This window comes from Peromyscus leucopus, chromosome X, assembly GCF_004664715.2.
Source record: "Peromyscus leucopus breed LL Stock chromosome X, UCI_PerLeu_2.1, whole genome shotgun sequence".
Classification (NCBI taxonomy): Eukaryota; Metazoa; Chordata; class Mammalia; order Rodentia; family Cricetidae; genus Peromyscus; species Peromyscus leucopus.
In genome coordinates this window covers 84,220,228-84,292,316 of record NC_051083.1, presented here as the reverse complement: position 1 = coordinate 84,292,316, position 72,089 = coordinate 84,220,228, and the positions used below count along the sequence as shown (strand labels likewise).

At 38.8% G+C, this 72,089-nt stretch overlaps 1 pseudogene; it reads right to left on the bottom strand.

Moving 5' to 3' along the window:
* Positions 1 to 31,995: 31,995 nt before the first annotated feature.
* LOC114696977 lies at positions 31,996 to 70,460 on the bottom strand (annotated as a pseudogene).
* Between the last annotated feature and the right edge of the window lie 1,629 nt (positions 70,461 to 72,089).

Below are 72,089 nucleotides of genomic sequence, written 5' to 3'. Positions count from 1 at the left end.
CAGGAAGTGCACTATGAGTTCTTGGTGCTGAGTCATCTACCAGCCCCTTGTGTATCTTTTTATTGAAAACATTTTATACAATATTCTATGACATGACAGCATAGTCTGCTCATTTCTCCCAGTCAGCTATTCTCCTCTTAGCATTTTCTCTCTCTTGCTGTCTCTCTCCCTATCGTGTGTGTGTGTGTGTGTGTGTGTGTGTGTGTGTGTGTGTGTGTGTGTGTGCTGCATTGTGAATGTGAATGGAGGTGTTATTCCCCTGGAACAGTCCACTGAGTGTTTTGGAGTAGCTCACCAGCCTGGAGCTCACTGATTAGGCTAGGCTGGCCAGCGAGTAAGCTTTGGATCTGTTCCTTCCTCCCTTGCACTGAGATTATAAGCAAGTGTCACTTTTGGGGGAAGTGTGTCTGTTTTTCCGTGGGTTCTGAGGATTGAGCACTTGTCCTTTCAAGATGAACCTTTACCAGTTGAGCTATCTTAGCTCCCCACCCATCTCACAACATTTCTACATATCTTTCTTTTGTCTCTTTGAAGTTTATTTCCGAAACCAAGTCTGGTAACATGCACCTGTAATCCCAACACTCAAGTTGTGGAAGCAGGAAAAATCAAGAGTTCAGTCAGCTCTAGACACTGATCATGGCTCTCCTGGGCTCAAGACTCAAGAAAGAAAAAGTGTGCATCCTTACCAATAGTAAGATTAGTTATAATAATTTCTCCATTGTTCCTTTGCACATATACTTTGCCTTACAAGCTTCCCCAATTAAGCAATTCTATCATGATGTGGTATGTGATAACTTTTTTCATTTTTTGTTTTTCAATATATCTTGCTTCATTTTCTGAAAGTCTGGACCCCTGGTTTTCTCCCATTCACAAGATAATCTCAATGAAATCTTGATTTTCAAGTGTTTCCAGTTTACTGCCTACAACTTTATTTTCTTTTTTAGTGGGTGTTAATGCTTTGGATTCAATCTGCTTGCCCTGAACTTTTATGGAGGTTTCAGCACTTTAAAGCTGTTTTTCAACTCCCACATATCTAGCTATTCTTGGCCCCAAATCGTTCCACTTAAGGTCTGGCTCTCTTAACTTTTAGTTAACCTTTAAGTAGCACTACAAACATCTTTCCTCATTCTTCCTACTCAATTGCTTTTGTTCTATGCACTTTGTGTGTGTGTGTGTGTGTGTGTGTGTGTGTGTGTGTGTGTGTGTGTGTGTTGAAAGGCTCTTGTTTATTTTAAATGATTTTTATTTTATTTCTTTATTCTACACACAGAACAGGGACCACAACACTCTGCATTTCTTCCTCTATACATTAAATGTAATTTAAAATATTAGTTGATTTTGAAGTGACTTAGAAACTGGAGAGTGTTTCAGTGATTGAAGCATTCCCATTCTTTGATAATATGGTTGACAAGTACTTCACAAATACAAGCCCTGATGCCGGCCTCCAACAAAAGCCCACCTCCCAAACCAGTAAATTACATTCAGAGAAAATAATATAATCTTTTTTTATTTTATTGAAATTCCTGTCACAATGCCATTAGCAAGTTTGTATTCAGTTCAACAACTCCAAATCAAAAATCCCAACAGATATTACTGAGTGCCTATTGTTTACTTTTAACTTGGTGCATAGGCTCCATCTAATTTCTACAGTATATTTTAATATTAATGAAGAAGATAGAGAGAAATCTGTGCTTTTCTTTTCTCATTGAGAAAAAAACAAAGACTGTTAGAAGTTTGCAAATCTTCAAACAACTCTGGGGGGGGGGAAATTGATGTTAATCTCGCATATATCTTCCTACTCCAAAGAAATATTTTTAATATCTGGAGCAGGAGGCAGAGAAAAACAGAAAAGACCTATGAGCTACTTAGGTAATAACCAAAGGCTGTTAAATGCACTCGTGCTTCCTGACCAACCTTCCTGGCTTACGTGTGTCATCAAAATATGTGCAGATATGTGGATTCTGTTTCCTGCATCACTGGATGATCCATGAATTTTCCATTCCAGGCTGGTCACAGGGAATAACTCAGGCATTCAAAGAAATGTGTAGTTTCTACTCATAGACTGCTATGGTTTAATATGATTTGTCTCCAATAAAATTCAATTTAAGGCTTCAACCTTGATTTAACAGTGTCAAGTCATAATAAGACCTTTATGAGATATTTAGGCAATTCAAGTTCGATCCCTATGAAGGGATTAATGTAGTTCTTGCAAGACTGGGTTAGTTACCAGAAGAGTTGACTATTATAAAACAAATCTGGCTCCTTGGCTCTCTCATGCTTCTCTTCCTCAAGAACTTTCTTACCCTTTCACCTTAAGGTCCTCTGGTGATAGAAGCTAAGAAAATGTTGGTACCATGCCATTTAACCTCAAAAATCACAAGACAAAATAAATCTCTTTTCTTTTTTTAAAAATGTTTTCAATTTAAATAGAATTACATCACTTTCTTCTCCTTCTAGCTCCCTCTCAAATACTCTTCCTTCAATCTCTCCCATTCCTTCTCACTCTCAAATTGATAGCCTCTTTATCTTTGATTATTATTGTTACATACATATATATGTACATGTATACATACAGACATATGTTCTGAGTCCATATTTGCTTTGTACATATTGTTTCAAAGCTGGTCCCTTTACATTGGACAACCAAAATGGGGGCTCACTGTCGAGAGAGATTAATTCAATTCTCCTCCCAGCAGTCATTAGCTTCCTGTAGTTCTTTTTCTAGGAGTGGGACCCCATGAAATTTTACCCCTCCCACTTTGCATATTCATTGATATTGACATTGTTCTGGTTTTATTTGTGCAGTCATTTCTAACATAGACTGTTTCACTTCCTGCTCTTCTATTGCTGTAACAAAACACTATGACCAAGACCATTTATAGAAGGAAGGGTTTATTTGGGTATTACAGTTCCAGAGAGATAGGAGTCCATTGCCATTATGGAGGGGAGTATAGTAGCAGGCAGGCAGATATGGTGCTGAAGTGAAGTAGCAGATGAGAGCTCATATATTGATCTGCAAGCAGGAGGAAGAGAAAATACTGGGGACAATAGGGAGGCATACCTTTTCCATCAAGGTCATACCTCCTAATATTTCTTGAACAGTTCTATCAGTGGGACCAAGAATTTAAACATGTGAGACTATGGGAGGCATTCACATTAAAACCACCACACTGTCATTGTACTGTCCCTGAGCTATGGGTGCAGGAGCTGTGTGATACACAGCAGGGCTGAGCTTTCCAAAATCCATTGATCTCTGCCTTGTGTCCAGGTTGTGGTTTTCTGTGTTGATCTCCATTCGTTGTTTTGCTGTAAAGAGGGGCTTCTTTGACAAGGGACAGTAGCTACACTTAATCTGGCTTATGTGATTACTATGTGTTATATACTCACATCTGAGGATTTGGACTTAGGAACCACAGATGAGAAAGAACATGTGCCATTTATCTTTTTGGTTCTGGGTTACCTCATTCAATATCATCTTTTTTAGTTCTACCAATTTACCTGCAAGTGTCATCACTTCATTTTTTCTTTATAGCTTGATAGTATTCCATTCTGCATATGTACCACATTTTCATTATCTGCTTGTCAGTTGAAGGATATTTAGGTTGTTTCCATTTCCTGGCTATTGTGAATAAGGCAGCAATAAACATTGGTAAACAAATGTCTATGGAGTGAAACCTCTTTTCTTTGTAAGTTGTTCAGCCTCCAATGTTCTGTTATAGAAAAAAGAGAATCAACAATAACACTGTCATTTTCACTTCTACATAATCTATCAACCTTTATCACACAGATTGACTTACTGGAGTTTCCTTTCTTTATTGCAAAAGTTAGCCATTTGGGCAAGAAACTGTTCTTGCCTGGACTGCTTGACAAAATGTTGTATCGACTGGACATGCAGGACCCATGGGAAAATGACCTCTAAATTTTGCTAAAATAAGGTGAGATGGTCCTTCAGGTTCCTGCTTCCCAGAAGAGACTACCAGACATTCTGCAGGACACAGGGAGAAACAACTGAGAAACGCTAGGCCTATAGACTGAAGATGGATGCCCCAATGTTGCAGAGGAACTTTGGTTGACTATCCAGGCATTTCTGTCATTCTAGATTTTTGGAAGTTGTTTACAATGTACTTCCTGTTTACTTAGGTAATACTATGTCCTTCTGGGGTCTTTGATGTAGTTGAAGACTACATAGTTATAATTATAGTTTTCCTTGATTATGATAAAAGATTAATTAGATATGAAACTTTAGACTCACAAATATGGGATAGATGATAGAATTTTGACAAATACAAATAGACTAGCTAATGTAATTATAATTCTTGCTTGATAACTGTTCTATTATATGTAATTTTCTTATGTTAAAGTTGAAAACTTCTTTTTTGATTAGACAGAAAAGGGGAAGTGTTGTGGGATCCTTCTGTATGCTGTATAGAAGTAACTAACCGTCTTATTAAATAAGAAACACAGAAACAATGTAAAGGAGAAAGCCGAGAGGTCAGAGCTCAGAGCTAAAGTCTCACCCTTCCGCCTGCGGTGTCCCAGCTTCCCGAAAGAGAGCTACTTCCTGTCTGTAAATCGATTTTCCAGTCATTCTGCCTTCTCATTGGTTGTATACCCAAACACGTGACTGCCTCGTCACTGTCTGAATGTACAGCCCCCTAGGTCTTAAAGGCATATGTCTCCAATGCTGGCTGTATCCCTGAACACATAGAGATCTATGGGATTAAAGGCGTGTGCCACCACCGCCACACTCTGTCTATGGCTCTAATAGCTCTGACCCCCGGACAACTTTATTTATTAACATACAATCAAAATCACATTTCAGTACAATTAGATTACCACCACAATGCTGTGAATATTTGTTGCTATGATTGGTTAATAATGAAGCTGCTCTGGCCTATGGAAAGACAAGTTATAGCCAGACAGGAAATCAAAGAATGAAACAGGAAGAAGAAAGGCAGAGGCAGGAGAGACGCCATCTTGCCATCTAGGGAGCAGCATGTAATGGCACACAGTAAAGCCATGGAATATGTGGAAACATACAGATTAGTAGAAATGGACTGAGTTTAGTTTTAAGAGCTAGCTAGCAAGAGGCCTGCCATAGACCATACAATTTGTAAAAAAATATTAAGCCTCTGAGTGAGTATTTTGTAAGTGGCTGTGGGACAGCAAGGCCTGGCAGGACCAGAGAAAACTTACAGCTACAACTTATTTTTTTAAAATTATACTTACTTGCTTGTATTTTATGTGTATAGGCGCTCGCCTGCATGCAAGTCTGTATACCATGTACATTTAGTGTCTGCAGAGGTGAGAAGAGGGGGCAGGATCCCCTGAAACTGGAGGTATGGATAAATGTCATAACTGTTGAGCCATCTCTCCAGCCCCTACATAGGCTCATTAAATTTATTTTATTTTTAATTACATATGTATTATGGGTGCAAGTGCCCACAAAGTTCAGAAGAGTGTATTAGATCTCCTGGAGCTAGAGTTACAACTGGTTATGAACTGCCCAATGTGGTACTGGGAACTGAATTCAAACCTGAGTCCTTTGTAAGAGCATAACATACTTTTAACCACTGAGTCATCTCTCCAGTCTACATTGGCTAACTTAAGACCAAAGTTCAGGGATGGTTTTCAGTCACATTTGAAGGAGCTTTTGTTTTTCAATTGGGCAAGGAAGAAAAAGTTCCCTTTGTGAAAGGCAGCTTGAGGAGAACACTACAATGGAAGACCCAAAGGGATAGAATAAGAAACACTTACAATAGGTTCTTTGGTCTGGGTTTGATGTTCTCAAAGAGAGAAAAGCTTAAGGCAGAAGCTGAAGATAAACAGTAAGAGTATGTAGCTAGATATATTGTTCTGGACACAGACAATCATCATTATGGTCCATAAAAACAATGGAATGCCTCACAGAAATATTTTTAAACTTTTTTGCATGTAAAGGTGTTTTGACTTCATGCATGTCAGTATACCATGTGCATGCCTTTACCCACAGAAGCCAGAAGAAAGTTTCAGATCCCCTTGGAATGAAGTTACAAATGGTTGTTAACTGTCATGTGGGTGCTTGGAATCGAAGCTGAGTCCTCTGAAGAACAGTCAGTGTTCTTCATCCCTGGGCTATCTCTCCAGTCCACCTCAAGGATATTTTAAAGACAGCAGTACAAACTAATGAGAGTATAAAGGGAAGAATATAGCAAGCAACACTCATAGAAGTAACTGAGAAGTTTATTTGTGGACACCTGTGAAGTATTAGTTGAGGACTCTCAAAATAACTGGATAATATTTTAAGGTTGTGAGGTGGAGACTCTTCTACACAGTTGGAAGTTAGCAAGTTAATAGGCATCGGATTACTCCTGATAACACTTTCTCCCATACTACAATACAAAGCCTTAGATGCAATAGAGATCCACAACTCAACATTGAGACACTCCATCCTCAGAAAGAATTCCGGCTCCAGGAGTGGGAAAAGAAAGTTAACGCTCTAGCCATTCCTTAGAGAACCTAGAGCACACTCTCCTCACCCTACACGTATGCACACTTCCCCATTCTTGTTTACTTTAAAAACAGCTCCAAATGGCTACATTGTCACAAACCCCATCCTCCTCTTAACTTTCCCTGTACTCCTATCCGCCTCCATTCTGCACAAAGTGCACTAACTCAGATTAAATGTTTGGTTTCTGCTGAAAAAGTTAGACTTTTTCTTGTGGTCTCTTGTTACCTGGAGGAAAAAGGAATCTTTCATCATCCAACTTCTCTGTTTGTTTTCAGAGCCCTCCAAAGTATCTTTTTATCCCTCACAATTACTGATCTCCTTTGCTTTTTGTGTGTGCCTCCATCTTTTTACACTTCACCAGCTTGCCCAGTAGCCAGCAAGCTAACTCCAATAAGAGCAAAAACCACAAGTTTAAACACCCCAGGGAACTTATCACTGACTAAAGAACAATCACTCAACCAAAAAGTTGACCTTGAGACTTCAGCAAAAGTTCTAAAAAGTTGGGACAGTGGTACCACTTTATCTGCAGTCTTGTTTTCTGCAGCTTCCCTCGAATGCACTGGGATCTGAAAATATTAGATGAATAATTTTACCAACTATAAACTTATAATTTAACCTGCAAGGCATTCCAAGTAGTATGAAATCTCATGCCATCTCTGTCAGAGCAGGCATCACCCCATTATCTGTTGTGTTTTACCCTGCCCATTAGTAACTTAGTATCTTTGTTGTCAGGTATCAGATATCTCACAGTATCAGGGTTTGTGCTCATGCAACCATTACATAGTAGCCTGATACTCCCACAGTGCCTGGTTATAAAATAATAATAATAATAATAATAATAATAATAATAATAATAATATAAAAGAAGGATGTGACTGCTGCTAGGTATGGTGGAGAAGGTATATTGTAGATAAAAGGGAGAGCATAGCCATAGGCAGGGACATTTGGGAGAGTCCAGAGTGAACATAACCCTGAGCCAGGCCGTGTGAGGAGATGGGGGAGGAGAGAAGGGAGAGGAGCTGCCAACCAAGAGGGAGCACCTGGGTCAAGAGACTGAGTTCTGTGGGGGCCAGAGGAACTGGGGTCAGGGAAGCCCTGGGGCTGGAGAGTTCAGGGTAGGGGACTGGGTAGGCCAACCAGGAGGGCCCTGTAATAGGTGGAGACTGAAGGATGCTGGGAGAACGTTGTATCCAGCATTGGCTTTGATAGGTTAATGGGCATCTCAGTCAGCCATTTGTCCTGGGTTTGAGACTTCAGTGCCTATGTCATTCAATTCACTGAAGCTCAGTGCATTGTATTATCTCATATCATCACAAGAAGGATGAATGGAGTAGAACTGGGAGAAGTGTTTTTATCCTAGCAAAGACCATTGGCTAGCCCAACAAAGACTCATATTTCCTGAACCCTTTCCCTTCCTCAAAGTGCCAATTTGCAAATCACATTAGATTGTCATGTTCAGCTCTCACCAACCACAGGAGGCACAGTCACCACTTACAGCAGAGACAAAAGATGGATGCCATCTTGGCCAGGTGTGTTTGTTACTCTGGTTTGGGTCTTAAAGTACCTTTTTAACAAAAAGAATTGCCTTGTTGAGCTATTTCCCTTTCTGTGTTTCTTTGTGATACACTGAGATTATTCTTTTTTCTAACACTATAAGATATGAGAAACAGATTACACCAATACAACATTTGTTGTAGTACATTGTAATAGTTGTTCTAACTTACTGTTGATTATTGTTGTTAACAGCTTCCTGTGCCTGATCAATAAATTAAATGTTAACATAGGTAGATATTGTTAGAAATTATAAAGAAAAATAAAGTCATGGGAAAGGGGCTGACACAGAAGGACTTTGTTAGGAGATGGGGTCCTGAAGAGGGATAGCATCTTTCCTGTTCAGAAACAAGATGTACTATGAGAGATGGCTTATATAGCATGAGAGTGGGTTTAAAAGAAAGAACTTGGGGTTGGGGTTTTAGCTCAGTGGTAGAGTGCTTGCCTAGCAAGTGCAAGGCCCTGGGTTCAGTCCTCACCTCCAGCAAAAAAAAAAGTCAAAGAAAAGAAAAATAGAAAGAAAGAACTTGCCAATCTGTCAAATAAAAGCTTAAGGTATTTTGTCCTTGAAGGGAGGTTATTTGTTGTTTGGTTTTTTGTTTTGTTTTGTTTTGTTTTGTTTTTTATTCTTAGAGGTTTTCAAGAGGGTGGCAAGAAGTTCCAAAACATGAGATTTAGTCTGGCCTAGCTATCAAGGGACAAAAGGCAGGAGGGATCTCACAGTTACAAGAGGGAGGTCTTGGACTTGCTTTTCCTGCTGAGACTAGAGGGCTGATTATTCTCAGCAGGTGCTGGTCAGTTCTTTGTTCTAAGGATGAGCTTCAAAAGGTGGGAAACATGACCTGATTTCTGGGAGGGTCAGAAAGGCAGCAAGAGGGTCTGTGAAAATAGAGAATACATAAGGTTCAATACTATTCAATTTTATGCATCCAATTGAGACCTTGGAATGTATCCTGAGGATAAAAGAGGACTAATATCAAGAAACCAGTGACTTGCTGTAAATCCTACAACTTAGAAATTGTATTCTTTAGGGTTCAATAGGCTCCTTCATAGTGTAAAGGCAGAGAACTTCAAATCCACACACCCCACAGTTCTCTGCTTTTTATTCTATTATTTTATTCATGTGTGTTTGGAGATAGTCTTGTGTCTTAGCCTAGAGTCTCCTCAAACTCAGAATCCTCCTGCCTCAGCCTCCTGAGTGCAAAGTGCTGGATTATAGGAATGCACCACCCATGCCCAGCTGTTACATTTTCCTTGAATTCCTTTTTCTTCTAGGTATTTCCTAGAAAATTATTTTCCAATGGTCACAATAAAATCTAGATTCCACCTGTTTTATATAAAGTCTAAAGATAAATAAAAATATATTTAATGTGTTAGATTTCTATAACTATAAAAAATGTCTGAGAGCATCAATTCATAAAATGGAAAAGTTTATTCTAGCTCATGATTTTGGAGGGCCCAGTTCATGGCTGGCTGGCCTCATTACTTGGAGCCTGTGGTTAGACAGCACAACATTGCAGGAGTTCCAGTTTATTAATTAGGGTTCTCTAGAGTAACAGAACTTATAGAATGAATACATGCGCGCGCGCGCGCGCGCACACACACACACACACACACAATATAAAAGGGATTTATTAGAATGATTTACAGGCTGTGGTCCAGCTAGTCCAACAATAGCTGTCTACCAACAGAAAGTCCAAGAATCCAGTAGTTGCTTAGTCCACAAGTCAGATGTCCCAGTTGGTCTTCTCTATGCTGAATCCTGAAGATGGAGGCTCTAATCCCAGTGATGGGATGGACTTGCTAGGGAGAGTAAGAGCAAGCAGGCAAAGAGAGAGCAAGCTTCCTTCCTCCATGTCCTTTATATAGGCTGCCAGCAGAAGGTGTGGCCCGATTAAAAGTGGATCTTCCCATTTCAATAGATCTGGATTAAAAGTGTGTCTTCCCACCACAAAGATCCATATTAGAAGCGACTCTTCCCACTTTCAATGATTTAATTAAGAAAAAAAATCCCTCATAGGTGGTATGCCCAACCATTTGGGCTTTGGTTAATTCCAGATGTCCAACCATTTGGATTTTAGTTAGTTCCAGATATAGTCAAGTTGACAACCAAAAAGAGGAAGCCATCACATCCAGGAAGCAATGGAAAGCAAGCAAAGGAGCTGAGGAGCCCTTAGGGTGAGCCAGGGCATGCTCTCAGTGATCTTAAGACCTCCTACTAGGCCCTACCTCTTAAAGCTTCTACTACAGCCAAATAGTACATGTCTGCAGGCTAAAACTTTAACATACGGGCCTTTGGAGGTCATTTAAGAGCAACCTAATTTTCTTTCTGGCTAGAGAATGATGTTTTTGGGTCACGTTCACATAATTACTAATTTATAACTTCAGTAGCTATATATTCTGCTGGATTTTGATATATGCTTATTGATCTAAATTTTGAACTAATAAAGACTCTTGTGGTAATAGGTGAGAAACTGTCAAAATGTGGTTTTAAAAACCATATCAAAATGGCTAGAAAAGGACCATCATGAGGAAAGGTCTACTTTGCAGTAATGAGGACAGGACCTTGGTGGGTGAGTCAAAATTATGCTGTTTTGTTATTCAGAAGCAGTAGGGTTGGGACCGATCTGCAGGAATTGTACATTTGTAAATAGAAGTAGGTTAAAGTAATTAATCCTATGTCTTGCAGCTCCAACATTTTCTCCCTTAAGAGAAATTACCTAGGGTCCAAAGTAACTAACAACAAGGTGTAATGACAAAGTGGTTGCATTTCTCTGATCTTGGAACTGTTTCTGTGTTTCGATGTGTGTTAGTCTTTTATGACAGAGTGCACTTTGTACCAAAGAGCAAGCCTGAATTTGGTGAAACCTCATAGCTTTACTGAACAGAGATACATTAATGCTTTTAGAAACATAAAGTCACGTTTTTAAAAGCAGTTCACTTGATGGAGCCTAAAAGCCATTAGATACCATCCTGAGGGTGTGAGTAGGGGTAAGGTCCTGGTTAATATTTGTCAACCTGGCAGAAGATAGACTTACCTAGGAAGAGGAACCACAATTGAGAAAAATGCCTCTGTAGGGTTGACTTATAAGCAAGCCTGCAAGGCATTTTCTTGATTTATCATAGATATGGGAGGGCCCAACACTGTAGGGGTGGGGCCACCCCTGGACAGTCAGGCAGTCCTGGGTGCTATAAGAAAGTGGGCTGAGTTAAGCAAGGCTTGGAAACAAGTCAGTAAACAGCACTCCTCCATGACCTTGGCTTTACTTCCAGTCTCCAGGTTCCTTCCTCGAGTTCCTGCCTTGGTTTCCCCAGATGATGGATTGTGACTTGTAAGCCAAATAAACCCTTTCCTCCCCAAGCTGCTTTTGCTCATGGTGTCTATCACATCAATAGAAGGTGGGGGAGGAGGAGCTTCAATAACGTGTGTGGGTAATTTCTGTTTCTAGTTTCGTGTATAATGAAATGAAAGCATGAGGGAAAAGTCCTGCCCATTACTTTTTGGGGTATAACTTTGAAGTCATTTTTTTAAATTACCATGGTATTTTAGCCCCTGGATAAAATCACTCCATTTAGGAGTCTTACTCTGACCATCTCATTGTGGAAATGTGTCCTTCATCTGTTCGTATGAGAGAAAACATTAAAGCAACCTTCATAAAGTCATTCACAGAACAGCAAAAAGATGGTCCTTCAATCTAATGCCTTGCACAGTAGAATTCATATTACTTTAGACCAAAGCTAAAGCACTTATTTTTGTGCCAAGCATGGTAGTAAGACAGAAGAACTAAGATATTTTTGTTTTCAATATGAAACTAAAGCACAAAGCATATGAGTGGTAGAGTTACCATAGAGTGGTGCCCAAACTCATGGAACTCCACATGGCAACCAACTCCAGTATACAGGTTCTTTTGCGTGTGCCATCCTTTTAAATTACATACGGAAAGGCATGTTGCCAGTCTGAGGACATTGTAATGAAAAGTCCTGGTCTGATACACATAAAGAAAAGCTCAGGGGCAGATGTTGATCAGTTGAGCTAAAAGGTACTATGTTCGCTAGTACAGCCATTAATTCAGCAACAGTTTGGAATCTCCAGGGCCCTCAGTTCTCCTCTAAGCTGTCTTTGAGCACAGTGACCTTCATCTACTCATAAGCCACATTAGCCTTAGTTTGCTCATTGATTTTAGACATGGAGACTTACAATGTTTAGAAACATACTCAGGTGACAAAAACTTTCAACAACCTAGACCCATGCACTTAATATACAAGACATCACTCATTGAGGATTTATGTATATACCTATAAAATAATATGCTGGTCTCTACTCGGGGGATGGCTTCATCCCAACTCTATAAAATCAGAAGTGCCTGCACTGAGGACCTTTCCAAACCTCACTCTGAGTATTTCTTCATCTGTCTGTTCATTGCATTATTTCAAATATTCACTGTAACAGATTAGTAATACTAACTAATCTGTTTGCCTGGACTCTGTGAACTACTCCTGAAAATTAAAGCCGAAATAGAGATGAGGGTGTTGACTTTTGTTGACCTGTGCAGATCTTGTCTGTTGGACCTGTGATCTGAGGACCTGAAAGAACAGGGTAGACTACAGTCTAATGCTTCAGACAACCTTACTTCAGTTTCAGTGTATTTATACACAAATATAACAAAAAAAAATGATCCAAGGAAGGTTGTTTGAGTTCAGAAAAACAGGATCAGAAAAACATGTAAATAAATGTCTGTAAGCACATACTAAATATTAACCGAGCAGCCCTTTCTCAGACCTATCTCAAGACAAACCAACTTACATACAATTGACTCACACATACAATAGATTATATCTGGGAAAATATGAAAGCAAGGCAAAAGGCCATATCCAGATAAAGGATACTGACCAACTTGGGTTTTATAGCTATGTTCTGCTATCCAACAAGAATAAACATGTCTTATAAATTGAATGTAAATGTTTGTCACAGAAATCACGACCAAGAACAATCCAGGATACAAAATGCACCTAAGGTCAAAGGCCCTCTGCCTTTTCTCCTGGAGCCTCTATCATGGCTCCCTAAGGCATTGTTCACCATGAGTCATTCTTTTGATTGTGTTCCCACAGGGGAGAATCTCCAATATTTGTCAGGTCATACTAAACTTACAGGTAACCTGAGAACCTAGTTGAATTGGCTTCTGCAGCATGTGGAGGAGCACCTGATGGGAGTGAACACCTAACCTGTGTGGTCTGCAGTAATTCTGTTAATGTCAGAATTGAATTGAGCTGTAGGGCAAGTAACTAGTGTCATAGAATTATTTGGTGTAAAAAGAACAAAACATCAACAAAGTAAACAACAACAACAAAATTAAGAATACCTATTTGGTCTCCAAAATGTTTTATGTTGTGTGTTAAGCATATAGCATCAACAACAACAAAAATCCATTTTTCTCTATATAATGCTCTGTGTAGAAACACAGACCAAAGACTTAGAAACACTATACCCCTTTAGGAAGAAAAAGTCATTTATCAAGCTTTTCTTCTGCTAAAAAAATGTCGCCTTGATGGATATGGCTAAACAGAGCATTGAAGGAATGGAAAGGTCTGTCGTTTCTAGAAATAAACTTGTTGACTTTCCCCATTTCTAAACTTAGTCAAAGTAATATAGTTTTAATAAATACAGACCTAATGGAATAGCATTATTTGAGCTTATGAATTGTTAAGCCTATTTTTTGTAATGATTAATGATGAATCATTTCATAAAGCTGAGGCGATTCATCATCAGAGCAGCATGCCTTTACAAAACAGGTGTACTGGGAGTCTACAAACTCCATAATCCCAAGTTTTCCTCTCTGTAATTTGGGGGTTTCCAAGCCACCTGAAAATAGGAGGAGCAGAGCAAGGAAAGTAGGCGGTAGCTGTGCTCAGCTCCCTGCCTTCTCATAGCCTCACGGGCTCTAATACATTTATCTCTAACAAACTGCAAATGACAGGTAGAGTCCAATTTCAAAAGAGGTCTAGCAGTGTTATCTGAGAAGATTGTGTAGCTTTTATAGCAGTGCTTCTCTTTCAAATATTTTGTCCCTGCTGTGTTATCTTAAAGGATTAAAAAGAAGGAGAAGAAGAAGGGAGACAAAAGGAGAAGAGCACAAATGCATCTGCTCCAGAGCTCAGATGTTTTAAAACATGGGGACTGTTTCCCAGAATTATGCTTCTGACAGACAGGTATAAAGTTGATTTTAGATAGAAAACACAAGATGATGTTGTAAGATGCTGATAACTGCCTCCCCGATTCCATTCCTCTGAACTTGTAAACTCATCCCATGATGGAAAGAAAATGATCATAGCCATCTTTTGGGCTCATGAAGGGTTTAGTTTATCCAAAGTGTAAGTCCTAATATTAATGGCCAAGAGTAAAAAAATGCTTGAATTTTGATATACATGTGTGACAGAATATAGCTCAGCCATTATAAGGAACGTTTGGAGAGGCTATGGAAACAAAATAGCATAGTGAAAAAAGGGTGTGAATTCTATCTAAAATATGTGATTGGGAAAAAATATGGCTGATAGCAATAGCACAGGATATCTCTAAATGGTATTTTCAGTATGTCTCAAACATCAGACAAGAACTTATATTTAGTTTGCTATTAGAGGACAGTAAGACTTAAGGTTACATCTTCCCCTCCTTTTCCCACTCATCTTTTTTGACAAGCTCTCACGTAACCTAGGCTGATCTCAAACCTCCTATATAGCCAGTGTTGGTCCTGAGATCCTGATCCACTTGCCTCCACCTCCCAAAGCCTGCATTACAGGCATGTGCCACCATCCCAGCTGAAATTGTTCTTGTTTTCTGACAAATACTGTGTGGCCTTCTTTTTTTCCATTTGTTTTTATCTTTCTACAGATGAAACTTATTCTTACATTAAGTCAAGAATAACAAAATTTTACTTCTGTAGTCTGTTTCTTTTTCTGTAAAGATACATGACATTTACATTTGATCATCCTCTAAACCCAATATTGTAGTGTCCATTTCATGTTACTTTTAGCTTTCTAATTGTGTTTCTATAAAACAGTCTGTGTAAAAACACAGAACAAAGACCTAGAAACGTTATATCCCTTTAGGAAGAAAATGTCATTCATCAAGTTTTTCTTTGCTAAGACAAAAAAATGTCACTGTTCTAGTTTGATTTCCATTACTGTCATAAACTCCATGACCAAAAGCAACTTGCAGAAGGAAGGAGTTTATTTTGCTTATACTTCCACCTCATAGTCTATCACTGAAGGAAGCTGGGGAAGAACTCAAGCAGAGACCATGGAGGACTGCTGCTTCCTGGCTTGCAACCAGATTCATAGTCAGCTACCTTTCTTATACAGCCCAGACCAACCTGCCTAGGGATGGTACAGTCCACAGTGGGCTAGGCCCTCCTCCATCATGTAGATATCAAGAACTCCTGCGTGGTGATATTGTGTTCCCCAAAATATTGTGCACCCTAATAAACTTATCTGGGGTCAGAGAACAGAACAGCCACTAGATATAGAGGCCAGAAAATGGTGGCACACACACCTTTAATCCTAGCATTCCAGAGGCAGAGATCCATCTGGATATCTGTGAGTTCAAAGCCACACTGAAAACAGCCAGGCATGGTAACAAGAGCCTTTAATCCCAGGAAGTGATGGCAGGAAGCATAAAGGTATTTAAGGCCTGAGGATGAGGAACTAGGCTGGTTAAGCTTTTAGCTTTTAACAGCAGTTCAGCTGAGATCCATTCTGGATGAGGACTCAGAGGCTTCCAGTCTGAGGAAACAGGATCAGCTGAGAAATTGGAGAGATGAGGAAGCTGTGGCTTGTTCTGCTTCTCTGATCTTCCAGCGTTCACCCTAATGCCTGGCTCTGAGTTTGTTTTTATTAATATGACCCTTTAAGATTCATGTTACGCGCCTGACTATGAGAATGAGTGGGTCCCTGACTTTTTTGCCTGCTCTTGGGACTCTTTTCCTTCTGTTGGGTTGCCATGTTCAACTTTGATATGAGAGTTTTTGCTTCATCTTATTATATTTTATTTTGTCATATTTGGTGGTTATCTCTTAGAAGTCTGTTCTTTCCGAATCAGAAACAGAAAAGAAGTGGATCCTGTGGGGAAGGGCAGTGGAGAGGAACTGGAAGGAGAAGAGGGAGGGGAAACTATAATCAGGATATGTTGTATGAGAAAAGAATCTATTTTCAGTAAAAGAAAAAGTGAAATAAGAAAAAAATGGAAAATAAAATAATAATTTAATAAAAAAGCATGTCCCCAAAGGCATAACCACAGACCACTCCAGTGAAGATAATTCTTCAATCAAACTGCCCTCAACCCAGATTTCTTAGATTTCTGTAAAGTTGACACTTCAATCTAACTATGACAGTCACTTTGATGCTTATGGCTAAATAGAATACTGAAGGAATGGAAGCATATGTGATTTTGCAGATTTGCTGAAGTTTCCATTTCCAAATATTTTCTTTATCCATCTATCTTTTTGATTGGTTAGGGTGAATTACTATTGCTATGATGAAACACCATATTCAACAACTTGGGGAGGAAAGGGTTTATTTGCCTTACACTTCTTCATCATCAAAGGAAGTCAGGACAAGAACTGAAACAAGGCAAGTATCCATAAACTGGAGCTGCAGAGGCCAATGACAAGTGCCCCTTATCAGCTTGTTCCTCATGACTTGCTCAGCCTGCTTTCTTATAGAACCCAGCACAACAAGCCAAGGTATGGCTTCACCCTCCCTATCAATCACTAATTAAGGAAATGCCCTACCGTCTTGTCTACAGCCTGATTTCATGGAGGCATTTTCTTAATTGAGGTTCTCTCTTCTCAGATGACTTTAGCTTGTGTCAAGTCTGGATGAGCAAAGAGGTGTGGTACTGTCCTAAGTCTCAGAATCCAAAGATCTAAGCATCAGATTCTCCAGTGCATTATGGCAAGAAGGATGAATGGTCTGGAAAATTCACTCTTTCTCTGCCATTTTGCATTATTTGTACCCTCAATGCATGGTATGATCTCAATACAGATAGGTGAGGGTAGATTTTCTTTATTTGTTCCATGGATTTAAATACCAAGCTCTTTCAGATGCAATTTTGAAAACATACCCAGAGATGAGATTTTCCTAGCTACTTGGGAATCTTATAGCCTGTTCAAGTTGACATATAAAATTAGCCATCACAGAAAGTGTCAGAAAACAAGAAAAAAATTAGGCTCCCAATTTAGCTGAATATGAAAGATATTTCTTTTGTCATCATTAAATTTATTTATTAAGACAGGGAGAAAATTCAGATAAAAAATTAATGAAAGAAGACACAAAAGTGATAAAGATGAGTGATGAAATCAATAAAAATTATTCCGACATTGAAAAGTGAAAGAGTTTTTCCAGATTATGCCAAAAGCAGTAATTCATTAAGAGGAAGTGATAAATTTTGAATAGAAGTAATGAATAGCCTTTTGGATTGTTTAAGATTCCAAATAGTGAAGTGGATTGTATGAATAAATTGGGGAAAGATTTAAATTTCTTGCTGATTTGACACAAAGTAATGTCATTGATTAAGATATCATAAAACACACTACAATAAACATATCGATTCAAAACTCATTGATGAGGATCATCAATTCAAATAGCATTTAACACTAATTGTCATGCTGTATCAAAATATAGTAGAAAACCTCATGGCTTGCAAATGAAATAAATTTGATAGAAGGTTTTCTGGATTTGCCTAAACTCCTAAAGCTGTACATGGTATTACCAATAATGTGTCGTGAAGCTGAAAGAAACGTGTAAAAAAATTGTCAGTAATAAAAAAATTGATCAACCATGCTTGAGAGAAAATTGATTTCTCTCAAAGTGTATGCAGGCAAAGCTGTAGGAAAAATGGTAGCATTAGAGTATACCAGACAACTAATTAACAGAAGGATTATATCATTAGGTTTTGCTTCACATTTGTGTGATGTGACAGTTTTAGAAGACATAATTGCTTTATGGTGAAATCCTTTCTCAACAAGTAAGAGTTGTCTCTTCCTGAGTAACAAATCACCCCAAAAGTTAGTGCCTTAAACAAGTATCTTATTTTGTAATATCTGTGTGGAGCAAGGATTCCAAAGTGCCTTAGGGTGATCTCTTCTGAGATATTGGTTGGAGCTGCAGTCACCTGAAGAATTGATTGAGGCTGGAAGATGCATTTGTATAATGGCTTAATCTTCTGACTGGCAAATTATGAAGGTTTGATGGGAAGTCTCATTTGGTCCTCACATCTTCAATCGGGTCACTTACAACATAATAGCTGACTTGCCCCAGAGTGAGTGATCCCAGAAAGAGCAAGGTAAAAGTCACAATGTCTTTTATCGTTTAGCCTCAGGATGCCTGCACATCATTTCTGCTTTATTTTACTTATTACTTAGGTCATCCTTATTTAGCATGTGAAGAAACCACATAAAAGTGTAAATATCCAGAAAGAAAAGTCACTAAAGTCATTTTGGAAACCTGCTACCACAGCCCTCCCTCTGGCCACCAAAGATTTATGTTCTTTTCATATGAAAATAATTCATCCATTCTCCTGTATGTCCTCAAAAATTTGATACCATTTCAACATTAGCTGTGAGACTCTCCTTATTTAAATCATGTCTTTGCACAGATGAGGGTCCTCTCTTGTTGTTCTTTAAAAATGCATCATCATGCATAGTTCTTCTTGGTCCACAGACCTACCTACTAAAGAGCATCTATCTGCTCTTTATACACAGTGGTGGTGGATGCATACGTTGGTAATCATAATGGATATCTGAGACACAGTTTGGGGGGTTTGGAGGGTCTTTTAAATAAAGATTTATTTACTTTTATTTTATGCATATGAGTGTTTTGCCAGCATGTATGGATGTACACCATGAGTTCTTGGTGCTTGTTGAGGTCAGAAGAAGACATTGGAGCCACTAAAACTGGAGTTACAGATGATTGTGAACGGCTATGTGGGTGCTTGGAACTGAACCCAGGTCCCCTAGAAAACCAACAAGTGTTCTTAATAACTAAACCGTCTCTCTAGTCTCCTTTTTGATGTCTTTACAGATAATTTTATAGATTTTTACAGTGACTCAGATTTAATCTTTGTTCCAAAACCATTCCTTACTTTTAACAATATCTAACATCTAGTGAGGTTGGACATTTTCCAAGCCAATAAGCCTAGTTTCATTTAGTTTAAGAGTCTTGCTTCCCACCCACCCCCTACCCCCAGCCTGTTGTGAGTTATTTGTACAGTATGTGAAGGTGTATTGCTGTGATTGGTAAAATAAAAAGCTGCCCTACAAAAGCTTCTCAGTTTCAATAGGTCCCATTTATTAATTGTTGTTCTCAGTGTCTGTGCTCTTGGTGTTATATTTAGGAAGTGATCTCCTGTGCCAATGCGTTCAAGAGTACTTCCTACTTTCTCTTCTATTAAGTTTAGTGTAACTGGATTTATGTTGAGGTCTTTGATCCACATGGACTTGAGTTTTGTGCATGGTGACAGATATGGATCTATTTGTAATCTTTTACATATTGACATCCAGTTAAGCCAGCACCATTTGTTGAAGATACTTTCTTTTTTCCATTGTATAGTTTTGGCTCCTTTGTCAAAAACCAGGTGTTCATATGTGCATGGATTAATGTCAGGGTCATCAATTCAATTCCATTGGTCTGTATGTCGGTTTTTATGCCAATACCAAGCTGTTTTTATTACTATAGCTCTATAGTAGAGCTTGGGGTCAGGGATGGTGATGCCTCCATAGGTTGCTTTATTATACAGGATTCTTTTAGCTATCCTGGGTCTTTTGTTTTTCCATACAAAGTTGAGTATTTTTCTTTCCAAGTCTGTGAAGAATTGTGTTGGGATTTTGATAGGGATTGCATTGAAATGGTCAATTAGACAAAAAACCTACAGAATGAGAAAAGACCTTCACCAACCCCACATCTGACAGAGGACTGATCTCCAAAGTATATAAAGAACTCAAGAAACTAGACATCAAAATACTGAACAATCCAATTAAAAAACATGGGCTAAAGAGCTAAACAGAGAATTCTCAAAAGAAGAATCTTAAATGGCTGAAAGACATTTAAAGAAATGCTCAGTTGGGCGGTGGTGGCACATGCCTTTAATCCCAGCACTCCAGAGGCAGAGCCAGGCGGATCTTTGTGAGTTCGAGGCCAGCCTGGTCTACAGAGCGAGATCCAGGAAAGGCGCAAAGCTACACAGAGAAACCCTGTCTCAAAAAACCAAAAAAAAAAAGAAAGAAAGAAAGAAAAGAAATGCTCAACATCCTTAATCATCAGAGAAATGCAAATCAAAATGACTCTGAGATACCACCTTACACCTTTCAGAATGGCTATGATCAAAAGCACTAATGACAATCTATGTTGGAGAGGATGCAGAGCAAAGGGAACACTCCTCCACTGTTGGTAGGAATGCAAACTTGTACAACCACTGTGGAAATCAGTATGGCAGTTTCTCAGAAAATTGGGAATCGATCTACCTCAAGACCCAGCCATACCACTCTTGGGCATACCCAAGGAATGCTGAATCACACCACAAAGATACATGCTCAACTATGTTCATAGCAGCACTATTTGTAATAGCCAGAACCTGGAAATAGCCTAGATGTCTGTCAACTGAAGACTGGATTAAGAAAATGTGGTACATACACACAATGGAGTACTACTCAGCAGAGAAAAACAATGACAGCATGAAATTTGCAGGCAAATGGATGGATCTAGAAAAAATCATCCTGAGTGAGGGCAAACCCAGAAGGGCGAACATGGTATGTACTCACTCAGAAGTAGATACTAGATATAAAGCAAAGAACAATCAGACTGCAACCCACAGAACCAGGGAGGCTATATAGCAGGAGGAACCCTAGGATGACTGTGGCTTATAATAAGTTTTGGTTTTACTCAATTACTGGGCAAGCCTCAATGAAACATTTCACTATTAGGATAAGAATTTGTACTGTATCCAGCTGATAATAGAAAAATTAAAAAAATAAAAATAAAATTCTGAATGGCCAATAGCTAGGCAGGAGAGATAGGTGGGATTTCTAGGAAGAGAGAGGAAGAACATAATTGAGGCACCCAGGAGACAATGGAGACAGGGAATGAGTCAGACACATAAAGCAGGAGAGAGGTAAAATCCACGTGGTAGAACATAGATTAATAAAAAATATGGGTTAATTTAGGTTATAAGAGCGAATGGGACAAACCTAATATAAGGCTAACCTTTCATAATTAATAATAAGTCTCTGTGTCATTATTTTCAGACTGGCAGTCCTAACAAAATAACATATTCTACCCACTCCCAGGCATGCCGTACTCTTCTCACATTTTATTATAAATATCAAGAAGAAAGCAGGAGGCAATTCTAAACTGTCCTATTTAATGCTAACAAGAACGGACCACAAGATGCAACAAAACCCACATTAAGAGTTTATTTGGCAGAGAGTGAAGAATGGGAGGGGTTGCACAGACCGGCCTTGAAAGAGGCATGATGGGAGAGAGAGCGCATAAAATGGGTGGAGCCTGCTTTTTAAAGGAGACCTTAGTGCATGCGTACAAAGGCTTGCACAGCCAAACAATGCCTGAGCTTAGATTACACAGTGACGCTCGGCCATAAGACCCTGGGTGCTGGCCACTACAAGTCGATGTATGCTTTGCTGCTTCCATTTGCCTTTGAATTCCAGACTCCAACTCCTCAATCTTTGACTATTGATTCGTATCAACAACTCTCCAGAAGAATCCAGGCCTTTACTCTCTGACTTGGTCTGTTAATCATTATTCTGCTACTGTGTTGAAATACCATGACCAAGAGCAATTTACAAAATCAAACATTCATGTTAGCTTACAGATCCTGAGGCCTAAGAGTCCAGCATGGTAGGGAGACATGGCCGCAAGCAGGAGGATCAGAAAGTTAAAAGATCATGTCTTAACTTCACACGGGAAGCTGAGAACATGAACAGGAAGCAGGTAGAGATGACAAACACTCAAATCTCACCCCTAATGACATACTTTCTCCAGCAAGGCCCTACCATTCTAAAGGTTCCACAACCTCCCCCAAACAGCACCACCAGCCAGAGACGAAGTGTTTAAATACATGAGCCTGTGGAAAATGTTTCTCCTGCAATCCACAAGACTGGGGCCACCTCATTTGTTTCTCTTATTTATTCTGAAGCTTCCAGCTTCTTGGACCAAGCTTTTAGTTTTTCAACCGTTCTTGCTTACACATGGACATTGTGAGACTATTCAGCCTCTGATCATGTAAACCAGTGGTTCTCAGACTTCCTAATGCTGTGACCCTTTAATGTAGTTCCTCATGTTGTGGTGACCCTCAACCATAATATTATTTACTTACTACTTTATAAGTGTAATTTTGCTACTATTATGAATAGTAATGTAAATATCTGATATGTGGGATATCTGATATGCAAACCCTGTGGTGGTCACCATCAATGAGTTGAGAACCACTGATATAAGTCATCCTACTAAATCCCAGTGTTTGTTGCCTTATAATTGTTGTGATTTGATATGTAATTAAGGAAAAAAGATTAAGATCCATAGTCCTTGATTCTACTGCTTCTGGGAACATAATGAAGTAGGCCATCATGGCAGCAGAAGCATGTGGTGGCAAATGCTTCTTTACAGAATGGTGGACAGCAAGCAGAACAAACGACATGAGGAGACTAGGGAGAAGATATTCTCAATGGTATATTCTCCCCTCCCCCAGGACCCCACTTCCTCATACTTGGTCCCACCTCCTAAACCTTTCTAAAATTACCATCAGCAGGAGACCAAGCAACCATGAGCCTTTATGGAAGATATTTCATATTCAAACCATAGCACTCATCTTTCATAATTGTGTGTGTGTGTTTCTAATTGGTTCAGTTGCAATAGAGAGCTTGGATTAATCTAACCCCAGTATATTTTATAATTTTCACATTACCAAAAATTAATGGACTACAAACTTTCAAACCCTTTATATGCTGGTTATTTTATTTTATTTTATTTTATTTTATTTTATTTTATTTTATTTTATTGTCAACCTGATGCAAATCAGGATCAACTAAAAAGCAGGAACTTCAGGTAAAAAAAATGTCTCTATCAAATTGGCTTGGGGACAACTCTGTGGAGCATTTTCTTGATTAACGATAGATGTGGGAGAGCCCAGCTCTCTGGAGGCAGTGCTACCACTAGCCAGGTGTGCCTGAATTATATAAGAAAGCAGGCTGAGTAAGCTTTAGGAAGTAAGCCAGTAAGAAGGACCCCTCCATGGCCTCTACTTCAGTCCCTCCTTCCAAGTTCCTGCCTTGAATTCCTGCCTGGACTGCCTTCATAATGGTCTGTAATCTGTAAGATGAAATAAACCATTATTTCCTCAAGTTGCTTTTGATCATATTACAGCCATAAAAAGCAAACTAATACGCTATATAATATGGATCCTCTGTCTTCCAGTTTCCAATAATTCCCATTTTCAAGATTGTTCTGAAGTGTCCTGAAAGTCCATTAGAATCCTGTTAATAGTCTATTCCATGTTCTTTAGGCTTTCATTACTATCTCCTCAAAATCCTTTTACATTCTATTCCCTGCCTGGCTTCAAACCTCTGTTTCTTTGATTTTTACCATTGTTACAGCTTGGAAGTGAAGAGTACTCAGATAAAGCTCACATGGTGAATGCTTGGATCTCAGAAACATGTACTACTGAGAGGTGATTGGATCATGAGGGTTCTAACTTTATCAATGGAACAACCCATTGATGAGTTCATGACAAAATAGACTTTTAAGTAGTGGGCCTGGTTGAAGGAACTAGATCACTGGCAGGAAGGATGTGTAGGTCTCTTTCAAGGGTATGGCTCACCAGTGACTCTTTTTCTCATTCTTTCTGCTTCCCACTCACCATGAATTGAAAAGCTTTACTCCACTATGCATCCACTACCTCGATGTTCTGCTTCAGTACAAGGCCAAAGCAATAGGGCAAAAGGGTCATAGACAGAAATCTCTGAAACTATTAACCAGTAAATCTTTTCTCTTTTTAAATTGTTTCTTTCGGTATTTTGTCATGATAATAGAAAAGTGGATGACATAATCATAGTTACTTTACTCTTGGTACCAAAATTTGTATTAGTTATCTTTTTCTGCATAAAATACTTATTCCAAAACTTTGTATCTTAAGATAGAAATTTTTACTTATCTTCCACAGTTTCAGTGGGTCAAGAATTTAGGAATGGATTAGTCAAGTAGGTTTTGTACAGAATTTCTCATGACCCATTACAATCAAGATGCTGTATGATATAGTTAAGATCATTTGAGAACATCTTAGAGTTAGATAGACTACAGACCAATTAAAAATAAATACGTTTGTGGATTTTTTTTAAATAACACTAGCTACTGAATGCTAGGCAAGCACTCTCCCATTGACCTCTTTTCCCAACCTTATATATTTACTTTAATATCTAATTTTCATTTATTATTTTATAGTTATAGTCACAATTTGTATAATTTCCAGTTTCTAGTAATCTGTATCTCACTTAATTCAGATCAAGGATTTGGATTTATTTCATTGTCTCGTACTTTCCAGTTCATCTATTAGTTCATTGCAAGGATTTGGATTTATTTCATTGTCTCATACTTTCCAGTTCATCTATTAGTTCATTGCATTAGGTATCCCTTCAACTGTATGTGTAACTTAGTCACATATCAAAACCTCCACTACAACTACATACCTTCAAGCTATAATCACTCCCCCTGACATTACTGAGATAACATTTTAATTGATCTTCCTGCTTCTCCCTTTGTCTTCCTCTCTTAACAATACAACACAACACACTTTATCATCTTAAAACTTTGCTCGACTCTTCCAATGACTTCTTTGATCATACCTTAAGAAAAAAGTACTTACATGTTGTATAGAAGTGTTTGTGATCTGGTTCTTGTTTACCAGTCTTAACACTTACCTGTCTCTCTTCGAAGCACTGTGCTCCATCTACAGTGACTTCTAGGTTCTTTATACATCATATCTTTGTATTGGCTGATCTTCTACCTGAACATTGTTTTCCTGGATGCATCACTTTTTTGATGTACAATACAGGATATGTCTTTTTTTATTTTATTAATTTTCTGTTATTTACCTCCTACTCTTTACTAAACTCTAATCTCTAGAAAGGCAAGAGTGTTGTTTTGTTTGTGATGACATTCCCAGCATTTACTTCAAAGCTCAGAACATGATAGATAGTCAAAAAATATTTATGGAGTGAATGGATATACAAATAATGGATAAACAAAGGGATTTTTGAGAGGTCAAATAAAGATTAGGATTATATGGTGTTGTGGTCAAGAGGAAGCAAATATAAAAAAAATGATGTGATTGCGTTGAATGCTGTAAAAAGATAAAAATACATGTAGTGAAATATTACATGATCCCCAAAATATGTACACTATGTACACTCACTTTTTAACTTATCAGTTTAAATGTTTTAAAATAATAAAAGAGAAATGGTGATATAAAGCAAAGGTCTGAATAACAGGGCGTGGGGTGAGGGTCAAATCTGATGATTATTTGGTAAGGTATTTAGTGTTGTTGTAAAAGAAAAATCATTAAATATACTTTTGAGAAAGAGGATTACAGAAGTAAAGGAGAAACTGAAAGAAAGAAAAGAGAGAACAGTGGGGGCGAGGGATGCTAATATTGGTTAATCAGTTAAGAGTTTAGTCTTTGGAGTCATATTTTATGGATCCAGTACTTGCATGATTTGGTGCAAGTTGCCAAAATTTAAGGATCATAATATTACCTACTACATTACTTGTATTTTTGCTGCTATGATAGAATATGGTGACAAAAAGCAGCTTCGAGGAGATACAGGCTTTATATTGGCTTATGGGTCCAGATAAGATATAGTCCATCATGGTATGGAAAGTACAAGAGCAAGAATATGAGGTTGAGTTGGCAGTCAGGAAGCAGATTAATCACATTTCATTCGCACACAGGAAGCAGAGGGAGAAAAAAAAAACAAGAAGTGGACTAAACCATAAAAACCTCAAGCCCCAATGCCTACTTCTTCCAGCTTTACCCTCTACAGATGACATAGGCTTCCCAAATGGTATCACCAACTGGGGAATGAGTGTTCAAATACATGATGCTATGGGGGCTATTTCTCAATCAAACCCTAACATCTACCTTACAAAAATATTTATTCATTTATTTTGGCAGGATTTAGGATTGAACCTACAGCCTTCACATGCTGGGCAAGCACTTAAACAACTGAGTGTTGTCCCCAGCCCAACCTCATAAGAATGACGTGAGAGGCCGGGCGGTGGTGGCGCACGCCTTTAATCCCAGCACTCGGGAGGCAGAGGCAGGTGGATCTCTGTGAGTTTGAGGTCAGCCTGGGCTACCAAGTGAGTTCCAGGAAAGGCGCAAAGCTACACAAGAGAAACCCTGTCTCGAAAAACCAAACCAAAAAAAAAAAAAAGAATGACGTGAGGATTAAATAAATAAACGACTCACATACAGAATGTGAATTTCAAGCCAGTGAGATGTTTCAGCAGGTTAATGCACTTGTTCCCAAGCAAGCCAACTAGAAGTCAATCCCTGAGACCCATGAGGGGTAAGGAAAGAACTTATTCCTGCAAGTTTTTCTCTGACCTCCACACTCAATAAATCAGTGGTTCTCAACCTGCAAGTCTCAACCCCTTTGTGCTGATTGACCCTTTCACGGGGGTCCTCTAAGACCATCAGAAAACACAGACATTTACATTACGATTCATAACAGCAGCCAAATTACAGTTATGAAGTAGCAATGAAAATATTTTTTATGGTTGGAGGTCACCACACCGTGAGGAACTGTATTAAAGGGTCGTAGCATTAGGAAGATTAAGAAGCACTGCAATATATAAACTTCGCTGTTCTAAAAGGAATTTTAATTTGAAACATTTGTTTAATAAGAGATCTTACATCCTTTCACTAAGAATAGAACCTTAAAAGAAGTGTCAGGGTTGAGAAAAGCTCTATTGTGTTTCATGGCTTTAGGTGTATGCTAGTATGTGATCATTATTCTTTAAAGATATAATTTTGCTGGATGGGGTGGCACACTCCGTAGACCCTGCACTCAAGCAGCAGAGTCAGGTGAATCTCTATGAGTTCAAGGCCAGCCTGTTCCAGGACAGCTAAGTCTATGGAATAAGATCCTGTTTAAGAAGATAAATTTATTTATAATTATATGTATTCGTGTGTGTCTGGGTGTAAGTTTGGGCACATGAGTGAAGTGCCGAAAGAAGCCAAAAGAAGGTAACAGATCCCCCCTGAAGCTGGAGTTACAGGCAGCGGTGAGCTTCCAGACATGGGTGCAGGAAATGGAGCTTGGGTTCTCTGCAAGGGCAGCACATACTCTTAACTGTTTTGCCATCACCTCTCAAGTCCTATGATTGGTCTTAAAATCTAAACAGAATAAGGTAGTGGGTAGAAGAGAGTAAAGTAGAAAGAAACGAGTAGGTAAAACAGAAGTGAATAATTCTTGACACTCCTATAATGAGTACTTGAATAAAAAAGATTACTTTATTGCCTTGATGTGGGTAAGGTGGAGAATTGAACGAGCAGGAGAATTTGAAGAAAAGAGGCAAAGTTTACTTGTACTTAATAAAACACAAAGAGGTGATAGGTGTAGTTCAATGGTAGAGTTCTTTCCTCCCATACCTGAGGCCTGGGGTTCGATCCCTAGCACCACAGAGAAGAAAAAGAAGTCAAGATGAAACACAAGGAACTAAGACTTATCCTGAGGGGATAAGAATGTGGGATTCAAAATGGTACAGAAAACCACTCAGTCTGTTGATTTCGTCTTTGTTTGTAAGGCTCAGTCATTTCGATTAAAGTTTATCTACTTATTCAGTATTTTCCCTTCTCCACCACTATCAGATGGCTGCTTTGTGTGTGTGTGTAGGCAAGTGAGAGAACAGCTTTTTCCAAAAGATGGAGCCCACGATCTGGTAGAGTTTGTTTGCTTGTTTTGTTTTTTAAATGCCTTTAATCCCAGCACTCAAGACGCAGAAGCAGGAAGATCTCTATGAATTCAAGGCCAGCCTGGTCTACAGAACTAGTTCCAGGACAGCTAGAAACCCTGTCTTGAAAAAACAAAAAACAAACAAAAAAGCACTCAGCAAGGTACCAATCTGTAGCTCGCTCTCTCTCTCTCTCTCTCTCTCTCTCTCTCTCTCTCTCTCTCTCTCTCTCTCTCTCTCTCTGTGTGTGTGTGTGTGTGTGTGTGTGTGTGTGTGTGTGTGTGTGTATGTGTGTGTGTCATTTTTTATCTTGCACTTCCAATTGTCACAAATGGGTAGGTAAATCACTGGAGAGTTGTACCATACCAGTCAACGGAGTGATTGTATAGAAAACATTTTCTATGTCTCAGTTTTGTAATAGCTAGTCAACCTGTGGTTTGCTGTTCTTTAAAAAAATATATTTTTTCTAACTTGATATTAGAGGATGAAGACCAGCCTGCTCACTTTCCTACCAGGACATTGGATGCACTTGCTTTCTACCACTGTGGAAATGGAGGGTGATAAAACAAAACAAAACAAAATTTTGACTTATCACTGCCTTGTTTTCCCACTGTTATTACTTCACTCCAAGTTGCCTAGCTCTATTTGTTGTTTTGAATAAGCCGAGGGAGATAGAAGGTGAAGGAAAGAAATGTTGGGTCAGCCTTTACATTTGAAAATGTTTTTTTGGTCTGATAAATCCAATCACCATCAACAACTGCAAGTACTTTGAGAGTAGCTCTAAGGTCACAGGGATGATTTGAAATGTCACTGGTGGCAGATTTATCAAGAGAAAAAGACAGCGTCAGTGGGAAATTACAAGACAGCTGGTTATCTAGAGCGTTTCCTCACATGTTTGCTAAATTCTAAGACATGAAAACACTAATGAAATATGAAATTACATTTTTTCATGTTGGATTAAGATAGGGTAGTTCGAGTTGCATTTTTACATGCTAAATACATACTGTAGAAAACAAATATTTATCACATATCCTGGTTCACAGGTACCACTTTTTGCTATTGACTACATGGTGAAGTTGCTGGACCCCCAATAGTGATTGTTCCTATGGGAAATATCATTCATGTTATGATCATTCAAGTAATGCAGCAAGCGATAAGGATCACATAGATTTTGTTTCTCTTGCAAAATTTATGCATCCCTTGAATCCACACCTTAAAGGTATTTACCCACTGGAGAGTCGTGATTGGAATCAGTTGAAGAATGATAGCTTCCTCACAGGCAGGGAGGAGATGCAAATCCTTGGGAAGTACAGACCTATTAAAAACCCAGGTGCTTCCAGACTTGCAGAAAGTATTTCCGGACAGAGATGGGAAGAGGGAAGAGAAGGCTAGAAGTGAGTTTATATTTAAAAGAAACATGTCTTTAAAAGAAGAAGCACTTCAAGGTGTTAGAGAAAGACTATTTGAAACCTTCAGGAAACTGCTGGTCCTTCTGAAATGCAGCCGAGTAACAAGAAAGCATGTAATAATAATAATCCATGATCACAAGAGAACTTTATGTGGCTTAAGAAGCATCTCTAAAGCCGCTCTGTAAGGTGAAGTGGCCCTGGGTATATATGTATATACATGCATGTCTGTGTACCATGTATATGCCTGGTGCCCACAAAGATAAGAGGGCATCAGGTCCCCTGGGATTGGAGTTACAGATGATTGTGAGCCACCATGTGGGTGCTGAGAGTCCAGCCATGGTCTTTTGCAAGAGCTTTTAGTCACTGAGCTGTCTCTTCAGTACCTGTATTTAAAGATGATGTGTATTAAAGTATAAGAGGCCATGAAATTAGAAGGAGCTGGATAATGTGGGAGGGGTTAGAGGGAGGAGAGGGAGAGGGAAAATGATGTCAATCCATTATTCATATAAAATTCTCCCCCCCAAACACCTCTAAGAATTGATAAAAAATATTGTTGAACAAAATTTAAAGAGAAAATACAACATTCAGCTTTTCTTGGCTCTGTAATTTTTTTGTTTAATTTATTTACTTGAGATTCACAAAGTGAGTGAATGAGCTCCATAACTAATTCAATGACAATGTCAGCAAAGGGGACTTTTGGATAGGGCTATAAATTGGTACAAAGCTTCTGAAGGGAATTTGTCATTAAATTTTCAAGGACTTTAAAACCATAGTAACCTTTGACTTCATATCACCACTTCAAAAAATTCATTTTAAGAAATAATTCAGTGTGCATAAAGGTTTTGTCCACAAGATCAGCAATCCGCATCTCCTCTCCTGCCTCTCATTAGAGATGCTAATGGACACAGACTGAAAGACAGTCTCAAGCCAGTGAAAATCACCTATGATGCCACCCAGAGACAATCACTCTAACACTCTTCTCGGTGTTAGTTTGAGACTATAACACATTATCACAAATGTATGCAATAGCCCAAAGGTCATCTTTATTGAAACAGAATCACATGACTTTGCTCCCTCCAGCTCCTCCCAGCTCCCTCCCTTGAGCCCCTTCCACCACCCCTCTTTTTCGTGGAGTAATATTGTTACACAAAGGTTTTGATCTGTAGTCATGTACCACAGAAATCTAATGGAGGGCTTATTCGTCTGGGGTCATGGTGTTGGTAGTACTGCATTCACTTTACTTCTAAAGGTCTAGGGAATAATTCATGGCCTTCCTTTTTCAACCTTCTCTAGGCAACTGCAATTTCTTAGCTAATGGCATCTTTCCTCAAAGCCAGCCATGTTTCGTTTATCCTCACCCTTCTTAGACAGGCACATCTCCTTCTGATGGCTGCAAAGTGTCTACATAAAAAAAAACTTAGATTTTATTTGTATGCATTTGAGTGTTTTGCCTTCATGTATGTTTGTGTACATATGCCTGGATCCCGTCAAGATCAGAAGAGGGTGTCAGATCCCTTGAATGTGGAATTATGTATGTTTGTGAGCTCCCATGATGGTGCTGGGAACCAAACCTGGGTCCTCTCTCTGCAAGAGCAACAAGTTCTATTAACTGCTGAGCCATCTCTCCAGGGCAAATTTCAACTTTTAAAGACAGATAAAACTGTCTTTAAAGATCACTCAGACAATTCAGGAAAATCTTCCCATCTCAAGGTTATTACAAATTTTCATTTCTGCCAAATTCAGTTTGCCATGTAAATCAATATATTCACAGTCTTTGGGAGTGATGGAATGGACATCTTTGGGTATAAGCACACCACACAAATATATTCATGTATATCCCAAAGTTTTTCTCTAAAGTTGGGAACAAGTGATCATTTTATTTTGCTATTTTTCTACTTATATTTTAAGAATTCTCTGTGTCACTACATGTTTTTGAAAGCATGATTTAATCCATGTTGCATAATACTTAACTTTAGGGCACTACTGTAATTTAATTAAAAATTTCTCTACTTTTAGACCTGTAGGTTACTTTCAGTATTTCTTAAAACCTAATTTAAAATTGTTTATGAATATCTTCCCATAAATCTTCATGGACGATTCTAATTAACCTCGGGATAAAATCCTGGGAGTAGACTTATTCGATGAATGTTTAGAGAAATATCCCTTGAGATTCAGTATTCCAATAAATATTTTGTTAATACCTGATATACTTTTTTCTCACGTATTTTTACTTTTTAAATTTTTTTCTGCTAAACAATAGTTTATTCATTCCATTAGAGAAGTAGGTAAACTTCAGTTTGCAAAACCAATGTAAATATAATTTTGAAGAATTAGAATATCTTCAAGAAACCAGCCACAGCTTAACATGGGGTGATGTCTACTGAGGAAGGTCACCTTCCTCTAGTATGTGAAAAGTTAATGAGATACACTTCCTTAGTCATTGAGGAAGGAATTTTCTTTCTTGATTAACTGATACTATTTCTTTCTTTCTTTCTTTCCTTCTTTCTTTCTTTCTTTCTTTCTTTCTTTCATTTTTGTAGTTCTTTTCCCTTCTCCTTTCATTAGTTTCTCCTTTCCACGGAGCTTCTTTAAACGGCTTTGCTCATCCTTAAAATCCTGATGCTCATCTCCGTAAAGTCCAAGGAAATGGAGTGTGCCCATGAGCACAAAATACATGTTGTGATTTGGATACCAGTCATAAGTCTCTTCCTTTTTGGCCAAGGGCTGCTCACTAACATATTCACCACTTTCATGGACTTTGAAGCAGTAGGCCTGGGCACTTCACCAAAGATCCCAGCACTCAGACAAGACATAGGCAGTGTGTATTCAGTGTATGACCTTGCTCACGCGCATTCCAGAAAAAAAGCGTTCTCAAAATTTTTATGTGTATGTGTGTGTGCCGCGCGTGTGTGAGCATACCTACGGAGAACAAAGAAGAGGACGTCAGATCCCCTAAAACTGGAGTTGCAGGAGGTTTTGAGCCACCTGACGAGTGTTGAAAAATGGACTTAGATCCCTGCAAGAACAGCAAGCTCCATTAATCATTGAGCCATCTCTCTAGCCCTCATAGTCTTACTTCTTATTAGCATACATTCACTGTACATAGTGCTGGATTCCATAAAGACAGCTTCTTTCAACTATATCATATACATCAATCCCACGCCTCTCCGTTTTTCCTCTCACTCTCTTTATCCAAAAGTTTGCTTCCTTTTACCAGTCTACTTCTGCTTTTGTGATATGCACGCATGTGTTTCATTTTTTTAATTATTTAATTATTTTTATGTGATTGAGCGGTTTGCCTTACATGTACGTCTGTGCACCATTCTCACGCAGTGCCTGTGAAGGCCAGAAGAGGGCGGCAGATCCTCTGGAACTGGAGTCAGATGATTTTGAGACAACAGGTGGGTTCTGGGAATCGAAAGAGGGTCCTCTGGAAGAACAGTCAATGGTCTTAACTGCTGAGCTCACTCTCCAGGGGCTGAGTGTTTCAACTTAATCTATGGTAAAAAGGGTGTGTTGAAGTTTTCCATTTCAGTCGTTTTCTTCTCATTGTCTTGGAGGCACAACATATGATGGTTCTCAGATTTTACATAAAAGTCAACTGGAGTACTTTGTTTAAAATGCAAATTTCAAAACTCTACAGTATGCCTGAGGTGATGCCAAGAGTTCGAATTTTTTCATAGGCACCATAGGTAATTCTTTCTTTTATTTTTAATTTTTAAAAATTAGAATATAATTACATGATTTTCTCCCTCCAACCCTTCTTCCCATACCCCCCCCACTCCCTCTTAAGTTTATGGGCTCTGTTTTTAGTTGTTATTGTTAGACATGCACACACACATATATAAGCATAATATATCAATACAACCTGCTGAGTCTGTTTAGTGTTACTTATATATACATAATAATCGGGTTTACCACTTGGTATTAGATAACAAATTAAGGGGTTAATCCCTGAAGAAGACTAAGTATTCTTTAGTTCAATATAGGTAATTCTAATACAGGACTAATCTGTGACGTACTGGTGTACTGTTGTAGAGCAGTGGTTCTCAGCCTTCTTGATGCTGTGACCCTTTAATACAGTTCCTCATGTTGTGGTCACCCCAACCATAACATTATTTTCATTGCTACTTCATAGCTGTAATTTTGCTCTTGTTATGAATTGTAATATAAATATCTTATATGCAGGATGATCTTAGGCAATTCCTGTGGAAGGGTCATTTGATGTGACCCACAGGTTGAGAACCACTGTTGAAGAGTTTCTCAAGTTAGGAAAAAACGGAACTCAAATCCCAGGTTTTTCATCAAGAATAAGAACCCGGGATTATTTAATCTCTTTATGTTCCATTGTTTGTTTTATCTCTAAAATAAAAATAACAAGCCTGTCTACCATGAAGAGTTATTCGGAACATTAAATTACTAAATGCAGATGAAAATGGCAACAAAGTACCTGACCACATTGTTCATTTCGATGTACAGGCTCATGCTTTGTGTTCCTATTGGCCATAGCTTAAACATTTTCTAACTACTAAATAATTTTCTATGAGATGTTTCCCACAAGTAACAAGCAGTTGTATCTTTTTCCAATTCAGTCTGAAGCTCTCTAATGAGGGGTTGATATTTTTATTCCTATAAATCATTTTGCTTCAATGTTTTCATGTTGTTTGTTGTATTTCTCTGTGCTATTATGTTTAAATATTAGGGAAATTCAACATGATTGTAATTTATCTTTTAATTAAAAAAAAACTTTTATCTGTTTTTGCTTACCAATGTCAAATAAAGCTTTATCTTTGTCCGACCTCATTTTTATTTTTACAATAAGTAAAAATATACAAACAATACTTTTCTAATTAAAAGTATATAACAATTTTTAAAATAGAGCATTTCTTGGGTTCTGCTGCCCTGGTACATCATTTCTAGGGAAGGTAGAATAAAGATGAACATATCCAGATTCATAGCAATCTTTTATTTGCTTTGTGGTGCTGAAGATTAAAACCAGTTTCTTAACCCATGCTAAGCAAGGGCTCTATCACTTAGCTACATTTCCCAGCCCAGAATCACATTTATTCTTAAATTTTGAATTAAAAAATTTTTCACCAGGCAATATCTCATTTTGCACACCTCATTTATTTGGCATACTATTGACTCTTTCAGTTGATCTTTCTAAACTTTGGGTTCTGCTTCTTCATCTATGCACATGGTTAGAACGTCTGGAAACCCTAGATCTCTTTTCAACAGCGCGATACATTCTGAAATAAAGTTTTACGCCTTTTAGGACTTGATTCTAACCCTGATCCCTAAACAAAGACTAGAATCAATGTTTCTAGTGGTTTTGTTGTTGCTATTGTTGTTGTTGCTGCTGTCGGTTGGTTGGTTTACTCAAAAAGCATTTTCTCTGCCCTCAAAAATTGATGTAACTTATTTCTTCTATGGAATACATGTGGATAAAATTGAACCAATTAAACCACAGGAAAAAAAAGTGCTGACAAATATTTTGGGCTTAATGGATTGTGCTCAACATCCTTAATCATCAGAGAAATGCAAATCAAAACGACTCTGAGATACCACCTTACACCTGTCAGAATGGCTACGATCAAAAACACCAATGACAGCCAATGTTGAAGAGGATGTGGAGCAAAGGGAACACTCCCCCACTGTTGATGGGAATGTAAGCTTGTACAACCACTGTGGAAATCAGTATGGCGGTTTCTCAGAAAATTAGGAATCGAACTACCTCAAGACCCAGCCATCCCACTCTTGGGCATATACCCAAGGAATGCTGATTCATACCATAAAGATACATGCTCAGCTATGTTCATAGCAGCACTATTTGTAATAGCCAGAACCTGGAAACAACCTAGATGCCAATCAATGGAAGAATGGATGGAAAAAATGTGGTACATATATACAATGGAGTACTACTCAGCAGAGAAAAACAATGAAAGCATGAAATTTGCAGGCAAATGGATGGAACTAGAAAAAATCATCCTGAGTGAGGTAATCCAAACCCAGAAAGACAGTCATGGTATGTACTCACTCATAAGCAGATTCTAGATATAAAATAAAGAACAATCAGACCACAGCCCATAGAACCATAGAGGCTATATATATATATATATAGCATGGAGGTCCCTAGGACGACTGTGGCTTATAATAAACTTTGGTTTTACTCAATTATTGAAAAAAATAGCCAAATAAATGGAAACACATGAACTATGAACCAAAGGCTGAGGGGTCCCCGGCTGTATCAGGCCCTCTGAATGGGTGAGACAGTTGATTGGCTTGATCTGTTTGGGAGGCATCTAGGCAGTGGGACCAAGTCCTGTGCTCATTGCATGAGTTGGCTGTTTGAAACCTGGAGCTTATGCAGGGACACTTGGCTCAGTCTGGGAGGAAGGGACTGGACCTGCCTGGACTGAGTCTACCAGGTTGATTGCAGTCCTCGGGGGAGGATTTGCCCTGGAGGAGGTGGGAATGGGGGGTAAGCTGGGAGTAATGGGAGGGTGTGGGAGGGGGGAGAATAGGGGAACCCGTGGCTGATACGTAGAACTGAATGGTATTGTAAAATAAAATTAAAAAAAAAAAAAGAATAAAGTTCCAAAATAGAATAGGTCTTTTTGTTTGTTTGTGTTGCTGCTGTTGTTCCCCACTGGTCCCCCCACCCTCTTTGTTGTCTGCTTGTTTGGGAAAAACATTTCTGTAAGGGTTTCTTTCCTTATCGTCTGCTGGGCATCTTATACTTCCTTTTTTCATCTCACCAAATGATCTCAGTTAGGGTACTTTGGACTAGGTAACAGCAACCCGTTTGAAATGGTTAGTTTTCATTGTCAACTTAACTCAAGCTAAAGTCACCTGGGAAGAGATTTTCAGTAAGGGATTGCTGGCTCATGGTCAGGTCTTGGGAGTGGCAGTGGGAGGGTGGAGGGTGTGGGTGCTGTTTTGATTATGTTAATTGATGTGGGAAGACAAGTTCATTGTAGATGGTACCATTCCCTAGGTTTGGATCCTGGATTGTATAAAAATAAAAGCCGGGGGGCAGGGGAGGCGGAGCTGAGCATAGGAATGTATACATCCATTTTTCTCTGCTCTCGTCTATGGATGTAATGTGACCACTTAGTTGTCTTCAGTGCCTGTCACTGTGACTTTCCTGAACAAGCGTTATAACCTGGAATTGTGAGCTAAAATAAACCTTTTCTCTCTTAAGTTGCTCTTTAGGTTGGGGTAGTTTATTGAAGCAACAGCAATGAGATTAGAACACCATGCTTTAAAACAAGCTAAAATAATAAGGGGATTTTTTTTTATTCATTTTTACATACCAACCACAGATCCCCCTCTCATCCTCTTCCCACTCCCCCCTCAGCCTCCCCCACCCTGATGCACCCCTCATTCCCTCCTCCAAAAGGGTAAGTCCTTCCATGGGGGAACAGCAAAGCCTGGTACAATTGAGGCAGGACCAAGCCCCTTCCCCCTGCATCAAGGCTGAGCAAGGCATCCCACAAAAGATAATGGGCTCCAGAAAGCAAGTTCATGCACCAGGGATAGATCCTGATCCTACTGCCAGGGGCCCCTCAACCAGACCCAGCTACAAGACTGTCTCCCATATGCAGAAGATCTAGTCCACTCTCATGAAGGTTCCACAGCTGACAGTCTGATGCTCCTGTGTTCTTGTGAGCTTGGTTCAGTTGTCTGTAGATTTCCTCATCATGATCTTGACATTTGTATATGCTTACTTTTGGCAAAAAAAAAATGACCTAACTAAAAGAAAGAAAGAAAGAAAGAAAGAAAGAAAGAAAGAAAGAAAGAAAGAAAGAAAGAAAGAAAGAAAGAAAGAAAGAAAGAAAGAAAGAAAGAAAAAGAAAAAGAAAATCAAGATTTAAAAGGGCTGGATTCCCAGCACCCACATGGAGGCTCAAAACTACCTGTAACTCCAGCTCTAGAGAATTGAATGTTCTCTTCTTCCTTCTGTGAGCACTTCATTAACCTGATAAGCAGACATACATGCTGGCAAAACAGTCACACATATAAAACAAAAATAAATAAATCTTTAAAAAAGATTCAAAATTTGAAGTACTACTGAAAATATTTCACATTTGTACCACCATAAAATAGAAATATCATAATTATAAATTCTCTGTACTTACTTTTTAGTTTTATCAGCTAAATAGGCCAGGTCCTAAGCGTTGAACAAGGAACAATTATCAAGGAAATGCTATACATTAGCCTAAATTTTCAATAGTTACCTTAATATCCAGAAATGGAAATGTGTATCTGGATAGAGATTCCGTTAGAAATAATAGCTGGGTAAATAAATATCGGGAATGCTGTGGGATGTTCTGTATGTTGTGAATGTGTGTTGATCTAATTGGTTGATAAATAAAACACTGATTGGCCAGTAACCAGGCAGGAAGTATAGGCAGGGCAAGCAGACTAAACGAATTCTGGGAAGAGGAAAACTTCCAACTACAATTGGCGCTTACCATTGGGCATTGAGCCATAGACTTAAGAAAGTTTAAAATTCTGAATGCACAGAAACGGAGCTACACTGGGCTTCCTCACAGTCACATGCCAGCATCAGCGCAAACTCATCTCCTGACAGCTGCCTATGAGATGGAGCTAGCTGCCAGCCACCATGGGCTAAGTGGCATGTATGCAGATTCCCATCAGAGTATATAGAGGCATCTCCAAGCCACACAGTGTGGTGGGTGGTGGATTTAGCCTTTGCTAGTACAGACAGAAAAAAAAAGATGGTTTCTGGGCTACACGCTGCTTTAATGGAGGCATAGACCCACTGCTTCTGAGATTTGGTGGTTCACATGGCTTCCAGACCCAGAGCTGGCAGTAAATGTACCACCGCCATGTTGGAAAACTGAGGTGGGTGGAGCCAGCAACCAAAGCTACCATTTCAGTCCTAGCAATGCTGCAGTTTAAAGCAATAGATTCACAATAGGGCAGATTCAGATGGAACAAGACATTAAATGGTTTACAGTTTGTATAAAAATGTACATAGGCTTGGAAGACAGAAGAAAATAAATATAGACAGCTATATAAAGAAATAGTTTTAAAAAATAAAGTCTTTAAAGAGACAGTAAAGGTAGTATAAAAATAGGCCACATAAAGATAGATATTACACAGAGAATCTGGATTGCCTTGTCTTTGATATTTTTTTATTTTATATCTTTGATATTTTTAATTGCAGAAAGACATTTGATTGTAAAAGCTGCTCAGTTAAACCAATATGTATATTTTAAAGGTATTTTAACTTCAAAATTTGGATTTAAGGATATGTTGCTTTGGAAAGGAGGTTCTGTTTTTGTTTCCACAGGAAGCAAGAGGCTATGGATTTGTTCCAGGTTAAGATGGATCAGATTTGATCAAGCAAGACCTCCTGAACCTTAACAGATGGTACCTATCAACAAAGGTTATAGCTGGTCTTCCCAGGACTTGACCATAATTCTTAATTTTCTCAGGATCCTCATAAGATTACCATTGCCCTTTACCAGCAGGAAGTAGCCTAGAAAACTATGCCCACATTCCCAAAAAATGGGTTATGGATGTTTGTCTTTGTTTAGGGCGTTGGTTACAAATTGTTATTGGTCATAGTCAATCTATTTCTAAAAGAAGAAAGGGGGATATGATATAGATATATAGGATACAGATATGATAGGATAAAAGAATAGAATGTTGAATCTACTTTTAAAGAGCAACAACTTGTTTAAAATATTTTACATTGCTATGGATTTTATTTTTTTGATATGTAGATGTAACCATCTTATTAAATAAGAAACACAGAATCAATGCAAAGATGAAAGCCTAAGAGGTCAGAGTGATAACTAAGAGCTAAAAACCTTACCCTTCACTGCCTGCTATCTTCCTCAGCAAGAGACCTCCTTCCTGTTTGTTTGTCCTTTTTATTGACTTTCTTTTCTGCCTTCTCATTGGTTACAAACCCAACCACATGACCTCCTCGTCACTGCCTGTCTGTACAGACCTCCAGGTCTTCTATGGTTGCTATTAAGATTAAAGGCATGTGTCTCCATCCTTGAACACACAGAGGTCCGCCTAGCTCTGTCTCCCAAGAGCTGGGATTAAAGGCGTGCACCACCACCGCCCAGTTTCTGCTATGGCTTGCTCTTAGCTCTGACCCCCAGGCAACTTTATTTATTAACATACAAATAAAATCACATTTCAGTACAATTAAAATATCACCATATTGATATAAATTTAAAGTTAATTTTGTTATAATATATATATATATATATATATTTCTACTCTTATTTAAGGTATTATGTTTATATAACTCATTTAAATTGTAATGTATAGTTGAGAAATACAGATTAATAATTTGTCTTCTATGATAGTCAGGCTTATAGTCATGTTAAGTTTTCTAGGTATACATAGATATAATTCAATTAGGTAGGTAATCTTCAAACACTTTGAAGACCTACAGAATATAGCATTTAAAATATTTTAAAAACAGACTTTTCTAGACAATGAGACACATCTGCTCCTGGCAACACCAATCTACTTCAGAGAAGATAATGGGCATTGAAGAAATTCATTATGGAGTTTGCTTTCTTTGTGGCAAAAGTTAGCCACTGGTCAAAAAAGTGCCCTTGCGTAGACTGCTTGATAATAAACTAGATGTGAAGGACTCATAGGAAGGTAACCACTGAACTTTGCAAGGCAAGATGGTCCTTCAGGTTCCTGCTTTGCAGAAGAAACTGCCAGACATTCTACAGGACAGAGGAAGAAGTGACTGAGAAACTCTGGACCTATGGGCTGAAGATGGATGCTCCAATGTTGCAGAGGAATTTTGGATGACCGTCCAGGCAGACAGCTGTCTCTCTGTCATTCTAGATTTTTTGGAAGTTGCTCACAATGCTCTTCCTGATTTCTTAGATAATATTGTATCCTTCTGAGGTCTTTGATGTAGTTGAAGACTAGATAGTTATAATCATGGTTTTCCTTGGTTATGATAAGAGGTAAGGTTGATATGAAACCTTAGACTCACAAATAGGATATCTTCTTTAATTTTGCCAAATACAAATAGACTAGATATTATAACTGTAATTCTTGCTTGATAACTGTTCTATTATATGTAATTTTACTCTGTTAAAGTTAAAAACCTTCCTTTTTGATTAGACAGAAAAGGGAGGTGCTATGGGATGTTCTGTATGCTGTGAATGTGTGTTGCTCTGATTGGTTGATAAATAAAACACTGATTGGCCAGTAGCCAGGCAGGAAGTATAGGTGGGGCAAGCAGACTAAAGGAATTCTGGGAAGAGGAAGGCTGAGTCAGAAGTCACCAGCCAGACATAAAGGAGGCAAGATGTGAAGGCTGAACTGAGAAAAGGTACCAAGCCACATGGCTAAACACAACTAAGAATTATAAATTAATTTAAGCATAAGAGTTAGTCAGTAATAAGCCTGAGCTAATGGCCAAGCAGTTACAATTAATATAAGCCTCTGTGTGTTTACTTGGGGGATGCAAGTGGGAGAGATTTGTCCCAACCGCCAGCCAGCGGGGACACAGGAAAACTTCCAACTACATGGGGAGCTAATGGATAATGCCTCTGCTCTTGGTGTTACACACATTGTTGCCTGCGCCTGGAGTCCTCTCTGCCCACTTTTTTACCTTGCCATCCTCTGGCCTAAATAAAACAGAGCTCTATCATTAGGCCTTGTTAGCTGAGAGTTGCTATGTTTAGGAATTGACTCAGAATTAAGTTCCTAATTGTAAGTAGTAGGGATATAATAATCACAATAGTAGCCATAGTATATATAACAAATGGAGGTTGAGAGAATGTGTGAGATAGGAATGCAAGGAGGTGCTCATATGATTTACAAGAAAGAATGGCTTCCGCTTAGCAGATTTCTCATACCCCATTATCACTGATAGCTGTCAGTCACTGTAGAATAGTTTAGGAGACCTGTGGAGATCAGTACATTTATTCAGATTCATGGAACTTTATCTTCTGGTTTGTGCAGTGGTTCTGTAGTAGTCTCAGCATAACTGAGTTTCGATGTCTTCTGTCATCAAACAAACAATGTCCTTCAACTATACATCATCTGCATCCAACAATTACATCATTATGTGCGGACAACAAAAGACTTGGAAACCTATATTGATGGCTAAGTGTCTTGTGTACATCTTATTCTTTTTACAAATGTCTCGAAGACCATATCTTACACTACTTTATATGTCCCTCTTAGAGAAAGACTAAGTTAGGCTGTTCAGTAAATGCTCCTGAACATAGAATAAAAGCAACAGAGTAGCTGGGCAATCTAGGGTGATTGAATATTTTCCTTAATTATTTGTTTTAAGGAGAGGATAAAAGGCAGAACACTCAGAACATTTTCTACTTCCAATAATTTTATGAGTTCTGTCATATAAAAAGATGTAAGTAAAATTGTAATGAACCCCATATAAGTGAAACTCGAATGGCATATTTGCTGTAAAAAGCGCACATAAGGACTGTTAAAGTCGACTATATTCTTGATCTGTAATCATAGTCATATTCATAAAAGGCTCAGAACTTAAGAATGCTTGAGCTGCCCCAGACTAATAAGGCAACTCTGAATTCCATTTCTTGCAAATGGCATTTTTTATAAAGTCAGTGACTGTCATTATGAGAAAAAGGCAGCCTTTTCATAAATTCAAAAACACTTAGAACCAAAGGTGAATTGTGATTTCAGACTACAAGATTGGTTCATGAATGGTAGGAAAGTTAGCAGAATGTCGACGATATGATTGAATATTGAATCCTGTCTCTACTTTGGTTCCAGAGTCATTTGAAAAGAGAGAGAGCCAAAAATATACTCAATCATTCTTTCTTCCTACCACAGCCTAGACATTCTTCAAGGTACTGGTTATAAAATGAATAATACAAATAAGGTCTCTGTTCTCAGAAAGTCTATATTCCTAAAAGGCAAGACATAAAGTAAGCAGACCATTGCAATTAAAGCAATCAAAATGCTTTAAAGCAATTGAAAATTTTAGGTCAGGCAAAGAAATGGGTCCTGTAATATCACAGATGAAAAACACTTAAAACAGAGTGTGGACACAAGCATGCCCTCTATGACAGATCATGCCAGTACTCACAGCAGCATGGATGAAGTTGACCTTGCTACAAAATAGATTTATATATATATATATATATATATATATATATATATATATATATATATATATATATGGTAGAAGTAGTGGTAAGAATAGGTAATGGGAACAAAGTTCATGATGTTGAAATTGTTGACAAAAAGTGGAATTTTAGATGAAATGAATGACTTTCTAGGAAAATGTGTCCACATCAAAAGTATTTTTAGATGTAGAAAATATAAATTACTTGAATTTATGTTTAAGAGGTGGTCTTGGGTGACATCATAAAGGTCTTTCAGTCTTTCATCAACTGTGCTAAAGACGTTCTTTTTGGGGAGGCAGGGGAACTGGGTTTTTCTATGTAGTCCAGGATGTCCTGAAACTCATTATGTATACCAGGCTGGCCTCAAACTCATAGAAGTCCCCTTGCTTCTGAGCTAGGGATACACAGAGAAACCCTGTCTCAAAAAAAAAAAAGGTTGCCTCAGCCATGGTGTCTCTTCACAGCAATAGAACAGTGACTAAGACGCTAACTCAATGATTTACCTGATCTGGCGTATTAGTCGGGAAAACTTAACTTATGTTGAAATAATAACATCCAAATTTCTATAACCTGCAGCAATAAAAGATCAGTGTTTTCTTATGATACATGTTCATTATGAATGAATCAATGGCTATAGGTCATCCCCATTCAAGAACAGAAAATGAGAGAACTGCTATGATCTTCAGTGTTGCCTATTGCTGAGTAATCTACTGATTGCCAAGACAAACAATTCTAGCATTTACATCTTTCACATAGAAGTGATATGTGATCATGTCTCAAATCAAGAGCATGATGGAGAAATATCCCAATATATCTTGAAAGGAGACAATAAAATAATTTATGATGAAAAAAAGTAATCACAATATAACAAGAGAAAGTATTTGCAAGTCATTTGTCTGATAAGAGTCTCATATCCAAAATACCTAAAGGACTACTCAAAACTCACCAAAAAAAGATAGATCACCTAATAAAAATGGACAGTGGAGTTAAGTAGATGTTTCTCAAAAGAAGGTAAACAGCAACAGAAAGCACTTGAAAAGATGTTCAATGACGTTAGACATTTAAAAATGCAAACATAAATGATAATGAGATACAATTTCACATCCACTTGGATGGCTAGACTTTGAGAACAGAAATGAAAAGTGTCAAGTGGTGTTAAAGATGCAGAGAAATCAGATCCCTACACATTACCAGTTGGGATATAAAATTGTGTGGCTTTTAAGGTTACTCGATAAGTTAATGTTAGAATTACTTCATAACAAATAAATTCTGTTCCTAAGTTTATACTCCAAAGAAAATAAAATGTGATGTATATGAACACTGAAATATTACTTATCCATAAAAGAAGTGATGTGCTGATACCGGCTATGTGATGCATTGGTCTTGAACACTTTCTATGTCAAAGGAGTCAGACAAAATGTCACATGTACTATTAGCCTATCTATGTGAAATACCTAGGCTAAATAAATCCATAATACATAGAAATCAGTTTAGTATTACCAGAGGCAGGGGAAGTGAAGGAATGGGGAATAACTGTTGAACTAATGAAATTTCACTGGGGCAAGATGAAAATGCTTTGTCATTAGGCAGAGGTTGTGATTGCTCAGCATTTGGAATGAGCTAACTCTAGATTATTCACTTTTGTTGTTTAACATGATATTATATCAATTTCACTACAATAAAAAAAAAAGTTTATCCTGAGTCCTGATAACAAGCATACAGCTTTATCATGAGGGAATATACAGGACACTCTGAAATGCTTATTTAACATGAATCATGTGTTTGTAGTTAATGTGACCTTTGGAGCTTTGTTTGTCTTCTGTAGTATAGATTGAACCTCAGGCCTTGCACATGCTAGGCAAGTGTGCTACCTCTGAGTCACACCCCTAACCTGTAAAATGTACCTTTGAGACCTATTTTCTTTGCCCTAATCTGCATTTTTAGTTTTTCTGTCTCATAGGACAGCATCAGATATCATCATCTTTCTTTAAATCTTTAAATTTCTCTCCACAAAGGTCATAATCAGCAAGAAACTTTTAATCAAATACATTCTCTCTGAAGATAGGTTTGCCATGGCAACAACAGCTATGTCTTTTTGTACAAAAACTGGGCGTGCCTAAAATCCTAATTTTTGTTCATTTGTTTCTGTTTGGAGACAGGATCTTGCTACAGAGGCCAGGTTGGCCTGGAACTCGGGATCCTTGTGCCTCAGCTTCACGCCTCCTCCCTATACACACATACCTCAAAGGCTCCAACTGCAAGCATGCAGACTGCAATCCAAAAATTTAAGTGGCAGTTTTAGCTGAGTATTTGTTATATTCCTTAAGCAGAACCAGTTTTTAATAAAGGTCAGAATTATCAGAACCTCACAGGTCTGGTCCAAAGTGCTTATCCTGTAGTTTTAATGATGTATTGGCTAGCTGGGTGGAAAAAGCTATCAAAGTAGGTGAGAAATAAAGAAGGTTATATATGCCTGCTACAGAAAGGAGGACAGGCCATTATAATCTCTGGCCACAGAGAGTTCATTTATTCAGAAAATCTTAATATGCCTGCTGATTAAGAGCATATTGATAAAAATCTGATCATTTTAAGGTCACTCAAGATCACATTATCTGCCTGGACATTGATGGTGTGGTGTAGTTATGGAATTCAAATTTTTCTATTTGCAAAATGAAATGAACTCCATTTAAATAGGCAGAACAGGTCAAAATAATGTGTCTAATGGTTTCCTTAACAGTCACTGTCCTTTTTAATCTAAGTTGACACTGCTGACCCTGATGTTTTCTATGCCATCCTTCTCCACTTCAGCAAGGAAAGAAGGGATTTGACTGGCCTGTACAATCTATCCTATCATTTATTACGAGTCCCTTGCAAAGCTGTATAGGTGTTATAAAGCAAAGAGTCCAAAAGTGTGTTTCTTTTGAGTACAGGACACTACAGATAACAGGATAGATGGGAACAAGCTATGACATAATCCAAAAAGGGAAGAAATGAAAAGAAACCTAGTAAGGCTAAGTGCTAAGAGAATTTTGAAATTTTTATTTTATTTCATTTTAGTTTTGCAGTTCTGGAAATAAAATCCAGGACCTCATGTGTGACAGACAAGCTCTCTGCTAGTGAGCCTACCTCCTCAGCACCTAAACTTTGAAAAATGTTTAAACAGTATATGTATTAGTTTGTTTCTCATTACTGTACAAGAACATCTGAGGCAGACTAATTTTTCAAAATAAATGAATGAATATATTGCATTCATACTTTTGGACATTGAAGCATAAACAGCATTGCACAAACTCTGGTAATTGCCCCCCCCCCACACACACACACACACGCGGCCTGAGTTCATAGTTTTGTGGAGATAATGGAAGCATATGTGGGAATAATACTTCATACCATTAAATAGGAAGCCAGAGAGTGGTGATTCAAGGCCCATGATTGTTCTTATAACAACTCATTCTATGACAAGCTCAAAGATCCCATGAGAGCTGCCTTAATCTGTTCCAGATGTCCCAATATTCTAAGGGCATCCGTCCAAACACCGCTCTTATAAGCTCCATTACCTCCTACATCACCATGTTGCACCAAGCTCCCAATACTTGAAACTTTGAGGTCACACACTCAAAACATATACAACCCACAATAGAATACAAGTCATTGTTCCATTACCTGCTAGCTGTGTGATGTCAGATATTACATGTCTGCACCTCTTTCTTCATCTGTACAACAGAAGTGTTATGAGAAATAAGTGAACTCTTTTCATGTAAAATGCTTTCAGATTCTCACACGTTCTCATGCACTGAAACAGACTGCTGAATCTCACCCCTAGACTCTTGGATTCATTAGATCTGGGTTGCATCTCTAGAAGCACCTCAGATGCTGCTGATGCTGCTGGTCTGGGGATCACTTTGTAAGCCACTAGGTTAGGTTAAGATGCTGCTTGATGTATAGTAGGTTAGGAACTGACATTTTGTAAAATGAGAACTACAAGAAAAGATCTTCTGCAGGCTCTACAGTTTATTTTATGCGTACTGCTTCGTGTAAGTATCATAACGGTGATTTAAATAAGGTGTCATGACTAACACATGACCACAGATGAAGAAATTCACACCAAAAGGGCCTGGGGAAATTGGCCTAGCCCCATGGCTTGCAAGCCAGAGATGCAAATGAACTCAATGAGGCAGACTCCTGGGACTATGCCAGTGACTGTTCAAATCTGTTCTTGCCTACCATCTATCTCAGTGCGGCCTTGCCCTTGCCCTGGTTACCTTCATCCTATCCTCTGGCAGCCAGCAATTGCTTTCCCTTCTGTCATGGGCTAGGCCTGCAAATGGCTTTTCTCCATTATTCTCATCCTTAGCTTCTTCACCTGTTCATCTCACTCAGAGAGTATGGAGTTCAGTGCATCACCACCTATATGTGGAATGCCCTCTCTCCTCTCTAGCACAAAGGTTTCCTGTTATTAATCTCTACATCAGCTGTCACCTTCAGAAACTTTTCCCTACTCATCTTTCTCTTGTAACCTGAGATTCATTGCGCTCTTATTCTGATAATGTGATAACACTCTGGTCTAATAGCACAGGACTAAATTTTCACATCTACACTCACTTCTCCTACTTATTAGCATATGAACTTGAACTAGATACTTAACCCTCTCCGGACCTCAGTCTTTCCATCTGTAAAACATCAGTAAGGGTACCTACCTAAGGATGGTTACAAAGATTGAGTGTGTTTATTCACATAAAAAATATACTTATCACAATATAAAAGATCTAAATTGGGTGTAAATAAAACACTTAAAACAAGTTTTTCATGCCATTGCAATGATATAGATTTTATCAAAAGTATATGTCCGAAGCCTCACTGACGGTATCATTTGATCCCTTATTTGTGATGCTTGCTAAGCTAGGAACTACCTGGGGATTTCATTGTCTCTATAACCTCCCCACCAGTGGATTTTAAAGTTACAAGTCCCTGCTTATAGTTTACTGCTTGAGTTTGTGATCTAGGTCATGGGTTTGAGAAATTGCACATTAAGACCCAGTTATTTTTGACTCTGGACTATGTACTTCCATCAGCTCTTGCAGCACAATGTGATTCACTAGGTGCTCTCTAAAAGGTAAGTTCTTTGGAAACATATATTAAAATGTGCCACGTTATTGGTTCCTAAAGTATGACCATTGGGACCAGCAAAACCAGTCACCTGGGGACTTGTTAGATAGGAAACTGTAGGACGATCCCAGTAATCTGTGTTTTAATCAGCCCTAGCCAGGCAAAGTTTGAGAAGCATTGCTTTCTGTGCCCAGCTTAATAAATGTTTTAATTCACAAGGGCCTACCCTCTATTAGCTTTCTCCTCTTTTTGTTCACAAGGCATATTGTTTGGAGATTTTTCTAGGGTCATAGTCTAGTAACATCACAGTGAAACAGAAATTACTGAACTCAGAGTTCATCTCAAGGTTATGGTGAGAAGAAAATGTAGATCTAAATATTGTATATAATATTCTTAAACTCGGTAAATGTTGAGCAAGCTAAAATTTTCTAAAACTGTGCTATTCCTATGAGGAAAATGCCAGTTTAAACCATCCTTATCACAATTAATAAGCATCAAAAGACTAAGGAAAAAGAAGCCTCTCTCCACCACCACCACAAAACCCACTTCTTTATGCTAAGCTAAGACAATTTCCCATTGATTGTAAGATATCTCTTAATCACATATTTAACTCCGCTATTGAATTGCACTGCATATTTATGCATATACACAATTACTGACAACTGTGGAGAATTTTAACTCCTTAAGAGAGTTTCAGAGGCAAATCCTTAGTGGAAAAATAAAAGTGGCAACTTTATCCAAACCGTCTACACTTCATTTCCACCGTGCAATGCGTTTCTGGGCTCTCTCTTATGGAGCTCACAGAAGTCATGTGAAAATGCTTGCTTTGCATACCATCTTGGAGTCTGGAGTGACTGCAGAAGCCCACATTTGGAGGGACTCCAGCAAATAACGAACTGGGAAGTAGGGCATGCGAATCTGAGCCCTTCTATTCTGTAGTCACATGAACTTAAGCAAATCACAGCCCTTCTCTTTGCTGCAGCTCTTCAACTACAAAATAAAGAGGCTTGAGATTTCACGTTTAAAACAAATGGATTTTCTTGATGGTCAAGATCACTTTCTAACAAATCTACCAAGTGGCAACATGATGATAGAAAGCCATCTAGAAAGCACTGAGGATCAGCACAGAATTTAACAGACTGAGGGTAGAAGGCCACACTCCTTGAGACATAGCATGCTTCCTGAGGTCACGATGGATGAATACTGGGCCCAGGGAATTTTAATTTCATCATCTGTATAAAACATCACTTAAGTTTGTTTTCTTTAATATCTGAGCCGTTTTCAGTAAATCCTATTCATGTGGTAATGTCTAATGTCCTTACACATCTCTTTCCAATGAAAATAACTGTGTAGGCAGAAAGTAACATGTCACCTGCAGGTCATGGGATGCTCTACAGGACTTCCTTAAAGGGCTCTGGGTTTGGTGTACCAACTTTCTCTGCACTGTTCAGGCTATTCTGAATTAGAATTTACTTCTACCTCAGATCCTTGGAGGGCACTTCATATTCAAACTTCAACATTTAGTTTTTAAAGTAAAGTGTTACATTGCTAAGACGTTGATTTATTTCTCTTACTTGTTACATCTATTCTTAAAAATGTTTTTCCATAAAAAAAATTACCAGAATGAAAAAGTTCTTATGATTGACCCCAAGGAAGGAAGTAGTGATACATTATCTGAAGTGCTTGGGATCAGAAGTACCTTGATTTTTTATTTTAATTTTTTTTCGGTTTTTTTGAGACAGGGTTTTTCTGTGTAATTTTGGTGCCTGTCCTGGATCTCACTCTGTAGACCAGGCTGACCTCAGACTCACAGAGATCCACCTGGCTCTGCCTCCTAAGTGCTGGGATTAAAAGCATGCACCACTGCCACCTGGCAGTGCCTTGGATTTTATGTTTTCGCAAATTTTGGAATATTTGCATATATCTAATCAAGTATCTTAGGGATAGGACTCAATTCTAAAGGCAAAATTCATGTATGTTTCATCTGTACCTTAGACAAGTAGCCTGATGCTAAGTTTACACTGGGTCTGTGCTTTGCCTACAGTTTATAGAATGAACTCATGTGGCTATTTTCTACTTGTAACATCATGTTGATGTTCGAAAAGTTTGAGATTTTGGAGCATTTTAGATTTCCAATTTTTGGATTAAGGATGCCCAACCTACATTGATAGTGCTGATGAATTTATACTACAGCCATATCAGTAGTTTCCTACTCATGCCATTCTGCTCATTCTGTTGCATTTGCATTGTCTCTTGCTATTGTAACTTCTGAATGATTGTTTTTGCTACAGTTATATATTGGATGCTTCCTGATTTTGCATGTCTGATTTTGGATCATTACCCTTGTTTTACTGTTAGTTTTCATATTTAAATTCCAATGACTTTTTTAAGCTAGTAAATACTAAAACAGCTTCAAAACATAAGCATCTGAGTGCCCCGGGATCTGGCAGTTAGACAAACAAATACAGTCTAAGCAGATGCTGTAACAGCCAGGGGAGGCCTTCGGCAGATCGGAGTACTCAGCCTACAGGAATGGCTGGCAGAGCCCAGAGCCCATCATTTCCTAGCTTGTAAGCAGCCTAATCCCCCAACGTTATGCCTCCTACTTAGGGTTTATTTCGGGTCTCAAAGTACTTTCCTAAACTTCTAACTGAAATGCCCTATCCCCCAGAGATCTTTGCCAAAAGAACCAAATAACGAAGCATGAACTTGAAACATGGACAAAATTGCAGAAGTCTAAAAATATTTCTATGAATTTCAGAAGAGTTAGCATTTGTGGGATGCTATGCCGAAGACATTATGTGGATTATCTGATGACATCTACACAATAGTTTAGGAGTACCTGCTGTTTCTTCCTATGCTGTCAATAAGGGAACTAAAGCTGGGAAAGTCATGTGACTCGTTCATAGTCACAGAATTAATAAGCGGTAGAACTAGAATTGGGATTCACACTATCTGGCACAAGAGCCTACACGTCTCACCCGTACACTACACCATCCTTGCATCACGTGAGTAAACTATGACAACAGGAGCCACTTTTGCTGCTAGTGGTGAAGACTTCACTGAACATGCTCCACAACACTTGAGCTGAGTATGCTCATGGCCCGTGGATCATATTCAAGACCAAGGCTTTGATCCTACAATCTATAGTATAAATGGTTATGTCATTATCCCTAGAGCAGAGCTGCTCTGGGAGTAGTTATTCTGCTAAGCACAGCTCAGCAGATTACAAACCATTGCAGTCAAAAATTGGCCTGACAGGACACCAGGTGGCAAGAAATAAGGAAGAAAACAGTGAAGGCCTAGATGATTTGAGGGGAGCCTAGGGGGTTCATGGGAGGCAGAGAATAAATAGTTTCCACACATCCTTTGCCAAATGCACCTAGGGAAAGTCTCATTAAAAAAAAATCCAGCCAATACACCAATGAGCAGGTGAATAAGAGATTGCTAGCAGGTGCACAGAGCCATTAAAAAAAACAACTCCTGCTTTTCCTACACAGTCCTATCCTTGATAGCAGCTATTCCTACTGAATCTCTCGTAGTGTGCCAAGACTGCTTCAGTGCCTGCCCTTTGAAACATAATTATCCTCCTCAGAGGAGTCCAGAGACTCTGGGTCAGTGAGAAGTCCATGGGTCATCAAGCTATTCTCCCCCTGGCCAAGGAAGCACTGTAACTAGAAGTGTCTTCTAGGGGTTGGAAGAAAATGCACCAGGAGGGAAGAATGGGTCAAATGGGAAAAGATTCTCAAGAGACTCCAAGGTGATAGTGGCTCCCCCAAGAAGCCCCACTGGCTCTTCTTTTCTATATAACACATTGAATTCGGTCCTGGGAGCACCAAATAGTTTCTTTGGCCCGAACACATGCATTAGCAGGCATTGCCATCTTATAACTGCATTGTTATCTTCAGGTTCTATCCGTTTTGACCCACTACAGTATTGCCTCAGCATGGCTCTGCCCCCTGAGTCCTCAGTTCTGAGGTCCTTGAGAACACAGATAACAGAAAGTGTGGGAGACTATGACTCTCTGCCCCATGCACAGTGCCCCATTTGGTCACTTGTTCCATGCCAGGCAGAGCAATGAGGCACTGGTAAGGCTGCAAGAAGTGACTAGGCTTAGCTCCTATCCCCAAGGAAGACAGAAACTTCCAAAGTTCGTGTTCTCCCAAGCCTCAGAAACCACAAGCACAGACAACGCTATTCAATGTTAATCACGCATATCTCTGTTTCTGACTTGCACCTTACTTCCCACCTCCCAAGAGGTTCAGGTCTGTGCCAGTATATGAATTCGGAGGCTAAAACATACTTTCCTTTACTACTTATATCATATTCCCTACTGTCTATGTGGCTTAGACATGAACCAAATGCGAAGCTGAACTTGGGAGCTAAATCCAAGTTGCACACAGTAGATCAAGGACATGAACTCAGGACTACTTGATTTGAGGACCTGAACTCTTATCTGTGCTACTGTTATTATTTCATGGATGCAGAATGTTATTTGTGACTGAATTTCTCCAGTGGGAATTATTTTGTCTTTCTACCTACACATTCCAAACTTGAGCTGGAAGTGAGAGCATAGGAAAAACCGCAGGAGAAGGTAATAAAAAAATAGATTAAAGTGCTTGCCCCTATAAAGCAAGTTGACAGTCTCTCTACTGTGGAAACTTAGAATTGGGTTCTTCACAAAGCACTCCCTGATTCAGTAGGTGGAGAACTCCCAGCATTTACAAACAGAGGCACTAGACACTGAAAAGCCAGGCGGCACAGTACTCAGTACGAAGTCCTCCATAGCTTGTGTGCCACTTTTATTTTTAGTCTCTTTTCTGCATAATAGTGGTAGCTCAGGCTGCCTGCAATCCCTTCTTGGAATACATTCTGCCCTATTTTTCTCCCCGAAGACTGTGGTTTCAAATTCATCTAATTACTTCCCTGTGCAGCATTAAATCAAGATGGCTTCAAAATGGAGATGACCCAGTGAGTTTAATTATTTTCTAATGTGTCTCACTGTGGCAAAGGTGTGTTTACCACATAAATAACCATTCTAGAGGACAGCAAGTGCTTTTTGCATGTTGTTAGCTGGTTTTGTTTTAGAAACACAGAGTATGTGATTTATATGTTTTCAACCTTATGTTGCCATTTTTTTTCTAAGCAACTGTAGCAAAGTCATTCATACTAACTCACTTGAGACTTTTTTCCTGAATTTTAAAAAAGCAAGTCAGACTTTGGGGGGGGGCAGAAATCATTCAGTAACAACCTTTATCAAGCTATCTCACCCCAGTGACTCTTGTTTTCTTCTAAAAAAATCATTTGTTGAAAATATTGGTGCTGTTTACTATGAGTTTAAGCTAGAATGTGTTCAAATGAGCACAAGATAAAGGATATGAAAGGAAAGCCTGTCATCACTTGATTCATGGCTCTTTGAAACATCAAACGTTTACAGCTCTTTGAATCTTTATGCCCAATTTCTCTTCCTTTTAGTTTCCTGCTAAAGCATAATATAGCATAGCTTCACAGAGAAAAGTTGAAATTCTCTCTAAAACAAAACGGTCATCTCTTCATTTGCAGGTATTACTATCGCCCCACATGCAGAAATGAATCCACAGATGGAAGCCATAAAGGCTTGGTTTGGATGGCTTTTCTTATTCATGTTTTTCTCTTTATAGAAGACAGACTTTCTGGAAGTATTTTCGTATACCTGCTTTACAAGGCAGTATGCCTAGCTGCTCCAAGTCTGCTTTGAGTCCTGAATGAGCATAGGGCTTTGAATGGATCCCCTTTTCACCAGCCAGCCCACTCAGCCCTCCATGAGGGAGCACAGTAAAGCACAGGGATGGAATAGCAGTCTCCTGAAAATGAGCCTCACTATTCAAGAGGAATTTGTTCATTACACACACACACACACACACACACACACACCTATGTATGTATGTATGTATGTATGTACGCATGTATATATGCATGTATGTGTATATGTAAATATTTTCCCTATACAAATCTTTTATCCCAGAGAAAAATTGTAATCTCCTCATACCAAAATAGAGCACATCAAGACAGTTATGTCTAATTGAATCCATCAGAAGCAATAGGATGCCGCGGAGATCAAAGAGCCGAGTGAAGTTAGGAAAAGAAAAGGCAGTTGGAGTGTGTCACATTTGTGCTGTGCTGCACTCTCTGTCCCACACATTATGGGGCCTGCCTATTTCTGCCACTTCATGGCTCTTTCACTGTTAGGATGCTCCAGGTCCATCAAAGGGAACAATGAATATTATGAGGGTGCTGGGAGAAAGAGTGCCAATGTAGATTAAGAAATCTCCCAAGACTGATTATAGCCACCGAACAGCAATGTCCTACTAAATGAAAGCCCATGCTCTAGGCAAAGATTTGTTCATCTCTAACCTGTTCTTTCTGAGCCTCATCTTCTTCATCCTTAAAATAAGAAGGTTAAATAAAAGATGGTCTCTGTGGTGGCGGTCAGCTTTAGCAGTATTATTCCTTTTGTCTCCTTTGCTTGGTTTGAAGCAAAGCATTGAGCCCAGGGGACTGTCTGGTTAGTGCCTCTACCAAAAGACATCTGGGCTACATGAAGCAGTGGGGCTCTGCACATATGACCCGAACAGATGCATGTCCAGATCCATCTTTTCTTCCTGGGCAATGAACTGCTATGCTGGCCAAAACTCTATGCAAATATTTCAACCTCTGGGGCCATGGACTGTAAGCCATGTTAGGTCACTCTTCCAATCTGCTTTGTGATCTCCTCTCCTTTTTATTCTTAGCATTCCATGTCCTAGGTAAGGTAATAGTAGTAGTCATTTTTCTTTTTCACATACCTTCAATTCAACAGACATTCACAATTCCTGGTCATGGTAAGTTGAAGATCTGTATCTACCTACCTAACTTCTATCTATCTATCTATCTATCTATCTATCTATCTATCTATCTATCTATCTATCTATCTATCTATCTAGAGATCCCCTAATCTCTAGGCAGTATGTTCCAATCCAAAATTCCTATTGAATGTTTGAAACCCTATAGCTGAAGGTTTTCCTGTGTCTCACCTGGCCCTTGGTCAGGACAAATCTCTCTCATCCACTGGTCCAGCAGCTGCTCAGACCCAAATAAACATACACAGGCTAATATTATTTTTAAACTATGGCTATGGCAGGCTTCTTGTTATCTAGTTTATGTAGCTGGAGAATTTCTCTCCAGCTCCCGCCACCAAGTCCCACCAGTCCCAGAGCCCATTTATAAAACAAACACACAGACTCTGACATTATTTAAACTGCTTGGCCATTAGCTCAGGCGTATCATTGTCTAGCTCTCACTCTTATATTCAGCCCATTTCTAGGAATCTTTACTTTGCCACGTGGCTCGTGGCTTACCGGTACTTTACATCTTCCTTGTCCTGGCAGCGGCTCCAGGTGGTCTCGAACTCGTGATCCTCCTGCCTCTGCCTTAAGAGAAGCTACACCCAAATTCCCAAATATACCAAGCTGGCTTTAGAGATGGAATTGGCTCACTCCCCCTCTAAACCCAGACATATTGCTTAAAAAAAATGGTTAAGAGATTCTTGTGCTCCAAATCAAAAGAACCCGCTGGTGTGGGACAGAGAAAAACCAATATTTTTATTTAAAACAGGTTGATTATAAATACAATCTCTTTCTAAAGAAAAAAAGGGGATAGTTTAGATATGCTAGGATGAAAGGGTAGATTAATGAACCTACTTTTAAAGAGTAACAACTTGTTTAAAATGTATTACATTGCTATAGATTTTAGTTTATTGATACAAATTTAAACTTAACTTTGTTATACTATGTATATATTTCTATTCTTATATGAGGTATTATGTTTATGTAACTCATTTAAAATTGTAATGGATAATTAAAAAATAGATTAATAATTAGTCATCTATAATAATCATATTTGTAGCCATATTAGTTAAGTCTTCTAGGTATACATAGATATATTTCAGATAGATAGGTAGTCTTCAAACACTTCAAAGACCTACAGAATATGGGCATTGAAGAAACTGCATATGGAGTTAACTTTCATTGTGGCAAAAGTTAGCCACTGGACAACAAAGTATCCTCGAATCAACAGGACAAAATGGACAGACAGGACATGAAACAAAGGACTACTGATTCTTGCCAAAACAAATGTGGTTATGGCTTTATCAAAAGTCATCTTCTGAGGCCAGGACACCATCCCTGAAGTGGCCTTCGCAATTCGGAAAAGGTACAGTGCCCTTTTCTTCGAAGGCAGCTGAACAGGCAGTGGGCCGATGACTTCTGATGTGCAGTGGAACAGCAGCTGAAACAGTTATGCTTGAAGAGTAACTAAGCTCACACCTCTCAATAGTAGACTGGCATTTAATAGAGGATATGGAGAAGAACAGGATGCTGACATGAAGCCACATACATACACAGCCAAGAAGAATGGACAGCTGAATTAAAAAAAACAATCAACGATTTCCAGAATTTAAAATCCTGAATCATGACGTGACACTAGTGGAATTCAGGTGTTTCTGGTACGTGGACTGCTCTCACCCAATGTGAGGTTGAACTGTTAACCTTGTGTACATCCTCCTTCACAAATGAGTCTGTCAGATACGCTAAGCCTATAGGCTGAAGATGATGCCCCAACACTGCGGAGAAACCTCAGATGACTGTCCAGGCAGCTGGCTGTTTCTGTCAACTCACAAATTTTTTGGAAGTTGCTTGCATGTACTTCCTGTTTTTATTTTTGTTAGCTAATATTATTTCCTTCTTGGGTCTCTGAGGGAGTTGAAGATTAGTTAGTTATAGTTGAAGATTAATTAGGATAGAAAGTGAATTAGATACATTTTGGACTTACCAAAATAGGATAGATAATGGAACTATTTTCTCTGAATTTGTCAAGTACGAATGGACTAGACATTGTTTAGGTATTTATTACTTGTATATATTGTATATAGTTATTGTACTTTTATATATAGTTTTTCTTATGTTAGTTATAAGCTTTTTCCTTTTTTCTTTTTATTAAAATAGAAAAGGGGAAATATGGTGGTATTTTATTTGTACTGAAATGTGATTTTAATTGTATGTCAATAAATAAAGTTGCCCGGGGGTCAGAGCTATTAGAGCCATAGCAAGAGTGTGGCGGTGGTGGTGCATGCCTTTAATCCCAGCACTTGGTAGACAGAGTTAGGTAGATCTCTGTGTGTTTAAGAATACAGCCAGCATTGGAAACACAGGCCTTTAATCTTAATACCATAGAAGACCTGGAGGGCTGTACATACAGGCAGTGACAAGGCAGTCATTGGTTGGGTTTACAACCAATGAAAAGGCAGAACAGAAAGTCCATATAAAGACAAACAGACAGGAAGGAGGTCTCTTTCGGAGAGGTCTCTTGGCTAAAGCGGTTAGTTGCAGCAGGTGGGTAAGGCTCTTAGCTCTGATCTCTTGGCTTTCTTCTTTGCATTGGTTCTGTGTTTCTTATTTAATAAGACGGTTGGTTACATCTACAAGTTTATCTTAAATTAACCCATTTCTATTAATCTATACTTTGCCATGTGCTTCATGGCTTACCAGTACCTTCACATCTGGAGACGGCTAGCAGCGTCTCCCCTGCTCTGTCTTCTTCCTTCCTCTCTCTCTCTTTAGAATTTCCTGCCTAACCTTATTCTGCTTCACCATTGGCCAAACAGCTTTATTTATCAACCAATCAAAACAACACATTTTCACAGCATACAGAATGACATCACCCATCAAAACCCTGCACAGAATCAAACTCTGTCTATATTATGGTTTATTCTCTACATATGTACTCATGACAAAATTTAATCTGTAAATTAGGTATAGAAAGAGATTAATAAATAATAAGGTAAAACATTCCTATTTACTATATAATGAGAAATAAAGAAAAGTAATACAAGTATGCTTTAATAAACATTATTTTTAAATTAAGAATTTTTATTTTTGGTATTTTCCATTTAATATGATCCAACATTGGCAAGTAAATTACTTCTAAGACAATTAAACAACATATTATGCAGTAGAGACTTTATATACCACAGATCATCAATAGGGAAAGGAGGGTGATTATAACAATTTCAGGAAAGACCTCATAGAGGAAGTGTGGTTATAATTAACTCTTGGTGATAAGTAGGATTAGAATACTTGGAAAAGTGGTTATGGACTTCTAAGATGGATTTGTAACCTAGTAAATGTACTGTGTTACCTAAGGTTCTTTTGGCTTCAAGCAATCAAAATCTCCCAGAGTTTGGCAACTCAAACATAATCCCTAGTCTGATGAGAACAATATCACCTTGGAAAATGTTTTAAATGAAGCATCTTTGACGCTTCCTCAGATGTCTTGAACCAGAAGCTGCATTTTAACACAATCATAGCCTTGAATGTTCAAGGTAACAAATTTTTTTGTTATAAAAATTGATCTTTACAAAGTTAATCTGATAATGGGTAACTCAGTGTGATGACAGTCCTCCAAGATTATCTACTTGCAGTTAAATAGCAGATTCTGCTAGTAAGACTGGCCTTGAGACATTCTGGTAGGCTGAGGACCAGGTATATTTGAGGATGGGAAACCATTTTATACTCTGAAAATCAGAATTAAGCTCACAATCCCATTCTCAGAGTTTCACAGGGGTATGTACAAATCATTTTAATTGTCTCTAGAAAGAAAGCATCATGATAGGGGAATCAGTAATAATGTATGCAGTGGATACAAAGCAACTTCATTAAGTTAGCTGAACAATAAGCAACACTCCTTCATTGAAAGCCACATTCTCTGGTGAAGCCCTAACCTATTTTTGCTTATCCCAGTGCATTTTTAATCTAATGGAGTTAGAAAAAAAAATTAATTCGCATGTGCTAAAATCATTACATTTTTATATTCAACAGTGCCTGATATATAGAATCTATAAAACTTGTGTTATTACAAACTGAAAGGTTGTGATGTTGCATAATAAAGCTAAGCTAATGTTCTCAGAGACGATTCACAATCCTAGGGTATAAAAAGAAAATTTCTCAGGGAAATAAATTGCCCTAGAAGGGAAGGTTGAACATGTTGTCTTTCTGTTCTCACCGAAGAGCCAATCCCAACATTTCCCTCAAGGCACCAGGATCTGAAATACCCATCAAGATAGAATCTAGTGGGGGTTTGTCTTCATTCATTTCTTCAGCAAAAAGACCAGAAAGAAGCTTATTCCCCCAGTCAATATTAGGTAGAGAGACAGCCGCAGCAGGGTTAGAGGCCATTAAGAAAGGACCTCTCTTTTTAAGTCAGAAGTTGGACCTTACCTGCTGTTTCCTTAGTAACACACACACAAAGGAAAACATCACAACTAACTTTCCTTAAGATTTAAAATATATTATGAAAGGGAAAGGGTAGAGGTACCAGGGCTTTGTTGAGGCATGAGGAAGGAAGCTATTTCCTCTTAGTTAAAAGCCTAAAATCTGAATTCTATTTCTGACAGTGGGCTGAAGGCATGTCTTTCAGAATTGCCCCCAAATTACATACTATTGTCCCCTCCTTAAAAAGATAATTCAACTAGGCTGTCAATCACCTGGACAGGAGACCACCCCTCAGAGTACACTGAAGGAAATGGTAAGAAGATGGGTGTAAGCAGGGTTGCTGTGAAACCACTGAACTAGACTGCTCCATGGATAGAAAGAAAGGTTTATTGGGGATCACACTGCCAAAGGTATCTCTCAGGAGTGGGGTGGCGGCAGAAAGAAGAGTAAAATGTGGAAAAGCAAGTGAACTTTATATGCCAATCAACAGGATGGGAGTCTTTGAACAGATACAGACTGTTTACATTGACCAGGAACTAGACTCCTTGCCTAAGGTAGTTGACCTTTGAGCACAGATTAAGGGAGGTTCCTGGTAAACCTGTTTACCCAATAACAATCCTTCCTTTACCCTTCTGAACTCCTTCTATTCAAGTCATTGTCACTAGCACTGCCAAGGAGCGGGAGGGTGCTTTGTACATATTAAAGGGCAGAATGATTTTTCTCCTTAAAGAGATAATGTACATATATATCCCAGAGGCTTCCCCCTCAATGAAGGTACTATCAAGCCTCACTGCTTTTCTGAGCTATAACTCAAAAAAAAAAATGTAACTTTCATTTTCCCCCTTTTAATCTTGAGACCCCCTCCCCCTACCTCCTCTCTTGGACCCTGACTTGATTTCTTCCTCTTCTCAGTCTCCCACATTCCAACAGCTGACAGATTTACAGCTTGCCTGCCCTGTTGTTTTCCTCCCATATGCTAATAAAATGGTCTGGAAGCTTCCTTATGAGCTGAGTTCCTTTTGAAAGTCTTTTATCTACAAGACAAAGACTCCACAAAAGAGAGACCTAGATTCCTCCCATTCCACAGTAACCCCAAACAAAGTCAGAGTTCAAAGTGACTTTAGGCCTCAAATTATATATACTACATAGAGCAAAGAGATTTTTGCTTTTCAACGTAATGATAATACAGATTTTAACTATGCTAGCATTACTTTTGATATATATATATATGTATATATAAATTTAATACAGCAGTTTTACAAGAATGAGTACTTTATATTAGTTGTATCTGTTGCCGTAACAAAATGTCACAAGTACTTTGTATTAGTTACTCAGGCTGCCACCACAAAATGTCACAAGCTGGTTGGCTTAAACAACAGAAATTGAATTTCTCACAGTTCTGGAGAGAGGCAGAAATTTGAAGGTGCCAGAGGAATGGCTTTCCACTGAGGTCTTTTTTCCTAGGCTTGCAGAATACTGCCATTTCCCTAGCTGTTCATATGGCTTTTCATCTGTGCACTCCTGCACCAGTGTATTTTCCAATTCTCCAGTTTGATTGGATTAGGACTCCATGCTGATGGCATCACTTGAACTGAATGGTCTCTTTAAAGGACCATATCTTCCAACAAGTTTACATTCTGAGTTATGAGGAAGAGGAACTTCAACATATGAATTCAACATGAGTGTTGGGTGGGCAAAGTCAGTCTATACAGCCTATTATTATTTGCTTAATGAAGAAAGTAAAGGCATAAAGGGATTAAAATACTTGTCCCAGGGAAGTTAAGATGGAGCTAAGATTTGAAGGCCACCAACTTAGTTTCTGAGCTGGCACACTATTTCTCAGTATACTACAGTACATTTATGCCAGGTCCTAGCAGATTCCCTGTCGTCTTGAATGTCCTTTAGTAGATTGATTTCTCTGAACAGTTTTTCATGCTATATTGGATAAAGACAAAGCTATAATTGTTGTTATTGAATTAATCTTGTTATTGTCTTGACTATAGAAAATAAACAGAAAAGGATACCAATTACTTACTTAAGAATTTAAACTAGGCAAACATTCCTTGATATGTCTGAGGGACAGCCCTATCTTTCTTCTTGCACAGTATCTCCATCTAGGGTACAACAAATTCTGTGGAGAATAGAATTTGGGACCATTGGCTTCTTTCTCATGTCTCCAGGTTTGGTCTCCTGACATCACAGTGGCTTGCAGGTTTGGCATCAGTACCCCCTTGGTATTCCCAGTGACAGCCAGCCTTTTCAGAGCAAAAGATATAGACAGCCTAAATCCTTACAAAACCACTTTCAAGATTAACCTCATAGAGATCTGTGTGATTTCACAATAGGTCACTCCATGTCTGGGTTGGTCAGTTACTTGAGATATTGTTAACAATTTTGGTTGCATCCACCTTTCTAAAGAGCTATTTAAACAGTCTTTCCTTTCTTTCTCAAAACAGAAGCAAGAGGTTAGAGAACTCATGATAAAATCTGCACGAGCATTAACTTAACGATCATTGATAAAGTGTTTGAAAATATTAGTCATAATCTTCCAGGTTACATACTTGCAAGTTTGTGTACCATTGTGTACCATAATAACATGATTATGAAATACTTGGAAATAACAAGGTTCTCTTCAATTTCTAAATGTCATTCTATTATGCCCAGATTGCAGGGACCCTCCCACCCCCAAATACCACCCTGAAGAGCAAAAGCAAGGAGCCTTTACTTCAAGCTCAAGCTTGGACTCTCCCTCTGTCTGACACAGCAGTGAGAGCAGAGAGCCCCAAGCCTGGGCAGGGTCGGGGTTTTAATCATAGAAGAAGTTGGGAGTGAAGAGATTTCCAGAGTTCAGGACCCTGATTGGCTGACATTTGTCTAGGAGTGTCTTGGCAAAAGGGAAATAGGCATGTGCTGGGCTCAGGCATCTAGTGATCTTTTCTAATCTTATCTAATAGATGGAATATTTGGAATGTCAGGTACTTCACCTTAGATGCTGGCCCTCCCTGGGTGGTGTTAGCTTATGACTTTTCCTGGATCTAGGTGCTGTCGGCCAGTAAACCAAAACTCAGGCCTACTTTTTAGCTGGTTTTTATGGAGCTTGTCATGGCAGCAGTGTAACCAAGCTATTGCTTGGGTCCCGTAATTCCTAAAAAGATTTTAAAATGCCCCAAATTCCAAACTCTGACATTTTTGGATGGAGATATTTACAAAGTAAGAAAATGCTATTTTTAGCAATCTAGCTTGTTGAGTAATCTCATTGTTCTGGTGGAAACTCCACTTCAATCCCCTCCCCCATTTCTCTCTCCTCAAATCCTGCCTCATCTCAGAAAGCCTGCCAAACATGGCTCCTCCCCCAGAGATGCTCAAAACTACTCCCACAGGGTATTTAAACTGCCCCCTAGAAAACAGACACATGGTTTTTTTTTTGGTCTCTCTTCCCCATCTCCTCTCTGGGGGGGGGGGGGCAGAAAATCATCCAGCACTTTACCCATTAAACCTGGGCTTTTTATAATTCCGTTTGATTTGGTCTGATTTGGATTGCTATATCGGCAGAGAGGCTTATTGGGGTGCCGAAACTTTTCATTGTTGTCTGACTTTTTCTGCGTTATTCTTTTCTCTTTGCTTTTGGCAAAAAAAAAAAAAAAATCCATTGCTGATCTATTAATGAATTTTCAAAATAGTAGAGATAACTGATAACTTAGCATTACTCTCTCTATGAAGCCAGGTTTTAAAGTTCATTGTAAATGATGGAAGAACCATCCAACAAAATGCAGAGATGTAGGTGTTAAGTCTGGACAAATGATGATGTACCTATTTAACATATCAAAGTGGACCTGGCAACCAGGTTCTCCTAGCATCCCTCAGTTCCTACCCATTACAGGATATGGCTTGCATACTCTGACCTCTACCCTGAACTCTTTAGTCCAGGGGCTGCACTGCCCTCCCCTGCACCCCCAGGTTCTTCCTTATATCAGCCAACCAGTTTGGTTACCTGTCTGTCTTGGGCCTCGTGGCTGCAGCACCTGGTCCCATCCAAATGGCTCAGGGTCATGACTGCTCTGGACTCTAACAGATTTCTCTGCCTCTGGCTATGAATTCCCTTTTATCTACAATAAACTTTCAACTCCACCATACCTAGGAGCAGTCATGTCCTTTCTTTTCATTTCCTTTCCGTTTTAATTTTTTTTTTCATTCAGTAGATGTTATGATATATTATGAGGGAACCTCCGAGAGTATCCACATGTGCAGGGAAACATGCTGGGCAGATGCAACAGGGGCAAGTCATTCACACCCAGGTGCTACATCTGCTCAGAAATGGTTTATTATAATAGGAGATAAAGAGGCAGAAGAAACAGAAAGAAGAGAGAGAAAGAGAGGTGTGTGCACCTCGTGGTGGGAAGGAAGAGAGTGGGAGAGAGAGAAAGAGGAAGGGGACGAGTTTTTCCTTAAAATGAAGCATTTACATCAGCACTGGCCATAGGGCAGTGCCAAGGGGTGGGATTTCAAGGGGTAGGTCAGAATATTTACAGTAGAGACAGTCTTTCTTGTTTGTTGTTGATTCTTCAGAGCCTAGAACCATGTTTGGTCTATTGATAGTAGGTATATTTTAAATAAAAAAGATTCTTTTCAGTTTTAGCAAGTGTCTAATAAGTGATTTCAAATGGGTAAATAACTAGGGACTCCTATTACTACCAGAAACTTCATCAAAGTTTGATAAAAACAATACAGGTGGCAATATATAAATTTCAATAGTTGTTGGGAGGAGGGTGATGGAGAAGATGAAGCGAGAAAACCCATGCCAGCATGTTCACCAATGGAGGCTAGCAAGTAGCCTTGTGACAGGGCTTGGGAGGAGCTTCTGAGAAAACCAAGAACATTAGGGAAAGCATTCCCGTCTCTGGTCATTATCCAAAGGAAAAAGTGATAGAAGAGGATGAAAAAGAAAGGTGATAGTTTTCTGATATAGGACTCAGAAAAACAAGCTGACCACATTGACAAAGGCTCAGCAAGCTGCTGTTCCAAAGGTCAAGCTTCCTTCCGGCAAGTTAAAGTGCATTATCTCATTAAGGGGATAACTGTTTCTTAAGTCTCCTTAGCATGGCTTTAGGTGAATCAACCTTCCCCAGCATTGCTCTCTTGAACAAATGATTGACAGGCCCAGCTGGATTAACTCTTGAGGAAAGATACTATGGTATGAAATGTTCTAATCTTTGCAGCAAATCAGAATGTCATGTCTCCACCCAAGGCCAGAGGTACATTCCATTCTTTTGGCCAGCTTTCCTTTAATGGCCCTGATATCCTTAATAACCCCCAAGACTAGAAATACCTCCCTTCAAGAGTTCCCCAAATCAGTCAGAAAACAAGCTGAAACTGGGGACTAGATACAATTTGATTTCCATAATGAAAATCCAATTCCAAAGATCCAATTCCAAAGCAGTTCACCAGGAGGAATTCGTTTCTGGCCTGGAGTTTTCATCACACCCTTAGGTATAGCCTCCAGACAGGTGTGTGTATTTAGGAGAGAAATAAGAAAGGAGAGCTCACCTACTTCTGTCTTTCCTGGTCTAAGAACCAAGGACATTTCCTGCCTTTGGCCAAGGACAAGAACAAACCCTGTTCACTTTTGGGGTGCCCACTAATTTCTATCTCCTGCCCTCCTCTCTGTGGCCAGAAGAGACCTTAAGAAATGTCATATGATCAATTTATATTTTTGAAGCCATATTAAGTCCTCAACCAAATACACATTTATCCTGTTGCCGAAGGCTATCAAAGAAGAAAATTTTATAACCTCTGCAGTAAAGAATTCTGAACACTAATGGCTCCCATTGATCAGAAATCTCCCTTTGAGAGAGAGCTTCTAGCCCTCATTTATTCTATTCCCAAACTGATGGTTTCTTTGAAGGCCAGCGTTCACCTGCCCTCTGTCATCTTTGTCAGGAATCTGAACAGGTTTTACCGTTTTGACTTTCTAGTCCTCTCCTTCTTCCTCTTTTGGGACCTCCAAGTTTTTCTTGTATTAAAATCACTCTGAAAGTTTTGTCGGTCAAATATTAAAATAATTACAAAAATGTTAATGATACTTAAGTGAAAATCTATTTCAAATGCAAACACACACACAAATGATACAGATACGCCTTTTTCTCTTTTAGAAGTACTTTGAATAGAAAGCTAGGTTTGGCACGAAGGGGTAAGTAAAGAGGAGATTCATGGCTCTTCTTTTCAAGTCTGTCTTTAGTTTCCCACATGAATTTTTTCCAGTCCCGATTGCAGTTTATGCCTGACAATTCTCCAGGAAACTGCTATTTCAAATGTGTTGTCGTGCCTGTTAGCTGAACTGCAAATTGTCACCTCTCTCTTGAGAGTAATCCTACCTAGTAAGGCTGAGGAAAAATCAAGAAAATCATTTCTAATTACTACAGAACTCAAAGTGACCAGAAACATCTTGAATCCAACCTTCTTTCTCACTGGACTGGAAGAGCCTTGACGTTTCTGTCTGCTTTCTTTCTTTTTTCTTTTTTCTTTTTGTTTGTTTTTCGAGACAGGGTTTCTCTGTGTAGCTTTGCGCCTTTCCTGGGACTCACTTGGTAGCCCAGGCTGGCCTCGAACTCACAGAGATCTGCCTGGCTCTGCCTCCTGAGTGCTGGGATTAAAGGCGTGTGCCACCACCGCCCGGCTTCTGTCTGCTTTCTTGATTAGCAATGATAGCTGATTTTTATATAAATATGCTGGAGAATTTCATACCTTAATGATAACGATTATGGGGTTTTGTTTATTTATGCAACTTGAATATTTAAAAAAATTGTATTTTTTTTTTTGGTTTTGTGTTGCTAGTTCCTAAGCTTTAACCCTTTCCTATTGGAAATACTTCTTAAAGCACAATTTGCTAACTAAATGGGCTTCTAGGTAACTATTTCCTCCAAATTGAAGCATTTTCTCCTAGAGGAGGAAGGGAGGCTCATAAATCTCAGGAAACTTACAAGGAGCATCAGGAAGCTCCTGAAAGCAGATATACAAGTATTCCCCTTGAGGTTAGAAAAACAGCAAATGATGGCTGGAGAGGGGAGACTGACCAACCAAGAGCTCCATTTGTACTGTCCAGGGAGTACCATGGATGTAGTTTTCATGAATTGTTACTGATATTGAGGTAGGATATGGGGGTTGTAGTTGCCTTTGGTTTGTCCATGCTACTGTAAGTAACCCTTTACCCATGCTCTTATAAGTGACCCAATATACTCACTGTTTCTTTAAGCTAGACTTGGATGGAGTCATTTCTTGGGCCTATCATCAGTACCCTATCTGGGCTGAATAGGTGCTTATTCACATCTTTGGGAAATGTCACAGGACTGAAATGGCAGAGTAGAAACACGACCTGTAGGTATTGGTGAGTTTCTTCCCAATTAGTTCCTCAGTAAACATTAATTCTTGTGTTTCACTTCCTGCAAAAAATACCATTAACTGAAAAGGAAAATAGATAAAGCCACATGAAGTGGTAAGAGCATTAAGAAATTGATTTTCTGTTCCTTTACAAATTTTTGTCAAAATTATGTGTATACAAGATTAGAGTCAAGTAATAATAACAATGATAATTGGCAGTCAGTCAGATTTTTCTTTGGGCTGCCAGCTCATAAATAGTGACTCAGAGACTTATTGACTGTGAAAGCTTGACCTTAGATTAGGCTTATAACTTAAATTAACCGATTTCTTTCTTTTTTCTTTTTTTTCTTTTCTTTTTTTTTTTTTTTTTTTTTTTTTTTTTTTTGGTTTTTTGAGACAGGTAGACCAGGCTGGCCTCAAACTCACAGAGAGCTGCCTGTCTCTTCCTCCCAAGTGCTGGGATTCAAGGCATTTGCCACCACCACGGGGCCAAATTAACCCATTTCTATTAATCTACATTCTGTCGTGTACTGCCATCCTGCTTGCTCCATGTCTCCTTACATCTCTCTCACGTGCCTAGCTAGATACCTCCTCCTATTTTCTCTCCCCAGAAATCCTGCCTATACCTCCTGCATAGCTCCAGGCTGTTCAGCTTTTAAATACACCAATCACAGCAACATATCTTTGTTAGGGTCTGAGAGAAGCTCCCAAGAAAGACCAACAGTCATATATGCAATTTGGCAAGAGCGTTTATTTCCAACAGGTTGGGATGGCAAATAGCGACCCCGAAAGGAGGTCACAAACTCCTTTTAAGCGGAGTTAGGGGAATTCCAGGGAGGAGGGATTAATCTGGTGTTGATTGGTGGAGGAAAGATTAGTCTGGGAGCTGATTGGTGGGAGGCTGTAATGGTTAGGGGCCTATTGGAGTGTGTGTGTGGGGGGGGGTCTATTGGTTAGGGGCTTGTTGACAGGAGGGTAGGAAAAGCTACCTTTAGCTAGCAGAAGGCTGGGAGCATCTGCTGAGCCAGCAGAAGGGGCTTCAGGGTGACTGTTGAGCCAGCAGAAGGGGCTTCTGGGTGCTTGCTGAGACAGCAGAAGGCTGGGGGCATCCACTTATTGGTTGCACCTATGTTGTGGTTTTCCTGAGAATTGCTTGCTCAGCTCCAGCCCATTCTAGAGAACCAAAACTAAGGCCTAGTCTGTGTCATGGCTGCTAGGCGGGCCTGTCATGGCCCTGGTTTGCCCACTCTGTCCTCTCATTCTTCACATAGTGTATAAATATCCCACAACAATAATTCTATTGCATAGCTAGTGAGTCTATAATAATATGAAGGTAGTTGTCCCTTGATCTCTTTCATGGTCTCTTTCTTTTCCTAGAACAGTGATTCTCCACTTTCTTAATGCTGTGTTAACCAATCAACATCTTACTGCCCAAGTCACACACATATTTTCCCATCCTTCTGTATTAACATTGATTTTGGTTGCATTTGTCTTAGTTTTCTATGTAGTTACTCCTCTCTATGTAAAAATTCCCTTTGAATGCATCTACATCAAGTATTCTATCAATTTCAGGTCTGGGAGAAAAACACAAATAAAAGTACAGTGAGCCAAGACTACCTTTTGTGGTGATATTGTGTCCCCCAATATATTGTGCACTCTAATAAACTTATCTGGGGTCAGAGAACAGAACAGCCACTAGATAGACATAGAGGCCAGAAAATGGTGGCACATATGCCTTTAATCTTATCACTTGGGAGGCAAAGATCCATCCAGATATCTGTGAGTTCAAAGCCACAATAGAAACAGCCAGGCATGGTGACACACACCTTTAATTCCCGGAAGTGATGGTAGGAAGCAGAAAGGTATATAAGGCGTGAGGACCAGGAACTAGAGGCTTTTTAAGCTTTTAGGCTTTTAGAAGCAGTTCAGCTGAGATCCATTCGGGTGAGGACTCAGAAGCTTTTAGACTGAAGATTTGTGGAAACAGGATCAGCTGAGGAGTTGGCAGTGAGGTTGACTGTGGCCTGTTCTGTTTCTCCGATCTTTCAGAATTTACCCCAATAGCCGGCACTGAGTTTTTTTTTTTTATTAATAAGAATATTTAAGATTCATCTTACCACCGTTTGTTGTCATTCTGTAGCTGTCCTTTGTCTTTCTTTTGAGGTGGATCCCATATGACTTGTATGACAAATGACTTTCTCGGTCCACTCCTCGATTTTGGTGGAAAGTATGTCCTAATGATTTTCTGAAAAGAGATGCTTAGGAGAAGGGGAACAAATTTTTGAGATTGTTCAAGTCTGAAAGTACATTTATTTTCCCCTAAGAAGTGATTAGTTGTTTAGCGAGGTATAGCACTTTGGGTTGAAAATAATTTTCTTGGCATTTTGAGGTTTGCTGCACTGCCTATAAGCTTCTAATAGAGTGGTTCTCAACTTTCCTAATGCTGTGACCTTTTAAAACAGTTCCTCATGTTGTGGTTTCTCCCCAAACCATAAAATTATTTTCGTTGGTACTTCATAACTGTAATTTTGCTACTGTTATGAATCATAATGTGTATACATGCAGGCTATCTGACATTCAACCTCTGTGAATGGGTTATTCAACCCCCACCCACAGGTTGAGAACAGTAGCTCTACAGAAAATACATTCTTTCTTTTCTGTCAAGTTGTGGGAAAGCTGGTGTTTATTGTTAGGGAAAAAAAGATTTGTAAATATGTTAATTTAGTGGAAGGCATTGATTCTCATAAGTGAATCAAGAGGTCGGGAGTCTTTTAAAAATTTCAAAGTGTATCCAGGTTCATCCTCACCTGCCTGTAGTCACAACAGGAGTTAGAAGCTGGAGGTTAGCTTTGATGGGATGGGGTTAGGGGAATGGGTAGAGAATAGAGGCCTCTTAGCATAGAACAATCCCATCTGGATTCTTGAACTCTGCTATTTATCTTCTTTTCAACAAGTGCCTAAGGAGTCTTCAGAGATTTCAGTTCATGAGATTTGGACAAGCAGGAATGAATGTATTCTCTCTGTTGATACACCAAAACACGTTTTTGAAACTAAATATAACATACTACCCTATAATACCATCTGATAACAAAAACAAAGGGGTAATGTTTAAAAGTTGGTGGCTGAAAAATTGTGGCTCATTCAGGAAATTCGACAACAATTGATTTTTCCAAGGTACACTTGCCTTTGGTATAACTGTCAGGACTCAAAAGACAGAAAACTCCATTTTTAAGCTCTAGATAGCACCTGTCACCTGGCTCAACAATTCATTCTGAATGTTGTGTATATACTTTAAAATAAAGTAAGACCTCTGTGATACTTCTTGCAGGACTGCCCTTGGAGAACAGATAAATGCCCACATATGGAAAGCCATTGTTGTGGGATGAACTGTCTGTGGAATGACCATGAAGTTCAGATCAATCCCTGAATATGTCTTGCTAGTGACTTTGCTATGGCACATTGAAAGGTAACCTTTGTAACCAAAACCACTTCAGGTAATGGGGTGCTTTTACAGGAACTGCCTGAATGAGACACAGGGAAAATAGGTAGATACAAATGCAGAGCCATTTGATTCTCTCCCAAGTGGGCCAAATTCAGAGTTCTAAATGCACCAGTATGCATTACATTAAACACTCTGACTATTGGGCCTGGAGTAATCACTGAGTGATTATGAGCATTGGCTATTCTTCCAGAGGACTGGGGTTTGACTCCCAGCACCCAGACCCCTTACAACTATCTATAATTCCAGTTTCAGAGATCCAGCTTTCTCTTCTGGTCTCCATGAGAAACAGGGATGGACCTGGTGCACATACATAAATACAGGCAAAACACCCACACATGTAAAAGAAAATAAATCTTTTCTTTTTAAAGGGAATATGATTCTTTGGTTTGCCTTTGGCAATCTTTATGGCCACTTTGTCATTCCACAGATACTTGTAGTAAAAACACACTGCCTGAAGTTTGAGGCAAGAAGAAGAATATATGAGAGGGCACTGTGAATAACTTACCTCTCGGTAACTTCTAACTGCTCAAGAAATAAATGAGAATGGTTAATGGTGATGATGACAATGATGTTGTTAATAGGGACCATTTCATTTCATAATCCAACTAGAAGTTTAGGTTATATTATCATGATAGTATCATTACATCTTTTTCTATCAAATTCTTTTGCTTAATGCAGAATGTTCTGTTTTATTCATAAAATGCAATACTTCAAAATTCCATTTTGGCAACATCATACTGACAATACTCTCAGCTAAATATTACAAAGTGATATACTAAGGAAATCAGTCTCCCCTGCCCCCACCAAAATCAAGAGAACTATAGTTTTAATCAAAGTAGATAAATGCTCTTTCAGAGATATGAAAGTATTATTTTACTTTATAAATTCTAAATAACATATATTTGCACATGTTACTGGGTTTACACCAAAAAGAGTGCATTAAGAAACTGAAGTTTCCTTCAATGAACCTTGTTGAAGAAATGTGAAAAACACAAGCTATTTCTCTACGTAGGAAAATTTTTTTTCTCAACTTTTTCTTTATTTCTTGAGAAACTGGACTTCCATAAGCCAGCAAGTGAGAAGTTAAGTTGAGCAGCGAGGCGAGTTGGCTGCCTGCAAAAGATAAAGAGGAGACCTACATGAGAGAGAAATACTATGATAATTTTGACCTTCAATGTAAGTATTAGGATGTGGAGGACAAAGCTTTTGATCAGGAGTTGTAATTCAAAGTGCCATCATAAGATTAAAGATGAGTATAACTGATACCAAGTTGTATATATGCATACACTTCCTTAGAAAGACAAAACTGAGCCGGGTGGTGGTGGTGATGCCTTTAATTCCTGCACTCAAGAGACAGAGGCAAGTGGATCTCTGTGAGTTCCAGGACAGTCTGGTATCTAGAGTGAGTTCCAAGACAGCCAGGGATACACAGAGGAAACCCTGTCTCAAAAAACAAAACAAAACAATAAGACAAAACTGAAACAAATCAACATCTTAAAAGCTACATGCAAATCATCTTCTTGCATCTTTAGCCAAAACTGGAGGTTAGGTAGGAATAGTGTCTCCCTTAATACACACATTTCAGTGTGGACCTTTATTATTCAGACTATATGACTATGTTATGAAACAACCACCTGGTGGCAGCATGCCTAATTTGAGAACTTCCAAGATTGTTTTTTTGTTCACATTGACAATATTTCCTTGAAGGTCAACAAGTAAAACTAGAAATGAATGATGGAAGATACCATAATATTCATCCAGGTCTTAGAACTCATTTGTTGTCATTTATTAGTCCATCACCCTATAAAAACAAACTATTATGACCCTTTCTGCACTTACATTACATTTATGTGTTTGTTTATTTGTTTATTGACTTACATAGTTTTATTATTTGAGGTAATTTAGCATGGCACATGCACTGGACCATCTTTCTTTGTCAGGTGCTCTACAGATTGCCAAGTGTAGGAGATTAGCTTGTGGGTTTACAAATATGGCTCCTGAATGCTTTAATTAGCTCGTTAATAAGACAAGCACAAACTCATTCCACAAAAGTCTGTTGAAATGAAAACGAAGTAAGTGTCATAGTTAGTTTCAACGGTCAAATTGACGAAACTCTTGAGTCACTTAAGAAGAGAGAACTTCAGTTGGATCCATCAGGTTGGCCTATGGGTATGGTCATGAAGCATTGTCTTAATTATTAATTGATATAGGAAGGCC